Source organism: Lolium rigidum, chromosome 2, assembly GCF_022539505.1.
Source record: "Lolium rigidum isolate FL_2022 chromosome 2, APGP_CSIRO_Lrig_0.1, whole genome shotgun sequence".
Taxonomy (NCBI): domain Eukaryota; kingdom Viridiplantae; phylum Streptophyta; class Magnoliopsida; order Poales; family Poaceae; genus Lolium; species Lolium rigidum.
Genome location: NC_061509.1, coordinates 113,743,592 through 113,815,680, shown reverse-complemented (window position 1 = coordinate 113,815,680; position 72,089 = coordinate 113,743,592). Strand labels below are relative to the sequence as shown.

General features: G+C 45.4%; 1 protein-coding gene across 1 annotated transcript; it reads left to right on the top strand.

The window, feature by feature from the left end:
- Nucleotides 1–58,953: 58,953 nt before the first annotated feature.
- On the top strand, nucleotides 58,954–59,659 carry LOC124687132 (transcription factor IBH1-like 1). The gene has a single exon (XM_047220966.1). It carries the CDS (start codon nucleotides 58,970–58,972, stop codon nucleotides 59,477–59,479), a length of 510 nt encoding a protein of 169 aa, XP_047076922.1. The 5' UTR covers nucleotides 58,954–58,969; the 3' UTR covers nucleotides 59,480–59,659.
- The last annotated feature ends 12,430 nt before the right edge of the window (nucleotides 59,660–72,089 follow it).

Genomic DNA, 72,089 nt, shown 5'->3' with positions numbered 1-72,089 from the left:
CAAATCCTAGGTTTGACCAAGGTTAAAACAAGTTTAAAACATGGCAATGAAAAGGTAAGCATGGATCATTCTTAGTCTCTCTAAAATTAAGCTTTTGGGAGGTTTTTGAAGTTTCCATGTTTGAAACCCAAAATCACTTCTCTTCATATGCTTGGCTTCATAAGACAAAGATTAGGGTTTAGGGGTAGATATATACATGTTTTGGGAGGTTTTTGAAATTTCCATGTTTGAAACCCAAATCCACTTCTCTTCATCCTTGACGTCTTCATAAGACAAAAGTATAGGGTTATATATATATATGCATGGGTAGATACATGCTTTTTTCTGGTTTGAATATGTATAGACCTTGTTTAAAATTATCAACTTAATTGAATGCTTACTATATATATGACATAAGAAGGCTATATATGTGCTTTGTTTTTTCATTTTTTCATTTTTTCCTGATTTTTTATGCCCATTTGAATCTTGGTCAAATCCTAGGTTTGATCAAGATTTAAACAAGCAGTTTAAAAAATGAAAATGAAAAGGTAAGCCGGATCCTTCTTAGTCATTGTAAAATGAAGCTTTTGGGAGGTTTGTGAAATTTCCATGTTTGAAACCCAAAGCACTTCTCTTCATGCTTGACTTCATAAGACAGAGTTTAGGGTTAGGGGCGGGTGTAGATACATGATTTGTCTGGTTTGAATATGTACAAATCTTATTTATCAACTTTTGAATGCATGCTACTCTCTCAAAGAAAAACTTTTGAATGCTTACTATATGACATAAGAAGACTATATGCTTTTAAAATTCAAACATATGGTAAGCATTCTTATGTCATATAGTAAGCATTCAAGTTGATAAACAAGCAAGGTTTGGACATATTCAAACCAGACAAATCATGTATCTACCTCCTAACCCCTAATTAAATTGTCTTATGAAGTCTAGCATGAAGAGAAGTGGTTTTGGGTTTCAAACATGGAAATTTCAAAACCTCCCAAAAACTTCATTTTAGAGTGACTAAGAAGGATATACAAGCTTCCCTTTTCATTTTCATGTTTTAAACTTGTTTCAATCTTGGTCAAACCTCTAGGATTTGACCAAAAGATTCAAATGGGCATGGAAATTCATAAAAAATCAAAAGAATGAAAAAACAAAGGACATAACATTCTTATGTCATATATATATAGTAAGCATTCAAGTTGATAAACAAGGCCTAGACATATTCAAACCAGAAAATCATGTATATATCTACCCCTAACCCTAAACTCTGTCTTATGAAGTCAAGCATGCATGAAAAGAAGTGGTTTTGGTTTCAAACATGGAAATTTCGAAAAAACCTCCCAAGAGCTACATTTTGGAGTGACTAAGAAGGATATATAGATGCTTAATTTTTCATATTCATGATTTAAACTTGTTTAAACCATGTTCAAACCTAGGATTTGACCAAGATTCAAATGGGCATAAAATTTTAAAAAAATCAAAAAATAAAAAACAAGGCACATAGTATTCTTATGTCATATAGTAAGCATTCAATTAAGTTGATAAACAAGGTCTAGACATATTCAAACCAGGAAAATCATGCATCTACCCCCTAACCCTAGCTAAACTCTGTCTTATGAAGTCAAGCATGCATGAAGAGAAGTGGTTTTTGGTTTCAAACGTTTAAGCCAAAAGCCCCTTTTCAAATATTTCAAACTTATTCAAATTTGGTTCAAATATGAAAGACATACAAGTTATAGCACACATAGTGCATACATTTTCACACATACTGCACTAGATGCTAACCCTATAGTTTGAGGCCATTTGGGTGACCTAGGTCGAAAAAATCTTGGATTAGAATCGTGTTGTTCGAACCCCGTAGTTGGATTTTTTTGAACCCTTGATCCGTAGAACTGGGCAAAACCCTAGTTTAACCTATTTAATTACAGATTCGTATATCGATTTTTCAACGAGTACTACCTTTTTATTATTACTATTACTATGCAGCACATGGGTGTTTGGCCGTCGAGTGAAACTCGGAGGAAGAGGGATCACTCGGAAGGAGAGAAGAAGGGAGAGCATTATGGTGTCTCCCCTTTTCGGGTGATGATGTTGACTTTTGTGCAGGGTTTGTCAGTGAGCAGGAGGTGCGAGCGAGCGAGCGAGTCGAGCGAGGCCGAGAATGAGAGAGATTTGTTTTTTTTGTGAGAGGGACAACGGAAGGATCCAGAAGGACCCACAGACTTCCAATACGCATCTTGATGCGTCTTCTCTTGACAAAGAAGATGGCTGGGAGTTTGCGTACCTATTGCACGTGACTTGTGCTCACTGAAGTGTGGGACCTCAAGCGTGGGCACCACACGTAAGTGACAGACCTGTTGGTGTAAAAACTCGGTTGATTATAATAGTGCATTAGAACAAAGTTTCCTATGGATTCAAGGGTAGGAAATCCAAGTTAACTCATTTACGTGTTAAACTTGTCTAAATCTTGGTCAAACCTAGGATTTGACCAAGATTCAAATGGGCAGAAAAATAAAAAACAGAAAAATGAAAAACCAAATCACATAGTCTTCTTATGTCATATAGTAAGCATTAAAGTTGATAAACAAGGTCTAGACATATTAAACCAGACAAATCATGTATCTATACCCCTAACCCCTAAACTCGTCTTATGAAGTCAAGCATGTGAAGAGAAGTGGTTTTGGGTTTCAAACATGGAAATTTCAAAAACCTCCCAAAAATTACATTTTAGAGTGACTAAGAAGGATACATGCTCCCCTTTTCATATTCATGTTTTAAGCTTGTTTAAATTATCTTGGTCAAACCTAGGATTTGACAAGATTCAAATGGGCATCAAAATTGAAAAAAAGTCAGAAAAAAGAAAACCAAAGCAAATAGTTTTCTTATGTCATATAGTAAGCATTAAAGTTGATAAACAAGGTCTAGACATATTCAAACTAGACAAATCATGTATCTATACCCCTAACCCCTGAACTCTATCTTATGAAGTCAAGCATATGAAGAGAAGTGGTTTTGGGTTTCAAACATGGAAATTTGAAAAACCTCCCAAAAACTTAATTTTAGAGTGACAAAGAAGGATACATGCTTCCCTTTTCATATTCATGTTTTAAGCTTGTTTAAATTATCTCGGTCAAACCTAGGATTTGACAAGATTCAAATGGGCATCAAAATTGAAAAAAATCAGGAAAAAGAAAAACCAAAGCAAATAGTTTTCTTATGTCATATAGTAAGCCAATTAAGTTGATAAACAAGGTCTAGACATATTCAAACTAGACAAATCATGTATCTATACCCCTAACCCCTAAACTCCGTCTTATGAAGTCAAGCATATGAAGAGAAGTGGTTTTGCTCCCAAAAGCTTCATTTTAGAGTGACTAAGAAGGATCAATGCTTACCTTTGCATTTTCATATTTTAATCTTGTTTAAATCATTATCAAGCCTAGGATTTGACCAAGATACAAATGGGTGGGCACAAAATTCAAAAAAATCAGAATAATGAAAAACAAAAGCACGTAGTCTTCTTATGTCATATCGTATGCATTCAAGTTAAACGAGGTCTAGGTATATCCAAACCGGACAAATCATGTATCTACCCCTGTTGATCTTATGAAGTCTAGCATGAAGAGAAGTCGTTTTGGGTTTCAAACATGGAAATTTCAAGAACATCCCAAAAGCTTCATTTTAGAGTGACTAAGAAGGATACATGCTTCCCTTTTCATTTTCATGTTTTAAACTTGTTTAAATCTTGGTCAAACCTAAGATTTGACCAAGATTCAAATATATGAGCATAAAATTCAAAAAAAACAAAAAAATGAAAACCAAGGCACATAGTCTTCTTATGTCATATAGTAAGCAATCAATTAAGTTGATAAACAAGGTCTAGACATATTCAAACCAGGAAAATCATGTATCTACCCCTAACCCTAGCTAAACTCTGTCTTATGAAGTCAAGCATGCATGAAGAGAAGTGGTTTTTGGTTTCAAACGTTTAAGCCAAAAGGTAAGCATGGATCCTCCTTAGTCACCGTAAAATGAAGCTTTTGGGAGGTTTGTGAAATTTCCATGTTTGAAACCCAAAACCACTTAAGACAGAGTTTATGGTTAGGTGTAGATACATGATTTTTCTTGTTTGAATATGTCTAGACCTTGTTTATCAACTTGAATTTTTACTATATGATATAAGAAGGCTATATATGTGCTTTGGTTTTTCATTTTTTGATTTCTTTCGAATTTTTTATGCCTATTTAAATCTTGGTCAAATCCTAGGTTTAAACAAGTTTAAAACATGAAAATGAAACGGTAAGCATGAATCCTTCCTTACTCACTCTAAAATGAAGGTACTTGAAAATTTTATGTTTGAAACCCAAAACCCAATTCTCTTCATATGTTTGACTTCATAAGACAGAGTTTAGGGTTAGGGGTAGATATGATACATGATATTTCTGCTTTGAATATGTCTAGACCTTGTTTATCAACTTGAATGCTTACTATATGACATAAGAAGGCTATATATGTGCTTTGGTTTTTCATTTTTTTTGAATTTTTCTGAATTTTTACTCCCATTTGAATCTTGGTCAAATCCTAGGTTTGACCAAGGTTAAAACAAGTTTAAAACATGGCAATGAAAAGGTAAGCATGGATCATTCTTAGTCACTCTAAAATGAAGCTTTTGGGAGGTTTTTGAAGTTTCCATGTTTGAAACCCAAAATCACTTCTCTTCATGCTTGACTTCATAAGGCAGAGTTTAGGGTTAGGGGTAGATACATGATTTGTTTGGTTTGAATATGTCTAGACCTTGTTTATCAACTTGAATGCTTACTATATGACATCAGAAGACTATGTTCTTTGGTTTTTTTCCGTTTTTTTTGAATTGTTATACCCATTTGAATCTTGGTCAAATCCTAGGTTTGACCAAGATTTAAACAAGTTAAGAAATTGAAAATGAAAAGGTAAGCCTGGATCCTTCTTAGTCACTGTAGAATGAAGCTTTTGGGAGGTTTGTGAAATTTCCATGTTTGAAACCCAAAACCAGTTCTCTTCATATGTTTGACTTCATAAGACAGAGTTTTTATCAACTCGAGTGCTTACTATATGACATAAGAAGGCTATATATGTGCTTTGGTTTTTCATTTTTTGATTTTTTCTGAATTTTTATGCCCATTTAAATCTTGGTCAAATCCTAGGTTTGACCAAGGTTTAAACAAGTTTAAAACATGAAAAGAAAAGGTAAGAATGGATCCTTCTTAGTCATTCTAAAATGAATGAAGCTTTTGGGATGTTCTCACAAATCGATCTAGTCTACATGACTTTGATAAATTTTAATTAAGAAGCGACAACTTAACAATAATTACCCCACATCTAACAGCTGGTTCGACAACAACACTGGACGTTACGCTAAAATGAGCTGCGAAAACAACGAACAACACTTTTGTAGTATCGTACTCGGTACTCCGTACTTGCTCCGGATAATCCCCATTGCTTCACTACTACAGTAGTACTACCCTGGCTCGCATTCATTGTTTCCCCCGACTATTCAGAGCTTTGGACGTCCATCAGAGTTGTAGTCAGTAGTACAGTACTGCTAGCTCGATTAATGGCGTGCTATAAAATTCTATACTAGCCGACAGATGTCCATTCCTCGGTTTGCGCGCCAGAGCCTTCGAAGAGAAGGTAGCCGCTCTGTCCCGTTGATTTACGGTGGACGGACAGGATACTCCGGACCGCTCTCGATTCATTTGCTTCTGCTCCCGCGTCCTGACCCTTCGCGGACTGAGATCCAGTGACTTTAAAAAGGCCATTTGCCACTATTAATTACGATTTTCAGACAAAAGATTAAACTTTAACTTCATTCCGTTCTACTCCCCAAATTCCCCAACCGTACAAAAATAACTTTAATTAAGATTTTAAGATTAAAAAGGCCATTAGGCGCTGTTAATTACGATTTTAAGATTTAAAAGGCTATTTGCCATTGTTAATTACGATTTTTAGACAAAAGTTTAGTTTAACCACATTCCGTTCTGCTCTCCAATTCCTCCAACCGAACAAAAAACAGAACCATTCCGTTCCTCCTTTTTGTCCAAACCGAACGCGGGGATGGAACCATTCCATTCCTCTTGAACGGAACCATTCCATTCCATCCCACGCCGTTCCAGAACCGAACACACCCTAAGAGAAGTCACCATGCGACTTTACACACGTGAGCCATTCGATCAAGATCCAACGCTCGCGGTTGATCCAAATTTCGAACTTAAACTAAACTAATATTTTAAATGGACTGGAACTTTCCGAGAATACGTCTTAATGTAAAGTTTTTCTGTTTTTTACGAGCTACATAAATTTTAATTTCAAATTTTAGATCGACCATGTTCGTTGGATCTTAACACTGATGGCTCGTATAGGTAAAGTTCATGGTAACTTCGTTGGGTAAAGTCACTCGGATCTCGGTTCGCAAGGGAGCCCCTCTCGGCCGTTGATTTAGGATGGGCGGACCAGGTTGCTCGAAGCGAGGGCAGGAGACGGTTGTCCGGTTTTAATAGGGGGAGTACTTCTTCCATCCCCTTCTTGCTTCACTTCCGGTCTCCTTCCACTTCCGGCGATGCCTCCGAAGTCAAGGCCACCATCTCGCTTGAAGAAGCACCATCTAGTGTTGACCAAGGACGCGGAGAGTTCCCGCCGGCGGTCTATCCGGATGCTGGCCGCGAGAAAGGGCCCGCCAGAAAACGAAGGCCCTGCTTCGCGCTCGTCTCGGAACGGCGTCAGTCGTGCGGTCGAAGATTCCTGGTTGGTTTCCATCGCCATGTTTCTTGATTCTTCCTGGCCCGGAGGTCCCAACTCTTTATTCCGTATTAATCCTTTTTATACATATCTCAGTGCCCCACGACGCACCCTGACATCTTCTCGTGACGACTTCAACCCCTGTCTCCTGCGCTTAGAGGTTACCACTGATTGGACATTTTCGTCTTCCTCTCGTCACTTTGTTTCGGTACTGATGATATTGCCATGCAGGAAGCATCGGCGTGTTTCAGAGCTGAGCTTAAAACTCTCGTGGAACTCGCCTCCAACTTTCGCGATGATGTCGATACTTTGAAGGACGTGGTCACCGGCCGGGGCAAGCTGCATGATGTGAGCGTTCCATCAAGTGAGGAAACGAACTCTGTCATCAAGAAGCTCAAGGGCGAGAATTTGATGCTTAAGATCGAGTGCGGCTTTCTTCGCGAAGAAAACGTCGAGCTATCAAACAGGTGCGTTCAAGCTCTCAACGGGAGCCTCAACACCCAACATGATGCGGTGAAGAAGATGATGGATGACGAGCATCTTGAAGAAAAACAATATGGTGGAGGACACGCGCGGGATGGTCGATCCAATCCGGGCACCGCGAAGGAAGTCGATGCGCTCCGAGTCCAGCCACCTTTGCGTAGGTCGCCGAGGCGCCCTCGCGCAGGTCACCGAGGAGCGCACGTCGCCGAGTAGGCTGGGGGATAAGGAATTCCAACGAGAGAAGCGGAATCACCACCGTCCCGATGGAGGGCCACTCCGCCAAGTAGGTTGGGGAGAGAAACACCGCCTCTCATTGTTCTTTAGCTAGTCCTCCGATCCATATTACTTGATGTTAAAATGGATGTATCTACAACTGAAATATGTCTAGATACATATATTTTAGTATCACAAAGTAAGTATCAACGTTTATATTGCCCAAGTCTTATTATCCATCCCTAAGGTGGGTCGCTTTTGTAACTACTGATTGCAGATTCGACTCTTCTGCAGACCGAAAGATTTTTAGAGTGACTAAGAATGATTCATGCTTAGCTTTCCATTTTCATGTTTTAAACTTGTTTAAATCTTGCTCAAACCTAGGATTTGACCAAGATTCAAATGGGTTTAACAATTAAAAAAATCAGAAAAATGAAAAACCAAAGCACATAGTATTCTTATGTCATATAGTAAGCATTCAAGTTGATAAACAAGGTCTAGACATATTCAAACCACACAAAACATGTATCTACCCCTAACCCTAAACTCTGTCTTATGAAGTTAAGTATGAGGAGAAGTGATTTTGGGTTTCAAACATGGAAATTTCACAAACCTCCCAAAAGCTTCATTTTAGAGTGACTAAGAAGGATCCATGCTTACCTTTTCATTGCCATGTTTTAAACTTGTTTTAACCTTGGTCAAACCTAGGATTTGACCAAGATTCAAACGAGCGTAAAAATTCAAAAAAAATAAAAAAAATGAAAAACCAAAGCACATATATAGCCTTCTTATGTCATATAGTAAGCATTCAAGTTGATAAACAAGGTCTAGACATATTCAAACCAGAAATATCATGTACTACGTATCATATCTACCCCTAACCCTAAACTCTGTCTTATGAAGTCAAACATATGAAGAGAACTGGGGTTTTGTGTTTCAAACATAAAAATTTCAAGTACCTTCATTTTAGAGTGACTAAGAAAGGATTCATTCTTACCTTTTCATTGTCATGTTTTAAACTTGATTAAACCTTGGTCAAACCTAGGATTTGACCAATATTTAAATGGCCATAAAAAAATCGAAAAAATGAAAAAAATGGAAAACCAAAGCACATATATAGCCTTCTTATGTCATAAGCATTCAAGTTGATAAACAAGGTCTAGACATATTCAAACAAGAAAAATCATGTATCTACACCTAACCAAAAACTCTGTCTTAAGTGGTTTTGGGTTTCAAACATGGAAATTTCAAGAACATCCCAAAAGCTTCATTTTAGACCGACTAAGAAGGATACACACTTCCCATTTCATTTTCATGTTTTAAACTTGTTTAAATCTTGGTCAAACCTAGGATTTGACCAAGATTCAAATAAGTAAAAACATGAAAATGAAAAGGTAAGCATCGATCCTTATTAGTCGCTCTAAAATGAAGCTTTTGGGAGGTTTTTGAAATTTTCATGTTTGAAACCCAAAACCACTTCTCTTCATGCATGCTTGACTTCATAAGACATAGTTTAGGGTTAGGGGTAGATACATGATTTTTCTGGTTTGAACATGTCTAGACCTTGTTTATCAATTTGAATGCTTACTATATGACATAAGAAGGCTATGTGCTTTGGTTTTTCATTCTTACGATTTTTTTCTTAATTTTTATGCCCATTCGAATCTTGGTCAAATCCCAGGTTTGACCAAGATTTAAACAAGTTTAAAACATGACAATGAAAAGGTAATCAATCCTGGATCCTTCATAATTAATAAGTTAATCTAATTAAAATGAAGCTTTTGGGAGGTTTTTGAAATTTTCGTGTTTGAAACCAAAAACCACTTCTCTTCATGCTTGACTTCATAAGATAGAGTTTAGGGTTAGGGGTAGATACATGATTTGTATTATTTGAATTGTCTAGACCTTATTTATCATCTTTTAAATGCTTACTATATATATGACATAAGAAGACTATGTGCTTTAGTTTTTCATTTTTCTGATTTTTTAATTTTATGCCCATTTGAATCTTGGTCAAATCCTAGGTTTGACAATGATTTAAACAAGTTTAAAATATGAAAATGAAAAGATAAGCATGGATCCTTCTTAGTCACTCTAAAATAAAGCTTTTGGGTGGTTTTTGAAATTTCCATGTTTGAAACCCAAAAGCACTTCTCTTCATGCTTGACTACATAAGACGAGTTTAGGGTTAGGGGGTAGATACATGATTTTTCTTGTTTGAATATGTCTAGACCTTGTTTATCAACTTTAATGCTTACTATATGACATAAGAAAACTATGTGCTTTGTTTTTTCATTTTTCTGATTTTTTGGAATTTTGATGCACATTTGAATCTTGGTAAAATCCTAGGTTTGACCAAGATTTAAACAAGTATATAACATGAAAATGAAAAGGGAAGCATGTATCCTTCTTAGTCACTCTAAAATGAATTTTTGGGAGTTTTTTGAAATTTCCATGTTTGAAACCCAAAACCATGCACTTCTCTTCATGCTTGACTTCATAAGATAGAGTTTAGGGGTTTGCGGATAGATACATGATTTGTCTAGTTTGAATAAGTCTAGACCTTGTTTATCAACTTTAATGCTTACTATATGACATAAGAAGACTATGTGCTTTGGTTTTTCATTTTTCTATTTTTTTATTTTATGCCCATTTGAATCTTGGTCAAATCCTAGATTTAACCAGGATTTAAACAAGTTTAAAACATGAAAATGAAAAGGTAAGCCTTGATCCTTCTTAGTCACACTAAAATGAAGCTTTTGGGATGTTCTTGAAATTTCCATGTTTGAACCCAAAACGACTTCTCTTCATGCTAGACTTCATAAGACAGAGTTTAGGGGTTAGCGGGTAGATACATGATTTGTCTAGTTTGAATAAGACTAGACCTTGTTTATCAACTTTAATGCTTACTATATGACATAAGAAGACTATGTGCTTTGGTTTTTCATTTTTCTATATTTTTATTTTATGCCCATTTGAATCTTGGTCAAACCTATATTTGACCAGGATTTAAACAAGTTTAAAACATGAAAATGAAAAGGTAAGCCTTGATCCTTCTTAGTCACACTAAAATGAAGCTTTTGGGATGTTCTTGAAATTTCCATGTTTGAAACCCAAAACGACTTCTCTTCATGCTAGACTTCATAAGACGAGTTTAAGGTTTAGGGGTATAGATACATGATTTGTCCGGTTTAAATATGTATAGACCTTGTTTATCAACTTGAATGCTTACTATATGGCATAAGAAAACTATGTGCTTTGGTTTTTCATTTTTCTGATTTTTTTAAATTTTGATGCCCATTTGAATCTTGGTCAAATCCTAGGTTTGACCAAGATTTAAACAAGTTTAAAACATGAAAATGAAAAGGGAAGCATGTATCCTTCTTAGTCACTCTAAAATGAAGTTTTTGGGAGGTTTTTGAAATTTCCATGTTTGAAACCCAAAACCAGTTCTCTTCATGCTTGACTTCATAAGACAGAGTTTAGGGGTTAGGGGGTAGATACATGATTTGTATGGTTTGAATATGTCTAGACCTTGTTTATCAACTTTAATGCTTACTATATGACATAAGAACACTATGTGCTTTGGTTTTTCATTTTTCTGATTTTTAAATTTTAATGCCCATTTGAATCTTGGTCAAATCCTAGGTTTGACCAAGATTTAAACAAGTTTAAAACATGAAAATGAAAAGGGAAGCATGTATCCTTCTTAGTCACTCTAAAATGAAGTTTTTGGGAGGTTTTTGAAATTTCCATGTTTGAAACCCAAAACCACTTCTCTTCATGCTTGACTTCATTAGACGAGTTTAGGGGTTAGGGGGTAGATACATGATTTGTATGGTTTGAATATGTCTAGACCTTGTTTATCACCTTTAATGCTTACTATATGACATAAGAAGACTATGTGCTTTGGTTTTTCATTTTTCTGTTTTTTTTAATTTTCTGCCCATTTGAATCTTGGTCAAATCCTAGGTTTGACCAATATTTAGACAAGTTTAACACGTGAAAACGAACTGATAATCCCATTTGTTGACTCATTTAACTAGTTAATCCCATTTGTTGACTCTCTGTTGACCGGGCAGTTGAGGTAAAACTGAGTATATTGCACTAGCCGGTATTAGTACTCAAGGGGAAAACCGAGCACACAAAAAATGCTACGGTATAAGACTCGAGAGTATATCTAAATTTCCGGGGTTAGACTCGAGTACGCGTGTTGCGGTGCGAAGTGGAAGACGTGCAATTGTTGACGGGTGCGACGCGAGTCGCGGTGCGGAAGTCGAAGACGTGCAATCGTGGACGCGTGTCGCGTTGCGAAGCCCAAGACGTGCAGACGTTAAATGGTGGACGCGTAGGACGCGGGTCGCATTAACCAGCCCTCGCCTTTATAGACGCCTCCTCGCACTCTCTCTGTCACTCACACTCGCTCATGCAACGCCGCCTCTCACGTCCCATCATCTTCTCCAAAGCAAAAAACCCTCTCCCTCTCTGCCGGCGAGATGGACATGGAGAATGCGAATCCCATCGTCCATGACGCCGTCGTCTCCAAGCGCGACGCCTCCCTCTTCGACGTCGTCCCCTCAAAGCCCGTCGCCGCCGCCGGTGGCGGTCGTATCCCGCCGGGATGGGACCCCTATGAGCCGGTGCCGTACATCTCGCCTCCGAACCCCTACGACACCTGCATGGACGACCCATGGAACGAGGTAACTATGGTTTGCTCCCTTTTTGTTCCCCATTCCTTTTTGAACCCTATTTTTGCTGGTTCCCTAGTAACTATTAGTGCCGATCTGTAGATGGTTGAGTATTGGGTTAATATTTGCGCCGATTTTATTCCATTTTGCTTTGATCCCTTCTTGATTTCGTTTAAGATTTGGAGTTCGGCCGTTCGGTTAATTTATGCAAGTAATAATGGGATCTCAGTCAGTTATTTTATGCACGAATCAAAAGATATCAACCGTTTAATTTTGCAAATACTCTGGAATCTGTTCAAAATCAGATCCGGAATCTGTTTCTTTGCCTATGATGAATCATTTCTTTCTCTTTGCAATTTCATTTGGTTTTGTGATCTTTACTTGATCACTTTAGGGTTGGGGTTTGTATCACATAAACATAATAACACTCATCAAGGCAAAAACACAAGTAATAGGTAGGAGCACTAAGCATAAAAGCACTCTATTTAAGAAAAGTTTTGTTGGTTCTCATTTTGGAAAAAGGAAATTCATTTTCTCTTTGTTTTGAAATTTGGGGGTGTTACAAACCCTTCCCCACTAATAGTGTTCGAGATTTTAAGAAAAGTTAGGTTCCTAAGAGAGATTGGGTGATATGAGTTTAGCGAAGTGCCACGCGTAATGCAGTGCTTCTTGCGCTTCGGTGGCCGTCATGTTGTAGTAGCAGCAGGTTCTTGGTTGTTCGGGTAGTTTGGAGCAAACTTTCTTCTAGTTGCGATACGTGGCCCACTCTTGTGTGCGAATAGCGTTATTGGGGGCAGTCTTGGCAAGCTTCTTGGGGCATTCATTGGAGTAATGACCCACGGTTCGACATTCATAACCATCGTCTTACCCAGCTTCGAGCGCATCGACTGCACCTCTGCCGCTTCGGTGCTCGTTTGCGACGGCCTCTCGTGGCCTACTTCCTGGTCACGCCATCTCCGCCGACGGGGTGGCGATGGATGCGGATGCGAGGTGGCAGCCGTCGCCGCCTGCCGCCGACGCTGCACTCGCCACGCCCTACGCGGTTCCCGGGCCTCGCCGGATACTACCGAAGTTCATCCCGGAGTTTGGCCTCATCGCCCGCCACTTCACGCGCCGCGCCGCGGCGCGATGCCTTCGCTTGGGACGATGAGGCTACCGCTGCCTTCGGAGGCCCTCAAGGGGCCTCACGACGGGTCCCGCCCTCCGCATGCCGAACTTCATCAGGCCGCTCCATCGTTGATGCGACGCCTCCGGGAGCGGGCTTCGGCGCCGATCCTTCACCAGGCGACGAAGCCGCCGCCTACTCAGCCGGCCGTTTGCTGCACGCCACCTCAAGCTTGCGGCGTACGAGCAGAACTCATTGGATTGAGGCACAGGCCGCCCGCCACCGGCGACCCTACCGATGGGGGCGCTCGTTCCGCATGCGTACGGACCACTACGGTTTTAAGTTACTATTGGACCAGCGGCCGTCGACGGTGCCACACCGATATGGACCGCGGTCGTCCGGCTTCGACTTCACGGTGGAGTACCGTCCTGGGCGCCTCAACACGGTTGCCAACGCCTTGTCCCGCCGCGACACCGATCCAGACACTGCCGAGGGCGCCTCGGAGGGGCGCCTGTTATGCATCCGCTTGGGGCCCTCCTTCGCCCTGTTCGACCGCGTCCGCCAGGTGACCGCGACCGCGCCGTATGCCCAGCTTCTGCGGTAGCAGCTCGACGCGGGCGAGCTGGACGACCCCTGGCGCTTCATCGACGGTCTTCTATGTCAACACCCGGATTTTTAAGTCCAGATGCCTGTTATGCCATACATCGCAATCCCAGGAATATTGTTGTTGCGAGACATAACAGTTGAATATCATAAGTCATCATTCATTACATACCATAGTCGTCTTACACATAGAGATCACCTGATCCATATTACACAAATAGTTGATCTATCGATCAACCTACACAAAGTTCATAGTTTCATAGCGGAAGCGTAAAGTAGAAGGGACTCGCTAGTCCACAGGCCAACGTCTGACGTCAGAAGATTCCCTAGTTGTCGTGGACATCCTGGTTGCCGTCATCTTGATAGTTCTGCTCCTCTTCAGGGTCTGGCCATTTGAATAGCCAGGGACACAGCCGTGAGTACTTTAAAGTACTCGCAAACTAATACTAAGGTAAGTGCTAACAATTCTAGTAAGGAGGTGCTAAGCTCTAGTTTATTTTGCATAAAGCCAATTTTAGTTCACAAACATTTTTGTAAACAACTCTTCATGTGCTAACTAACTCAAGTGGGAACATTAGTGTCATTCCCACAACTCCTTTGTGATTCCAAGTCAATGTCACCTTTCAAGTTCAAATCCACAAGTCACCATTCACCATTCATAGTTTTTAGAAAAGTTCTGATGACGGAACAATATGGCCTTTCCAATCTGTCCATAACCGAGGACGCGGCTATTCGAATAGGTTTAACTCTGCGAGAGGTTGTACACTTGTGCCACAACAATTGCAATAGCTCGTCGGTGGTAACGGCCCTGATTTATCGTACGCGATGACGCGAACTACCAATCATAACCTTTCATTTACATACCCTAGTATAGGCACCTCTCCCCATGAGCTTGGCCTCCCAGGTGAGACAGACGGTCAGCTCGGGAACCGCACGAGGGCTTGGGCCGGACATTCACCTCATTTCGCATCATATCATATCATTTCTTGTTGTGGTAGAGGCAGCTTTCGGCATAACCCCGATGACGCTTGTTTAGAGGGAACCCATACTAAGACACACAAACTTCCGGTTAAGCCCTACCCGTATTCAGGTATTGTGGGGGTACTTGTAAAATTGGAATGGTATCGCATCCGAACCCAACCATCAGTGTTTTGTAAAATTCACCAAGTCATTCACCAGTCATATTCACCTTCAAAATCTCTCAATAGAATGACTCATCATTCCAAGGTTTTCAAAGTCATTTCAATTCCCAAGTTCCCAATTGGAGTAGTCATTTTCAAATTAGCACTAGCATCTATATATGAGGGATGCTAAGTATGTTGCTTTGCTTCTAGGCTAACTTTGATACTCTTGTACTAATCCAATACTAACCAAGTGAATCATGAATCAAAAAGTACTTTGATAAAACAAAAGTAAATAAAGCTTGTAAAGTAAAACCTGGAAAATAGGATCATAAGCATAAGGTAAAATAGGTAATGCCTTGCTCATAGTGAGCTTTGCACTTTGCAAGATATTATCATTGCCTTGCTTGAGGGAGCTAACTTTACTACTCTGGTAAACTTCTTTACTTTGACCAAAGTTAACTATAAAGTAACTCATTTAGAACAAGTAAACTTGTAAAGCAAAACTTGGGATAGGTTCTATAAGAAAAGTAAGTCATGGTGCCTTGCCCCAAGGGGCTTTGCACTTAGAATATTAGCTAGTATAGCTTGCAATAATATCAGCTTGCATGTACTTTGGTTGAAGTGAGGGTCCAAGTTCTCTTCTCCTTCCTCTTTGTAGAAGTCCTCCTCCTCCTGATAGTCTCCGGTACTAGCGTCTAAAATACGAATACGGGGTACACAATCATCATACCAAACTTACATACTAAACTAAGCACACACAAGCTTTACATAACTTAAACTCACATCACACACTACTATTAAGTGGGTGGAGGTGTTCCTCTTATTTAAGAAAAATAATTTCTTCTCATACTACTTAGGTGTTACTTTTAATTACTTAGAGAAATAATTTCCTCTCATTACCTTATTAAAATTTAAATTTCTCTCATGAACAATATATGACCTAGGTTGACCAAAGTCAACCTCTTCATACTCATCATTTGAGAAAATGATTTCAATGAGGTTCCATACCTCATGCAATTTAATACTAACATGGTAGTGATTTAATGTCACCAAATACTCAATATGAGATTTTATAGACCATGGTCACTACCTCATATTGAATTACTTGAGACCAAGATTTAAATGAGAGGAAACCTCTCATATGATTTAACACATAGTTGTAACTAGGTTAACAACTACCATTGAGGTGATTTAACATCATCAACAATTCATTGGCTATTCTAACATTACTTGTATTTACACCAATTTATTCTATTCACACAAATACTACAATTAGGGTGCATTGGTTGTGTTGCTTGAGGAAAATAATCTCCTCTCCTTACATATGTAAATGATAGTTTCCATCTAGTGTTTGAGAAATACTTTTCTCTCATTGAAATCTTCTTAAAATTTAAATTTCCCAAACAATCATACATGAAGTCATGTTGACCCAAGTCAACCATTCATCATCATCATTTGAGAAATTGATTTAAATGAGGTAGAGTACCTCATACCATTTAATAACACTACATATGATTTAAATCTCTAAGTAATTCATATAAGTGAGTTTGGCCAGGGGTCCAAACATCACATGAATTCATTTGAGACAAGATTTAAATGAAGTATAAGACTTCATATGAATTACTTAATAGTTTTGGACAATATCCACTAGTTAAACTAGCCATATTATCCACTACTTAAACTAGGGCATGATCATGCAAAGTGACCACCCCATTTTCTTGCATAAACAATTAGTGTAAGTCAAATGTGAGCTATTGGAGTTGGAATTGACTCAATAACTATTTTGGTTGATTTTTAAGAATTATTCTGAATGGCAGAAAAGTCCTTCTCTTGTTTATTTTGCTACATTAATTCTACAAACAATTTTGAGATCGGGATCCAGTGGCATTGTGATAGATAATTTCACTAGCTTTCCAACAATATAAAATTCATCAATTTTGGTTCAGTAGATTTGAAACTATTCAATTTCTAAAACAGGGTCAATATTTAAATTTATACCCAATTTATCTAACCAGATTTGAAAAACGGGCCGGCGGGAAATTAAACGGGCCCAAGGATTTGAAAAAGCCAGGGGGCAGAGTTGGGCTGGCCCAGCATTGCGTCCAGCGCAGCGGGCCAGCTGACAGGGGGACCCACGCGTCAGCGGGTGAGGCTTACCGAATCGGTACAGAGGAATGTGGGCGGTTGGATTAGATGCAGATCGGGCGGTCGAGGCGCGTCGTCTCCGTCGAGGGGAGGGGCTTGCTGCCGCGGCGGAGGTAGGGGGTCGGCGGCGAGCTGGGACTCCGCCGAGGGTCGGCGATCGGCGCGGGACGGCGTTGTCGATGGACGCGAAGCTCACGAGTAGCGTGCGGCGAGGCGCGGAGGAGCGTGGATCGACGGCGTCGAGGTGCCGGCTCCGCGGGCAGGTGATCTTGCGATTGGAGCTTCTGCGGCGATGGAGGGTGAAAGTGAGGGTGGAGAAGGGTCGGAGAGGAGGGGAGGTCGATTGGTGTGAGAAGATGGAGGCGGAGATCGCCCTCCTTTTATAGGGTGCGAGGTTGGCCGTGCGGGGTGCGGCAAGGGTGACAGAAGAGCGGCGGCTCCGGCGAGGGAAGGGGGTCGGCGAGGTAGGCGCTAGCTAGGTGAGGTCGAGGCGGTGCTAGGAGGCTAGAGAATGAGGTGGGGGTCGGTCTGGTGGCGACGCATTGCGTCCAGGTCTGCGGCGGCGTTCGCGGGAAAACGGCGACGGTGTCGACGGCTACGGCGCTTGCGCGGGGCATGGCGCGTGTCTGGCGGGTTCTGGTCGCGGCGGCGAAGCTCGTCGTGCGGCGAGGGGTCCGGGGAGGTGTGCTGCGCGGCGAGGCGACTCGTGGCCGGGGCATGTCCACGGGCGCGCGCACGGCGTGTCCACGCCGTGATCGGCATGGCCCGGGCTGACTCGGGCGCGTGCGTTGCCGACGCGTCGTGGGCTTCCTCTCTCGACAATGGCGTGGCTAGGGAGGTCTGCGTGGGAGTGAGGGTGGAGCCGAGAGGACATGGTGGGCACGGCTGGTGAGGGAGAAGGAGAGGAGGGATGCATGTCCATGTGTGACATGGCCGGCATGGCCATGCACACACTATGTTTTCTTGTCCCCTTAGGGTTTCTGTGGGTTGGCTAGGGTGAGAAAGGTCAAGGGAACAAGGGGGAGAGATTTGGGGCAGGGTAGGGTTAGTAGATCACTATTTTAAATAGTGTCACATAGTTCCCTAGTTGTATTTCACAAATTTTGTCTAAATTTGATTTAGTTCAAAATGGTTGACCAATTTGAAAAGGGTGTGTTTGGTTTGGTTCTAAATGACCAGAGGCAAAGAGAGGTGGTGGTGGAATTTAGAAAATCAAAGATATTGCAAAGTTCCCTAAGTGGGAGATTGTTCCCCATAATAAAAAGTGCCCACTTTGGATGAGCATAGTTATTGATCAAAGATGATTTTGGCATGGTGCTCTTTACAAAAAGTGTTCACCTTGATGTTGACTTTGAAATGGTGCAAAGAGTTAGCAAGAGTTAGTTTGAGAAAATTGAATGGCAAGGGCTCAAAGTAGTGATCAGACTAAAATTGGCAGATTTGACCAATATCACATGTGATCCCCAATTGAGTTTGAATTTGATTTGAATTGGGTTTCTTTGATTCCAAAAGTTGTAATAAGTGTTTAGTATCATATTACAACTAATGGTGAAGGCCAAAATGGTCTAGGGTCAAGATTTGTAAAAAATGGCATACACCATATGTGAGGGTTTTGGGATTTTCTAACTTTTATTCTTTTATTTCTTCTGGCTTCATTTTGACAAGAGTGAGGTTGATTTGGTGTTGGATTGAGTTAGGTGAAAGGTTCAGACCAATTTGAGGCAATGGAGGTGGCTAGGTCAAGATTGGATAAATTGGGCTAAAGGTGTATGTGAGTGAAAATGGAGTTATCTCACTATCTGATGTCTCTCCATTTGATTTGACTTTTCTTGACTCCAATGTGATTCTTATTAGTTTAGAAACATTTTCAAACCATTGAAACCATTTCAAATGGTCTTGCTCAAAGATTTGTAAAATTGGCCATAACACATGAGAGGGGACATGTCAATTCTTCTTATTCTCGTAATGTGCTCCCCTTGCTTCACTTGAGCAAGGTTGAGGGTCAATTTAGGGTTAGATTAGGTTTAGAGATGGTTTCACACCATTTGGTCAAGGTAGAAGTGCATAGGACAAGAATTGGTGAAAATGGCTATGTGTCACATATGCCTCTATGCATATGTGGCATTTGATTTTTAATTTGACTAGGCTTGACCCAATTGAGGTTGTTGAGTGTTGAAATGGTATATAGGAGTGATCCAACCATTCACTACAAGTCTTAGGGTCAAGATCCTCAATTTCACAAATTTGATATTTTGCTCTCATATGCCTCTATGGCATTATTACTTTCTTTTTAAAATCTTTTGTTTCATTTTGGATTGGGTTGGAGAAGTACTAGATAAGGTTTAAGAAGGTTTTCCAATCCTCTAAATAAAGTAGAAAGGCCTAGGGTAAAGTTTTACAAAAATAGCCATAGGCATATATGCCTCTTTCTTAAATAAGATTTTCCTTTTTATTTTATTTCTCAAAGATTGATGACAAGATGGATGTGGTTTAGTGGTTTAGTAAGTTTTGCAATGGTTCACCACTATTTTGCAAAGTAAGAAAAGGTAGGGTTCAAGATTTACATATTATAGGCTCATAGGCCCACATATGGCTTTTTCTTTAATTTTGGGTTTCCCAAAATAGATCCAAGTATTTTTGAGATGGTTAGGGTTTAAGGTTTTTCTTATTTGATTTCTTTCTCTTTTAATTTTTATTTGGTTTGTGATCTTCACTTGATCACTTTAGGGTTTTAGGGTTTATCACATAAGCATAATAACACTCATCATGGCAAAAACACAAGTAATAGGTAGGAGCACTAATCATAGTACCCTATATAAGAAAAGTTTTTGTTGGTTCTCATTTTTGGAAGAATGAAATTTATTTTCCCTTTGTTTTGAAATTTGGGGTGTTACAAACCCTTCCCCCTTAAGCAAATCTCGTCCCGAGATTTTAAGAAAAGTTAGGTTCCTAAGAGAGATTGGGTGATATGATTTAGCAGGAAACATACTTGGCATATTCCGAGGTGCTTCTTGCGCTTCGGTGGTCTTCATGTTGTAGTAGCGACCGTTGCGGTTGTTCGGGTAGTTTGGAGCAAACTTTCTTCTAGTTGCGATACGGCGCTCGCTGCTGTGCAGAAGTGCAACGGTGTTGGCGAGCAATCTTGGCAAGCTTCTTGGGGCATTCATTGGAGTAATGACCCACGAGTTCGACATTCATAGCAGGTTACCGTTGACTTGTCCTTTTGGGCAATGGGTACAGCATTGCTTCCGAGTCCTTGGGGCATTGTTGGCGGCTTTCATCGGGCACTTGTTAGAGTAATGACCCGGTAATACCACATTCATAGCAAGTCACAGTGGACTTGTCTCTGGGGCATGGTTGGGTATTGGGATGAGCTGCTCCAGTGATGCTATCCTCACGCGGAGGCGAGCAATGAGGTAGTCCTTCTTGGCGTGCTGATGGCGAAGTGCCTTGCGCTCCATTGCAAGGATGTTGATGGTGTCAGTCATCTTGGCGTGCTCAATGTGCATCTGGTTGGCCTGGGCACGGGAGTGGTTGCGGGTAGGAGGGGCCATTTGAGGTAGATGATAAGATAAGAGGGAAATTTCTATGGTTTGTTTGAGTTAAAGTTCAAAAAGTTCAAAACTTGAAAACTTGAGTAGTGTTGAGGGGGTAAAAACCAGCAACACTTTTTCATTCATACCAAACATCACACATTACAAATCTAACACACCGTTGGTTTGAAGAACCATTCATTCGCTCTACGATACAAGGGGATCCTGATACAACTCACACCTACTTAAGTGCTGGGGTGATACTACTCTTCAGGGTGGATTCTTCTTCTTCACGGGTGAGGTGCTTGGCGAGAGGCGAGGCGTTGTCCAAATCCCTGCGGGTTTTGTATCGACTGAAGTCTCGATGTGCTACATAGGGGTTCATCTCCGGGGTTGGGGGCATGGTCATCGGTCTTCCCATGGAGTCATGTCTTGGGTAGTAGATGAAACGAGTGTTCTTGATCTTGTCCTCATTTTGTCCACACAGACGGGAAATTGCTTCTTGCATAGCGTTGACTAGTCCTTCCTTCCAAGTGTTTCCCGTTACAGAAAACCAGATGGTTTCCCATACCGGGGCATCAAGCTTCCTTCGTAGATCAGTAGAAACGTCCCACCGAGGTGGTTCTCCTAACTGAGCTTTGAGGGGTATTCCGAAGAACTCGGGATACGGGTGTCCTAGATATTCCACTAGTTGCTTCAACTCCTTTTCGAACTTTAGGTCGCCTTCGGGACCAAGCTGATAGGACTCCCATTGGTACTTCATCTGTGAGCAATTAGGATAAGTAAGTTAAAGAAGTAGTCAAGTGTGCAACATTTTAGGTAGGCTTGTAAAGAAAGTAAAGTATAGATTTCTCATTTTTGCAAAAGATCTCAAGGATAAGAGTAAGAACAAGTTTTCACAAATATTCACTTCATTGGTTTTTGAAACTAGGTTTTTCGAGACGTCCATTCTAACTAGGGTCTCCTAAGGTCAAACAATGGCTCGATACCAACTTGTCAACACCCGGATTTTTAAGTCCGGATGCCTGTTATGCCATACATCGCAATCCCGGGAATATTGTTGTTGCGAGACATAACGGATTGAATATCATAAGTCATCATTCATTACATACCATAGTCGTCTTACAAATAGAGATCACATGATCCATATTACACAAATAGTTGATCTATCGATCAACATACACAAAGTTCATAGTTTCATAGCGGAAGCGTAAATAGAAGGGACTCTCTAGTCCACAGGCCAACGTCTGACGTCAGAAGATTCCCTAGTTGTCGTGGGCATCCCGGTTGCCGTCATCTTGATAGTTCCGCTCCTCTTCATAGTTCGGCCATTTGAATAGCCGGGGACACGATCGTGAGTACTTTAAAGTACTCGCAAACTAATACTAATGTAAGTGCTAACAATTCTAGTAAGGGGTGCTAAGCTCTAGTTTATTTTGCATAAAGCCAATTTTAGTTCACAAACATTTTTGTAAACAACTCTTCATGTGCTAACTAACTCAAGTGGGAACATTAGTGTCATTCCCACAACTCAGTTGTGATTCCAAAGTCAATGTCACCTTTCAAGTTCAAAATCACAAGTCACCCTTCACCATTCATAGTTTTTCGAAAAGTTCCGATGATGGAACAAGTATGGCCTTTCCAACTCGTCCATAACCGAGGGACGCGGCTATTCGAATAGGTTTAACTCGCGAGAGGTTGTACACTTGTGCCACAACAATTGCAATAGCTCGTCGAGGGTAAGCGGCCCTGATTTATCGTACGCGAGTACGCGAACTACCAATCATAACCTTTCATTTACATACCCTAGTATAGGCACCTCTCCCCATGAGCTTGGCCTCCCAAGTGAAGACAGACGGTCGGCTCCGGGAACTGCACAGGGCTTGGGCCGGACATTCACCTCATTTCGCATCATATCATATCATCTCTATTTGTTGGTAGAGGCAGCTTTCGGCATAACCCCGATGACGCTTGTTTAGAGGGAACCCATACTAAGACACACAAACTTCCGGTTAAGCCCTACCCGGATTCGGGTATTGTGGGGGTACTTGTAAAATTGGAATGGTATCGCATCCGAACCCAACCATCAGTGTTTTTGTAAAATTCACCAAGTCATTCACCAGTCATATTCACCTTCAAAATCTCTCAATAGAATGACTCATCATTCCAAGGTTTTCAAAGTCATTTCAATTCCCAAGTTCCCAAATGGAGTAGTCACTTTCAAATTAGCACTAGCATCTATATATGAGGGATGCTAAGTATGTTGCTTTGCTTCTAGGCTAACTTTGATACTCTTGTACTAATCCAATACTAACCAAGTGAATCATGAATCAAAAAGTACTTTGATAAAACAAAAGTAAATAAAGCTTGTAAAGTAAAGCTGGAAATAGGATATAAGCATAAAGTAAATGGGTAATACTTGCTCATGTGAGCTTTGCATTTGCAAGTATTATCTGTTGCTTGAGGGAGACTAACTTTACTACTCTAGTAAACTTACTTGACCGAATTAAAAAGGAACTCTTAGAAACGTAAACTTGTAAGTAAAACTTGGGATGGCTATAAGAAAAGTAAGGTCATGCCTTGCCCCAAAGGGCCTTGCACTTTGCAAGAATATTAGCTTGCATTAGTATTGGCTTGCAATAATATCAGCTTGCCTTGGTTGAAGTGAGGGTCCAAGTTCTCTTCTCCTTCCTCTTTGTAGAAGTCCTCCTCCTCCTGATAGTCTCCAGTACTAGCGTCTAAAATATGAATACGGGGTACACAATCATCATACCAAACTTACATACTAAACTAAGCACACACAAGCTTTACATAACTTAAACTCACATCACACACTACTATTAAGTGGGTGGAGGTGTTCCTCTTATTTAAGAAAAATAATTTCTTCTCATACTACTTAGGTGTTACTTTTAATTACTTAGAGAAATAATTTCCTCTTATTACCTTATTAAGATTTAATTTCTCTTATGAATAATATATGACCTAGGTTGACCAAAGTCAACCTCTTCATACTCATCATTTGAGAAGATGATTTAAATGAGGTTCCATACCTCCTGCAATTTAATACTAACCTGGTAGTGATTTAAAGTCACCAAGTACTCAACATGAGATTATATAGACCATGGTCACTACCTCATGTTGAATTACTGGAGACCAAGATTTAAATGAGAAGGAAACCTCTCATATGATTTAACACATAGTTGTAACTAGGTTAACAACTACCATTGAGGTGATTTAACATCATCAACAATTCATTGGCTATTCTAACATTACTTGTATTTACACCGATTATTTTATTCACACCAATACTAGAATTGGGGTGCATTGGTTGTGTTACTTGAGGAAAATAATCTCCTCTCCTTACATATGTAAGTGATAGTTTCCATCTAGGGTTTGAGAGATACTTTTCTCTCATTGAATCTTCTTAAGGTTTAATTTCTCAAACAATTATACATGAAGTCATGTTGACCCAAGTCAACCATTCATCATCATCATTTGAGAAATTGATTTAAATGAGGTAGAGTACCTCATACCATTTAATAACACTACATATGATTTAAATCTCTAAGTAATAATTCATATAAGTGAGTTTGGCCAGGGGTCCAAACATCACATGAATTCATTTGAGACAAGATTTAAATGAAGTATAAGACTTCACAAGAATTACTTAATAGTTTTGGACAATATCCACTAGTTAAACTAGCCATATTATCCACTACTTAAACTAGGGCATGATCATGCAAAGTGACCACACCATTTTATTGCATAAACAATTAGTGTAAGTCAAATGTGAGCTATTGGAGTTGGAATTAACTCAATATCTATTTTGGTTGATTTTTAAGAATTATTTGAATGGGGAAAAGTCCCTGTCTTGTTTATTTTGCTACATTAATTCTACAAATAAGTTTGAGTATGGGACCAAGTGGCATTGTGATAGATAATTTCACTAGCTTTCCAACAATATAAAATTCATCAATTTTGGTTCAGTAGATTTGAAACTATTCAATTTCTAAAATAGGTTCAGTATTTAAATTTATACCCTATTTATCTAACCAGATTTGAAAAATGGGCCGGCGGGAAATTAAACGGGCCCAAGGATTTGAAAAAGCCAGGGGGCAGAGTTGGGCCGGCCCAGCAGTGCGTCCAGCGCAGCGGGCCAGCCGACGGAGGGACCCACGCCGTCGGCGGGTGAGGCTTACCGAGATCGGTACGGAGGAATGTGGGCGGTTGGATTAGATGCGGATCGGGCGGTCGAGGCGTCGTCGTCGTCGTCGACGAGAGGAGCTTGCTGCCGCGCGGCGGAGTGAGGGGGTCGACGGCGAGCTGGGACTCCGGCGAGGGTCAGCGACGGCGCGGGACGGCGTTGTCGATGGATGCCGAAGCTCCCGGTAGCGGTCGGCGGCGCTGGGAAGCGTGGATCGACCGGCGTCGAGGATGCGGCTCCGGCTGGACGGTGATCTTGCGATTGGAGCTTCTCGGCGATGGAGGTGAAATGAGGGGTGGAGAGAGGATCGGAGAGAGGAGGAGAGGTTGACTGGTGTGTAGAAATGGAGGCGGGATCGTCCTCCTTTTATAGGTTGCGAGGTGGCGCGTGAGGGGTGCGGCAAGGGTGACAGATGACGACGGCGGCTCCGGCGAGGAGGAGGGTGAGTGAGGTAGGCGGGCTAGCTAGGTGAGCGTCCGAGCGGTGCTAGGAGGCTAGAGAGACTGAGGTGGGGGTCGGTCGGGTGGCGACGCATTGCGTCCGAGGTCTGCGGCGGCGTCCGCGGGAAAACGGCGACGATGTCGACGGCTGCGGCGCTTGCGCGGGGCACGGCGCGTGTGCAGGCGGGTTCTGGTCGCGGCGGCGAAGCTCGTCGTGCAGCGAGGGGTCCGGGGAGGTGTGCTGCGGCGAGGTGACGCGTGGCCGGGGCATGTCCACGGTGCGGCAGGCGTGTCCACGCCGTGATCGGCATGGCCTGGGCCGCATCTGGCGCGCGCTGTCGGCGCGTCGTCGGCTTCCTCCGGCAATGGCGGGCACAGGGGGTTGCAGGGGAGTGAGGTGGAGCCAGAGGACATGGTGGGCACGGCTGGTGAGGGAAGGAGAGGAGGGATGCATGTCCATGTGTGACATGGCCGGCATGGCCATGCACACACTATGTTTTCTTGTCCCCTTAGGGTTTCTGTGGGTTGGCTAGGGTGAGAAAGGTCAAGGGAACAAGGTGGAGAGATTTGGGGCAGGGTAGGGTTAGTAGATCACTATTTTAAATAGTGTCACATAGTTCCCTAGTTGTATTTCACAAATTTTGTCTAAATTTGATTTAGTTCAAAATGGATGACCAATTTGAAAAGGGTGTGTTTGGTTTGGTTCTAAATGACCAGAGGCAAAGAGAGGTGGTGGTGGAATTTAGAAAATCAAAATATTGCAAAGTTCCCTAAGTGGGAGATTGTTCCACTTAATTAAAAGTTGCAACTTTGCTTGAGCATAGTTATTGATCAAAGATGATTTTGGCATGGTGCTCTTTACAAAAAGTGTTCACCTTGATGTTGACTTTGAAATGGTGCAAAGAGTTAGCAAGAGTTAGTTTGAGAAAATTGAATGGCAAGGGCTCAAAGTAGTGATCAGACTAAAATTGGCAGATTTGACCAATATCACATGTGATCCCTAATTGAGTTTGAATTTGATTTGAAAAGTGTTTCTTTGATTCCAAAAGTTGTAATAAGTGTTTAGTAACATTGTTCAACTAAGGGTGAAGGCCAAAATGGTCTAGGGTCGAGATTTATAAAAATGGCATACACCATATGTGAGGGTTTTGGGATTTCCTAACTTTTATTCTTTTATTCCTCTTTGCTTCATTTTGACAAGAGTGAGGTTTATTTGGTGTTAGATTGAGTTAGGTGAAAGGTTCAAACCATTTTGAGACAAAGTTGGTGCCTAGGTCAAGGTTTGATAAATTGGCCCTATGTGTATGTGAGTGAAAAATGGAATTATCTCACTATTTGATTTCTCTCCCTTTGGTTTGACTTTTCTTGACTCCAATGTGATTCTTATTAGTTTAGAAACATTTTCAAACCATTGAAACCATTTCAAATGGTATTGCTCAAAGATTTGTAAAATTGGCCATAACACATGAGAGGGGACATGTCAATTCTTCTTATTCTCGTAATGCGCTCCCCTTGCTTCACTTGAGCAAGGTTGAGGGTCAATTTAGGGTTAGATTAGGTTTAGAGATGGTTTCACACCATTTGGTCAAGGTAGAAGTGCATAGGACAAGAATTGGTGAAAATGGCTATGTGTCACATATGCCTCTATGCATATGTGGCATTTGATTTTTAATTTGACTAGGCTTGACCCAATTGAGGTTGTTGGGTGTTGAAATGGTATATAGGAGTGATCCAACCATTCACTAGAAGTCTTAGGGTCAAGATCCTCAATTTCACAAATTTGATATTTTGCTCTCATATGCCTCTATGGCATTATTACTTTCTTTTTAAAATCTTTTGTTTCATTTTGGATTGGGTTGGAGAAGTACTAGATAAGGTTTATGAAGGTTTTCCAATCCTCTAAATAAAGTAGAAAGGCCTAGGGTAAAGTTTTACAAAAATAGCCATAGGCACATATGCCTCTATGCATATGTTTGATTTTATTTTGTTTCATCACTTGAATTGATTGATAAGAGGATGCGGTTTAGGTTGAGTAAGTTTGAGGTATTTCAATTCATCTAGCTCAAGGTAGATAAGGCAAAGCTCCTCATTTTCCACAAGTATCCATAGGCTTGCATATGCCTTTTTCTTAAATAAGATCTTTCCTTTTTATTGTATTTCTCAAAGATTGATGACAAGAGGGATGTGGTTTAGGGTTTAAGGTTTTTCTTATTTGATTTCTTTCTCTTTTAATTTCATTTGGTTTGTGATCTTCACTTGATCACTTTAGGGTTTTAGGGTTTATCACATAAGCATAATAACACTCATCATGGCAAAAACACAAGTAATAGGTATGAGCACTAAGCATAGCACTCTATTTAAGAAAAGTTTTTGTTGGTTCTCATTTTTGAAAAAAGGAAATTCATTTTCTCTTTGTTTTGAAATTTGGGGTGTTACATTCTCCTCCATGGGCGCCGAGTGCTCGTGCCTGACCACGACGACCTCCGCCACCAGGTGCTGCTCTTGGCGCATTCCGCGGGACATGAGGGTGTCCAAAAGACACTCCACCGCCTCCGCGCTGACTTCTACGTCCCTGGCGATCGGGCCATGGTCCAGATTAAGAGTGCGTTCGTGTGAGAATGTGCCAGCGCAACAAGACAGAGACTTTAGCGTCCAGTAGCGTTTGCAGCCGCTCGACGTACCATCGCAGGTGTGGGCCGACATCTCCATGGACTTCATCGAGGGCCTTCCCAAGGTGGGAGGCAAGTCTGTCATCCTCATGGTGGTTGACCGCTTCTCCAAGTACGCCCACTTCATCGCGCTTGGCCATCCCTACACAGCCTCGTCGGTGGCCCACGCCTTCTTCGACGGAATCGTCCGCCTACACGGGTTTCCCTCGTCCATCGTGTGTGACCGGGATCCGGTGTTCACGGGGCACATGTGGCGGGATCTCTTCCGCATGGCGGGGGTCCAACTCCGGTTCAGCACGGCTCTCCACCCCCAGACGGAGGGCCAGTCCGAGGTGGTCAATAAATTGATCGCCATGTATTTGCGCTGTGTTACAGGTGATCGCCCTCACGCTTGGGTGGATTGGCTTGCATGGGCGGAGTACTGCTACAACACCTCATACCACTCCGCCCTGCGCGCCACGCCATTCGAGGTGGTCTACGGCAGGCCACCTCTGCCTATTCTACCGGTGGACCCGGCGACGGCGCGGACGGAGGCAGCTGGCGAGCTCATCCGCACCCGTGACAAGATGCTAGCCGAGGTGCGGCAGCGTCTTGTCCAGGCTCAGCAGGTCGCCAAGCACTACTATGATGGTCATCACCGCGAGGTGGAGTACGCGGTGGGTGACTGGGTGTGGTTGCGTCTGCTACACCGCTCTCACCAGTCCCTCGACCCGCGGGCAAAGCGCAAGCTTGGTCCGCGCTATGCGGGGCCCTTCGTCATCTTGGAGCGGATTGGGACCTTGGCGTACCGCCTTCAGTTGCCTGATGGGGCACGCATTCACGACGTCTTCCAAGTGGGGCTGCTGAAGCCCTACCCCGGCGAGCCGCCGGTCGCCAGTCCACCACTTCCGCCGATGGCAGAGGGTTGTCTGCTTCCCAGCCCGGCCAAGGTGATGCGCGCCCAGCTACGTCGTGATATTTGGCACTTGTTGGTGCATTGGGAGGGCCTTCCAGCCGAGGACGCGACTTGGGAACCACGTGAGGCGTTCCGGCAGCATTATCCAGACTACCAGCTCGAGGACGAGCTGTTTGCGCAGGTGGGGAGAGATGTTATGACCGGGTTGGTCTACCACCAGAGGGGGCCCACCAGCCAGGCTTAGTTAGGGGCTTAGCCCAATTAGAAGATTAGGGGCTTAGCCCATCAGCAGATTTCTCTTATATATACGAGTTGTAATCGATCAGAACAATCAAGCAATAAACATATTTTGTTGCCGACTCCTCAAGGAGTCGGAGTCCCCAAACCCTAGCTGCTGTCTCCGCCTTGCGCCGCCGCCTCTCCTCAGCCGCGCGACGGCGCCCTGCAACCTCCGCCCTAGACCGGGTAGACACGCTGGTTCTACCAACTTCTCCTTCTCAAATGGTGGTGTTGCCTCTGGCTTCCCACATTGCGTCTGTCACTCTTGCCTCTTCTCCTTCCAGGCTTCATTATCGCCTGCCTCCACGCCATGGCCAGTCTCTACTTCATCAAAAGTGACAACCTCTTGGAAGAACTAATCCTCGCCCCAACCTAGAATCTAGTTGTCAAGAATGCAACAAGTATGGACCAGCTTTACTTGAGTGTCAAAAGTGTGGAACGGTTTCTGGTCACGTACCTTGAACCCGTTCTTTAATGTAGCAAATGCCCTCTCAATGGTGACTCTAAGGCTTGAGTGCCTCAGATTGAACAACTCTTTCGCATTCTGAGGTCGGTGCCTGGGAGAGAACTCGTTGAGGTGGTACCTTATTTTCCTGAAGGGAGGTAGAATACCAGGTTGGCATGCATATCCAGCATCTCCAAGGTAGAACTTGCCCTCAGAGATTTGCAACCCACCAGGCCTTGACAAGCTGTCGGCCAGGATGCTCGAATCATGAGCTGAACCCTCCCACCCAGCAAGCACGTATGTGAACCTCATATTGAAATCCATAGCTGCTAGCACGTTCTGGCTAATGTAGTGTTTCCTCCCGCGAAATGTTACAGACATTGATCTCAGTACCTTTGCAGTCACATGAGTACCATCAATAGCCCCAATGCAATCCTGTCAAAAAATTAGCACACAGTCATGTTTCTGATAGTACCACACATCAGATAAGTAGAACGGACATGATTTTGTACTCACCCTGAAATACGGGAACCACCTGTAGCTGTTCTTGATCTTGGGTGGTGTGTTCGTTGATGCTGGCTTGATCATGTCACCTCCGAGCTCCCCTTGCGTACAACACCTGCCGGAAGTACCGAGAGATAGTCTCCGTGGATCGCCTGAATGTGCTATGGATGACTCTGAACCTCTAGTTATGACCGACGACATGAAGAAACATTGTGACTTGTTTCTTCGACATAAGTGTGGATGCTATCAACCAGAAGTCCTCTATCCCTGAACATTTTCACAAGTGCATAGAAAGGGGCTCTTCTCATCCGAAGCATCTAGATAGCCTCTACATCGTTGGAGTTGTAGATGTAGTTTAGGTTGGAAATCCTCTCCTAATCTCGTTGTAACATAGGACCGTAACTGACACAAGGAAAAGAAACATGCCTAACTACTCTGTTGTGCACCATCAGGCCGATCCAAGCTTGTATGCAAATGATGAGTGTTGTGGTGTGATGCACAAGCTGGAGCTGGTCGGTCTACTCAAACAAGATCTATGCATTACGAACGGTCTTATCGAACCCAACTAGTTCTACCAATATGAATCTAACACTATAGTAGAGCAGAGGAGTTTCCCCTTACTTCCATCATGGCGGACGATGGACACGGCCGAAAGTCACCGCAGATGTGCGCAGGCTCCGTCGTGGCTGGAAACGACGACCCTGGTCCAGGGCCGGAGACCAAAGGGAGATGTGTGCTGCCAGATTTGGGTCGCCACAGCCGCCGCCGGTGCGAAAATTGGGCAAAGGGAAAATTTGGGAGGGGGCTAATGGAGAGGGTAACCGAAGAGGGAGGTTACACCTACCATTTCCGCGCAAGGCCGCTCGGATTTCGCCTTCTCCCCCATGCCGAGGCGGAGCTCCCGCGTGAACGGTGTTGTCGATTTCCCTTCTCCCCAGGGCCGGTTCATGAAGAAACTGTTAAACTGGGCGTTCCTCCCGGGCCTGTCCCGGAGGTGGTTTAAGACTCGTGTGGTGCGACAATGCAGAGGAGCCTAGAAAACCAAACGGCATAAAAACTACGGGGCACATGCAAGCCAAAGGACGTCCAGACTACCAAACACGTCCTATAAGAGAGGTCGACCGTGCCCAAACGGCCATGGATGGGTGCCTAGCGAGCTACCACCAACAGTTGGCATTATTGAGTGTTGACTGATATGCTTATCGGTGTTGCTTAGCACCTAATTCGTGGAGTATTTGCAATAACTGATTGACCGACGCACGTCAATGGCAGCATGGCACATTACCATGTGATGTGGACAAATTGTATCCCTATTCGATTTCCGGTCCCCCTGAAATTTCCAACGGCGCCATCCGTATGCATGCATGCGTCGCCACCATCAGGCATGCAGAGACGAATGCCACTTGTTTTGCCTATTTATTTCTATATCTTCGCATGACCATAGCTATGTGTGTGTACATACGAGACTCGATCCAGGCAAACAATCATGCATGCGATCGAGCAACTGTACCAAGTTAAGCCACTGGCTGATCCGAAATTCCGTTCCACTGTTCATGTATGTACCTTATGCACAGGGATTAATCATGAAATCGTCTCTAAGTGCGCGTACGGACGTGAACACGTCGCTGGGTAGTCCTCACGACTCGTCACTAGTACGTCCGTAGATGCGCCGAATGTGGACGCCCGTGGGCCTGGCTTTTGCCTCTCCCATGTGCGTGCATGTGCACCGTCTCCTTCTCGTCAACAACCAACCAAAAACCTGCGATCTTGTGACGAATGTGTAGGATAACGTTGCATAGAAAACAAAAATTTTCCTACCGCGAACACGCAATCCAAGCCAAGATGCAATCTAGAAGACGGTAGCAACGAGGGGTTTATCGAGTCTCACCCTTGAAGAGATTCCAAAGCCTACAAGAGGAGGCTCTTGTTGCTGCGGTAGACGTTCACTTGCCGCTTGCAAAAGCGCGTAGAAGATCTTGATCACTATCGGTTCCGGCGCCACGAACGGGCAGCACCTCCGTACTCCGGTCACACGTCTCGGTTGTTGATGAAGACGACGTCCACCTCCCGTTCCAGCGGGCAGCGGAAGTAGTAGCTCCTCTTGAATCCGGCGAGCACGACGGCGTGGTGCTCGGTGGCGGTGGAGAACTCCGGCGGAGCTTCGCTAAAGCTACGCGGAAGATATGGAGGAGAGGTGGGCGGCTAGGGTTTGGGAGGGGTGGCCGGCCTCAAGGGGGTGCGGCCAACTTGTGGCTTTGGTGTGGCCGGCCCTCCCCTATGCCCTCATTATATAGGTGAAACCCCAAGTGTTGGTATCCAAGTCTTCGAATAAGACCCGAACCAAAAACCTTCCATATGGAGGGAAACCTAGCCAAGCTAGGACTCCCACTAGAGGTGGGAGTTCCACCTCCCATATGGGGGTGGTCGGCCCCTAAGGGGAGTCCACTTGGGACTCCTCCCCCACTAGGGTTGGCCGGCCAGTGGAGGTGGAGTCCCATGTGGACTCCACCTTCCTTGGTGGTTTCTTCCGGACTTTTCTATAACCTTCTAGAACCTTCCATAGAACCTTCCGCGACATTTTAATCACATAAAATGACATCCTATATATGAATCTTATTCTCCGGACCATTCCGGAACTCCTCGTGATGTCCGGGATCTTATCCGGGACTCGAACAAATATTCGAACTCCATTCCATATTCAAGTTCTACCATTTCAACATCCAACTTTAAGTGTGTCACCCTACGGTTCGTGAACTTATGCGGACATGGTTGAGTACTCACTCCGACCAATAACCAATAGCGGGATCTGGGGATCCATAATGGCTCCCACATATTCAACGATGACTTTTAGTGATCGAATGAACCATTCACATACAATACCAATTCCCTTTGTCACGCGATATTTTACTTGTCCGAGGTTTGATCTTCTGTATCACTCTATACCTTGTTCAACCTCGTCTCCCGACAAGTACTCTTTACTCAGTACCGTGGTATGTGGTCTCTTATGAACTCATTCATATGCTTGCAAGACATTAGACGACATTCCACCGAGAGGGCCCAAGAGTATATCTATCCGTCATCGGGATGGACAAATCCCATTCGTTGATCCATATGCCTCAACTCATACTTTCCGGATACTTAATCCCACCTTTATAGCCACCCATTTACGCTAAGTGGTGTTTGGTGTAATCAAATTACCTTTCCGGTATAAGTGATTTACATGATCTCATGGTCATAAGGACTAGGTAACTATGTATCGAAAGCTTATAGCAAATAACTTAATAGACGAGATCTTATGCTACGCTTAATTGGGTGTGTCCATTACATCATTCATATAATGATATAACCTTGTTATTAATAACATCCAATGTTCATGATTATGAAACTAATCATCCATTAATCAACAAGCTAGTTTAAGAGGCATACTAGGGACTTCTTGTTGTCTACATATCACACATGTACTAATGTTTCGGTTAATACAATTATAGCATGATATATAAACATTTATCATAAACATAAAGATATAAATAATAACCACTTTATTATTGCCTCTAGGGCATATCTCCTTCAGAATGAATACACAATTACACACACGATCATATCTTCTTCCCCTTTCTCATCAAATATCTCTCTCTCTCTCAGCCACTGGTATATATATGCGTCCATCGTACACACGAGCTTACAATCCACATGCCAAAAGTAGCGCATGCGATACTACGGTTCATGCAATTTTTTTGATAAGATTTGCTCTATTCCGGTGCAATCGTCGGAGGTTTTTAGTTACATCCTGTAGCATGCAAGGCTCGAAGCAATTCAAGCAGGCGTTGCTCGAGGGCCTGCTTCTGGGGCTCCGGAAGCGTGGTGTAGCAGCGTCCAGCGACATCATGAGCTTCCACGAGAGGAAGCGCGCCATCAAGGTCGCCGCCGACGCCGCCCTCGTGAACGCGAGGGGCGCCGACGCCACGCGCTGGAGCCAGACGATGCTGGCGGACTCGGAGCTCGGGCACCGGCGTCGGAATTGGGGTGGCAAGGTTTCCGTAAAGTTGATCCGCGAGAGGGTCTTGAGGAGGAGGAGGGCACTGGTAGAAAAACAGGCTTCCGTCCAGCCCCATTAGTCGCGAAACTATAGAACCGCGACTAATGGAGTCTTTAGTCGTGGTTCGGGAGGCGAACCGCGACCAAAGGCCTGTGCCCAGGGCGCTCGGTGGCCAGCCGGGTGGCACGTGGAGGGGCTTAGTCGCGGTTGGCCAGGCCAACCGCGACTAAAGGTGTCCGAAGGCCTTAGTCGCGGTTGGCCAGGCCAACCGGGACTAAAGGCCCATCCCTATAAAAGGGCCTCAGCTCACAGGACTTAGCCATTTGGTGCCACTTCTCTTCACAAGCTTCACAAGGGGGTGTAGGTTTGGTTTTGGTTCCTCTTATGCACACAAGGTGTTTGATAAAATGCCCCAAGAGCATGAAACAAACATGATATGAAGTATTGGCGCCACACTTGAGCTTCCTTATTTATTTTTTCCTCCTCGATCGCGGTTAGCAACTTGAACCTTTCATGTGTCATTGATAAAATATGCATGTGTGTAGTTCATTGTTTAATTTATATTGTTTGTAGCTAGTTAGTTTAACAAATGCATGATGGTTAATTATATATTTTATATTATAATAATGCGGATGAATCGGCAATGGATGTACGGTAACCGACTCTCCGGCGAGTTCACTACGGGTTTGAAAGATTTCCTCGTAGTGGTTAATGCGAACAAGCGTGGGGGTTTTGTTATCTCGTCCATGTGTTAACCGTAAGAATCGAAGGGTTACTCTTCCTCAAGAGATGTTCACATGCACCTGCTTCGGCACGGTTTCATGCCAAGCTATAATTGTTGGACCAAGCATGGAGAAAGAGGGGTTATAATGGAAGAAGATGAAGAAGGGGATGATTTCATCGATGAAAGCTATCTTGCTCATTTCGGTGATACTTTCATGGAGGATGTCTGAAGGTGAAGGGGAAGGTGAAGAAGAGGCACGTGATGATCCCGTTGATGATCTTGGTCGGACCATTGCCGATGCACGGAGACGCTCGCGAACCGAAAAGGAGAGGGAGAATTTGGATCGCATGTTAGAGGATCACGAAAAGGCGCTGTACCCGGATGCGATGATATTCGAAAAGCTGGGCTGCACACTCGATTTGCTGAAATGGAAGGCACAGCAGGTGTAGCTGACTCGGCATTTGAAAACTTGCTGAAAATGTTGAAGAATATGTTTCCAAAGAATAACGAGTTGCCCGCCAGTACGTACGAAGCAAAGAAGGTTGTCCGCCCTCTAGGTTTAGAGGTTCTGAAGATACATGCATGCATCAACAATCGCATCCTCTACCGCGGTGAATACGAGAATTTGAATGAATGCCCGGTATGCACCGGCATTGCGTTATAAGATCGAGGCGATGACCCCGGTGACGATGTTGAGGGCCGAAACCCAGGAAGAGGGTTCCCGCCAAGGTGATGTGGTATGCTCCTATAATACCACGGTTGAAACGTCCGTTCGTGAACAAAGAGCATGCCAAGTTGTTGCGATGGCACAAAGAGGACCGTAAGTCGGACGGGGAGTTGAGATACCCTCTGATGGAACGCAATGGAGAAAGATCGACGGAGAGTTCAAAGATTTTGCAGCTGACGCAAGGAACATAAGATTTGGTCTAAGTACAGATGGCATGAATCCTTTTGGCGAGCAGAGCTCCAGCCATAGCACCTGGCCCGTGACTCTATGCATCTACAACCTTCCTCCTTGGTTGTGCATGAAGCGGAAGTTCATTATGATGCCAGTGCTCATCCAAGGTCCGAAGCAACCCGGCAACGACATCGATGTGTACCTAAGGCCATTAGTTGATGAACTTTTACAGCTGTGGGGCAGACCTGGTGTCCGTGTGTGGGATGAGCATAAAGAAGAGGAATTTGACCTACGAGCGTTGCTTTTCGTAACCATCAACGATTGGCCTGCTCTTAGTAACCTTTCGGGACCGTCAAATAAGGGATACAATGCATGCACGCACTGCTTACATGAGACTGAAAGTGTACATTTGCCAAATTGTAAGAAGAACGTGTACCTTGGGCATCGTCGATTTCTTCCGAAAATTCATCCAGTAAGAAAGAAAGGCAAGCATTACAACGGCAAGGCAGATCACCGGCCGAAGCCTGCGGAATACACTGGTGCTGAGGTATTTGATATGGTCAAGAATTTGAAAGTCATCTTTGGAAAGGGTCCTGGCGGACAATCAGTTCCGAAGGGAGCTGACGGGCACGCAGCCATGTGGAAGAAGAAATCTATATTCTGGGAGCTAGAATATTGGAAAGTCCTAGAAGTCCGCTCCGCAATCGACGTGATGCACGTTACGAAGAATATTTGCGTGAACCTCCTAAGCTTCTTGGGCGTGTATGGGAAGACAAATGATACAAAGGAAGCACGGCAGACCAGCAACGTTTGAAAGACCCCGATGACCGGCATCCGGAATGGTTTCAAGGTCGTGCCAGCCTACGCTCCGACCAAAGAAGAGAAGGTCATCTTTTTTGAATGCCCGAGCAGGTATGAAGGTCCCGTCCGGATTCTCGTCCAATATAAAGGGAATAATAAACATGGCGGAGAAAAAGTTCCAAAACTCGAAGTCTCACGATCGCCACGTGATTATGACGCAATTGCTTCCGATTGCTTTGAGGGGGCTCCTGCCGGAAAATGTTCGAGTAGCCATTGTGAAGCTATGTGCATTCCTCAATGCAATCTCTCGAAAGGTAATCAATCCAGAAGTTCTACCACGGTTACGTAACGATGTGATCCAATGTCTTGTCGGTTTCGAGTTGGTGTTCCCGCCATCCTTCTTCAATATTATGACGCACCTCCTGGTTCACCTAGTCGATGAGATTTCCATTCTCGGTCCTGTATTTCTACACAATATGTTCCCCTTCGAGAGGTTCATGGGAATATTAAAGAAATATGTTCGTAACCGTGCTAGGCCGGAAGGAAGCATCGCCAAGGGCTATGGAAATGAGGAGGTAATTGAGTTTTGTGTTGACTTTGTTCCCGACCTTAAGCCGATTGGTCTTCCTCGATCGCGGCACGAGGGGAGACTAAGTGGAAAAGGCACGATCGGAAGGAAATCAACGATATGTATGGACGGCCATTCTCTCGATCTGAAGCACACCACATAGTTCGACCAATTCCAGCTTGGTGGCTCCGTACTTTGAGAAACACAAGAATATTTTACGCTCGGACAACCCGGGAAGCCTCGAATCCTGGATTAGGAAGGCCCACATGGAGACTTTCGGCAGCTTGGTTGAGAAAACATTTAATGAATGACGATCATGTTGTAGATCGGTGCGTACATGTTCGCCAAGACACCATCTTCGACTATAACGACTTTCCAAGGGTACGAGATAAATGGGAATACATTTTACACGATCGCCCAAGATAAAAAGAGCACCAACCAAAACAGTGGTGTCCGCTTTGATGCAAGCAACCGAGAATGGGCAAAAGGTCACATATTATGGTTACATAGAGGAGATATGGGAACTTGACTATGGACCCTCCTTTAGGGTCCCTTTGTTCCGTGCAAATGGTTCAAGCTAACAGGAGGTGGGGTAAAGGTGGACCAAGCAATACGGAATGACAATGGTGGATTTCAACAATCTTGGTTACCTTGATGAACCATTCGTCCTAGCTGAAAGATGTCGCTCGGGTTTTCTATGTGAAGGACATGAGTAGCAAACCGAGGAAACGGAAAGATAAGAAAACGATCAGTACATCATGCGATGATTCAAAGCGCCACATTGTTCTTTCGTGGAAAAGAAACATCGTGGGAGTGGAGGACAAGACGGACATGTCGAAGATTATAATATGTTTGCTGAAATTCCGCCCTTCAAAGTGAACACCGACCCAAGCATTAAGTTAAATGATGAGGATGCTCCATGGATACGGCACAATCGTAAGCAAGCAGGGACACAAGGAAAGAAATGATGTGTAATAATTTATTGTACCAAACTTTGTTGAATGGATCATGTGAATTATATTACCCGTGATGTGTTTGGTGTCCATTTTCGAATGATTCAATTGACTCGAGATAGCACATCGATGATACATGAAATTTGGAGTGATTCAGTCATACTCCCGCCTAGGCGTATAATATGCATACTCGTAGTCTTCATAGCCGCCGCCGTTGTACCGGTAGTCGTCGCCTTCTAAGTTGCCGCCGTCGTCGTCGGCCGCCGTCGTCGCCGTCGTCGGGCGGCGCTCGTGGCTCGAACGGAGGGTAGCGCAGGCGGGGGATATCGCCGGCCGTGATGTAGTCCATGACGCTCCGCGAGTCCGGCCGTACCACCATAGCCGACGGCCGGCCTCGTGGAAGTTCCCGTGAGGCGGACCGTCCTCCTCATACCCGGCGAGCGCCCTCTCACGCCGATTGATGAAGAAGGCGTCCCAAGTATGCTGGTTATCGGGATGCCGGCCGGGGATTCATCCGCCGCTCCGGCGTGAGGTCGAGGTAGTAGTGATTCGTGATGGCCGCCCGCGCGCGTGCACCCGAGGGACGGGAGGGACCGGCACGCCGCCGGCGCTTAGGCTCTAGCCGGCGGGACGCGGTAGCCCGGTGGGCAAGGGTAGTTCGAGGCGCAAAGCTCCTCCACCTGCCGGTAGGTTAGAGTGGGTGCGGTGGAAGCCATGAGAGAGTGATGAGAGATTGTAGAGATATGTGATAATGTCGGCCAAGCCGGGCTACATATATGTAGTGACAAATGGCGGGAAAAATGGGAGCGGGAAGACAGGAGGCGGGAAGAAAGTGGCGGGAAGAAAGAGGCGGGAAGAAATTGGCGGGAAGAAAGTTGGCGGGAAGACGGGGGAAGAAATGGCGGGAAGAAGAGGAATCCAGAGTCTGGTCATCTAATCTTTAGTCCCTAGCTGGTGGGTGCAACCGGGACTAAAGGTGGTTTTTGTGTCATCTATGAAAACTGTCGGTGGGATAAGGATGTTTGGGTAAGCTTTAGTCCCGGCTGGAGGGTGCAACCGTGACTAAAGCTGTCGGCGGGATAAGAACGCGTGGGTGGAAGAGGGGAGCGGAAAGACAGAGGCGGGAAGAGGGGGCCGGCGGAAAGACAGAGGCGGGAAGAGGGGGCCGGCGAGAAGACAGAGGCGGCCGGGAAGAACTGGTGAGAAGAGGGAGGCGGAAAGATTTTTAAATGAATTAGTTTTATTTTTCTGAATTTTTTGACATATTATTTGTATTTTTAAGATTTTTAAATGAATTAGTTTTATTTTTCTGATTTTTTTGATATATTATTTGTATTTTTCAGATTTTGAAATGAATTAGTTTTATTTTTCTAAATTTATTGATATATTATTTGTATTTTTCAGATTTTGAAATGAATTAGTTTTATTTTTCTGAATTTATTGATATATTATTTGTATTTTTAAAAATTTGAATTGAATTAGTTTTAATTTTCTGAATTTATTGATATATTATTTGTAATTTTCAGATTTCTAAAAAGAAAAGTATTTTGAAAAATACCTTCAGTCGCGGTTGGCCTATTTTTCCGCGGGAAACTAAATTCGGGCGAAAAATACCCTTTAGTCGCGGTTGATGTGGCCAACCGCGACTAAAGGTACCCCTTTAGTCGCGGTTGGGCTCACCAACCGCGACTAAAGGGGGTCCCTATTTAAACGCGCGCGCACGATGGGCGGTTCACTTCGTTCTGCTCGCGATTCATCTTCATCTCCGCCCCGCCGTCACTCTGCAGCCGCCTCGCCGTCGACGTCGCCGCCCTCTCCGTCACTCTCCGTCGACGTCGCCGCCCTCTCCGTCACACTCGCGCGCGCCGGCCGGCCCCTGCCCCCCGCCTCGTACGTCGCCCCTTCGCCGTCGCCGCCATCGCCATCCGCTCCTCCCTCTCGCCCACGGCGCCGCCGCCGCTATCAGACCGGCCGCCCTCGCCCACCGCGCGCGCGCCGCATGAGCGACGCGCGCCGCCGGCCGCCGCGCTCGCTCGCCCAATGCCCGCCGGCGCGGCCCGGCTGCGCGCAGCGCGCGCGGCCGCGCGCCCTCTCTCTGCTCGACGGAGAGATCGTGTGGGGCGCCCGGCCGCCTTTTTTTTTTTAGTTTTTTTGTTCTTTTTAATTTTAACTAGTTAATTAGTTTTAGAAAAACGGTAAAATTTGATAATTAACAAAAAACAGTAAAATTTGATAATTAACAAAAACGTATATAAAACTTGATAATTAACAAAAAAAAGTAAAACTTGACAGCCGCCCCCTCCGTATATGTGCGGGGATTTTTTTTGTTCGCAGCGAGGGGGCGACGCCACCGCCACCGCCGCCCCCCTTTCTCCACCGCCACCGCCCACCTTCCGCCGCCCCCCTTTCGCCACCGCGACCCCGCATATATGCATGTGTTGTGTCTCGACTCCGCCCCCTCCGTATATGCGGGGTTTTTTTTTGTTCGCGGCGAGGGGGCGGCGCCACCGCCACCGCCGCCCCCCTTTCGCCACAGCCACCGCCCACCTTCCGCCGCCCCCCTTTCGCCACCGCGACCCCGCATATATGCATGTGTTGTGTCTCGACTCCGCCGCCGTAGGTCCCTAGCCATCGTCAACCCATTGCCGCTTCAGTCAAGGAACGCACGCGCGCGTACACTATATAATACTTGTCATATCGGAACTCGTCACGCCTCGACGACGAGATTCTCGTCCGGTAGACATATCCGAGAAAACTCCCCTTCTTCACTTAATTAATTTGTTTTGACTACATGTTTTCAGGACTGACATATGGCGGACGATAGAGCTGACCCGATTATGGAGAACTATGATCCGGACGCTGAAGACCATATTTTCGGCATCATAAACGGCGATATTCTATATGTGCCGACCGGACAAGAAGAAGATGATATCTCTTCTTATCCGAACCTTGAGGGTGAAGATGAAGGGCGCCGTCGGCAAGATGATGCCGAAGAAACGTCGATAAACGACGATCTTCAATTGGAAGTAGCAACCACCTCCGGCGCCGAGGTATATATATACATTGAGCCTGCGGTGATACAAACTAAGCTGATTTGAATAAATATGTGTGTACTAACGCGCGCGACTCTCTTTCTTATTTTAGCCCTCGGCCGGATCGTCGAAACAATCGAGTACGTCGTCAAAGCGTGGCGCAACCAAGACGATGAAACCAGGAGAAACATGCACCATCGAGGTTGTCGACAGTAAAACCGACAGGCCGCTGGAGCCCCGCAAGAACGCCACCAAGTTTGTTAGCCAATGCGGAGCCGTTGTTAGAGACAACGTCTCGATCACCGTCCAGGAGTGGAATCAGCCAAAGAAGGCACGTCTTGGTTTCACTTTTGTCGATAAGAGAACAAAAAAAGATTGCTTCAACAAGCTTATGGAACATTTCGTTCTACCTCCGGAATACCAAAAATTCGATGAGGAGTGTAACAAGATTGAGGAAAACAAGGAGAGGAGGAGGCTAGTCAAACAGTTCGCTCTTCATAAGATGTCCGACGCATTCCGGAAATACAAGCAAAATCTAGCCCATGACTTTGTCAAGCAGAACAAGACTCCGGATTTCAAAGAACAATATGAGAAACTGCAACATGATTGGCCAGAATTTGTGAAGCAAAAGAAATCGGAGCAGTTCCTTCAAATATCGAAAAAATAAGGAAAATGCGGCTAAGAAGGAGTACAATCATATTATGGGGTCAGGAGGGTATCACCTTTGGGAGCCTAGGTGGGAGAAGATGGAGAACGAGCTGAGGGCGCGAGGAATCCGTCCGAGTACGGAGGATGGGACCCAAGGGCCAAAAGCTGGTGGTACGGGCATGGGGGATCGCTGAACCCGGAGACGAGGGGAGTGTGTTTACCAAGGCAAAATAATTAAACCCACCCAAAAGCTTATTGAGGCAATGAGGGATGCTCAAGAGGGAGGATCAAGTTCAACGAGAGAGAACGACGCCCGACAAAAGCCCTCGGGAATCCCGAACACGGAGGACGTGTACGAGGCATGGGGCACATTCCGTGGAAAATAGGGTTCCCCGAACGATGACCCGTACGGTTACGAAGCCGTAGAGAAAGATGGATCGGGAAGCGGATGTTGTGGCGCGGTTGGCATCGGAAATGGATGTGATGAAGAAAACCGTGAGTGTACTAGTAGCCGAAAGAGATGCAGCTCGGGCGCAGCATGAAGATCATCCATTGGATCTCGGAAGCCGGCAGCGGAGAAGCGGCGTGGCTTCCACGGAGGCCCCACCGGCTGGTGCACCGACGATCGAAATACTGCACCGGAGCCTGCGGTGGTCGAAATTACTGCACCGGAGCCTCCTCGCTACCCCGTGGACGATATAAAGGAGATGAAAGAATGTCATCTCGTATTATCCTATCGGGAACATGTCCATGAAGGTAGCCATCGGCGAGTGCTTTACCACCTGGAGCACTCCACCACAACAACCCCATTCAAGATGGCTATGCTCGTGTCACGGTGGAGGACATAGTCCAAGGGTTTGAGGACACGGACATTGACATTGCTACACCGAAAGGGCGAGAAGACTTGGAGATGTCAAGCGCCGGTTCATTCTATGGCAAAAGAAGTTTATCAAGTTTCCGGGCGAGGCGCCAACAAGTCCACCCCCTACGGTGGTGGTGGTGGCGGCGGTGGCGGTGGTGGTGGTGGTGCTTCACCTACACCTCCTTCACGTCAGCCGACGCCGCCCCCAATTCACCTCCGGCGGGTAAGCAGCCGCCGCCCCCTAGTCTGCCCCGGGCGGGTAAGCAGACGCCGCCCCCCAATCCACCTCCGGCAAAGAAGCAGAAGCAGCAGTCCTGGATTATTAACCCGGACCCTTATGTACATAAGATAACAAAGGTACCGGAGCCATCACTGAAGCCTCTCCCCACGAGGCCTTGGGAACGTAGTGCCGAGGAAGTCGAGGCGGCCGCGACTGCTGAATATGAGAAATGGAAGGCGGACTGCAAGAAGAAAAGAGAGCCCGAGCCCAAGCCAGTATTTTCTGATGAGCAAAAGAAGTGGGCTAAGTCATTTTTGAACGCACCGTCCCAAGCCGCGAAGAATCTGCCAGACGACTATGCACGTGAACTTCGTAATCAGGCACGCATGTTCAAGGAGAAGAAAGAGGAGGCCGAGAAAACGGAATTAGAAAGTAAAAAAGCGGGAAACGAGTTGCCCAGCTCGGGAACAAAGTAAACAATCGATTGCCCCGCTTATAGTGACAGCCGCCGGTCCGGATGCCCCCGATATCATAGAAGCTGCGGCAGCACGAGGGATTGAGCGTAACGAGTGCCGGAGAACAAGCGGCCAACTTAGGTATTACTCTTCGTGAACTGTTAGGCCTTGATGAGGCGCCGGTGAAGGAGGTAGTACTTACATATGTGAAGAATGGGCCTCTCGTCGAGCCTGCGCGAGAAGAGGATCTACCTCCACAAATGAAAGGTCTGCTAAAATGGTACAAGGGTTACATAGAAAATAAAAACGCCAAAGATTATATTTATGCGGAAGTTGGATATGAGCATCACTTCAAACAGATTACTACTGTACAAATTCATCCGAGTGAATTGTTCCAGCTTTTCAATCTGCGCGAGCTCGACAAATCTATCATCGGTTGCTACGTTCGTAAGTGATTTATTTCTTCCCCATCTCGTTCATATTGCCCGCACTATATATATATGTCCTAACTATATTGTTGTGTCCGCTATTATACATGCAGAATGAAGATTAAGGAATGCGGAGTAAGGAACATCCATGATGTTGGGTTCATTGACCCACACATCGTTAATGGATATACGTTACAGCATCACCCCACCGACGTGGAGGAAGACCTGTGGCAGTTTCTTACAAAGCGGGAACTCAAAAGTGATATTCTATTTCCTTACCATTTTGGGTGAGTGTTTATGTCTTGAGCACATTCTCTTTTGTTTACTCCATGCATGGTATGTGGCCGGCTAATCGATGAGTTATGCATGACGTACTGTGCATGTATCGTGTCCGCAGGTTCCACTGGATTCTGCTAGTAATTAAAGTTGACAAATCAGAATGTCTCGTCCACGACTCTCTGAATATGGATAAGGCGCGTTGGGCCGACATGAGAAAAATGATTCAAAAGTAATTGTTTTCATTCATTTGCGCTCTATATCGATCGGCCTATTTCGTTCATTTCCTAATTAAGCTTCAAGTAATTAACTAATAACTCTCTTGTTCATTTAATTTTCTTTGCCTCGTAGGGTTTAGAGACGGTTCTCAGATACAAAGGTCGGTGAATTCAAAAAAGAGCTACATTTTATGCGGTCAAAGGCTAAGAATGGTGGCGATATTCAGCCACCGAGGACCAATCTATGTGGATACTATGTCTGTGAGATGATCCGGAGATACACCTCTGAGCGCGTTCCGAGTGATACCAATGCTCAGAGGAATAACCTCCGGATGATGCTTAGTCCAGAAGCTCGCTTCCGACCACTTCAAGAGGAACTAGTCTGGATGGTTCGGGAGGAAGTCCTCGATCCTAAAGGAGAACACCATTGCGAGGACGTAGAACTATACATGCATTAAATTATGTATGGAAACTTGTTCAAACTTGTATATGGTCATCCGATGATATTGAATATATATTGTATATTCCTCTTGAATTCTTTTTGGTTCTAATTTCAAATTTGTTTGAAATTGTACATTCATATGCATGTATGTAGTACCGTAGAATATGTGAAACTCCTTCAAAATTACAATAAAGCACAAAAGAAATAAAACAATACAAATTAAACAGAAAACAGGTTTAGGGGGGGGGGGGCCTAAAACCCTAAACCTGCGGCGGCCTTTAGTCGCGGTTGGCCAGAAGAACCGCGACTAAAGGTCCTCCGCCCCGACGGTCGCCTGGCGCCCACGTGGACGGGCCTTTAGTCGCGGTTCGTAAGCAGCCGCGACTAAAGGGGGGGCCTTTAGTCGCGCTAATTTGGTCGCGGTTGCGCAACCGCGACTAATGGCAGTTGCGAACTGCGACCAAAGGCCCTTTTTCCACCAGTGGGGGCCACCGGCAGAAGCTGGGCACGGTGGGCTCGGCTGGCGTTCTCGCGAGGGCCATGGTGAGGAAACGGACGAGGGTGTTGAGAGGGATCGTGCCGGGAGGGGAGGGGCTAGACGATGAGTGCACGTTGCTGGGTGAAACTCTGGACTATGCCGTGTGTCTCAAAGCTCAGGTCGATGTAAATGCAGCTTCTGGTGAGGGCTCTTCAAGCTAAAAATCCATAGCAAATTGTCCATCTCTTGTCTAGCTTCTGTTGGGTGTGAGGAATTTGTAGAGAATGCTTGTAACATGCAAAGCCTTTTTTTTAATCTCCCGTCGGCGGTGTGAGAGGGACCATCATGAAAGTCTTAGAGATCAAGGATGGGAAAGTCATTTCTCACGGAGCCGGGCCTTATGGGTCAGGTATTTTTCCCGTGCAGTGCATCTTGATCCATGCTAGGTTCCGTACGTCGCGCATATTTGTCTTGTTAGTTATTTTAGAAACATTTTACATAGATTACACTTTTTTGGATTACTTAAGTTATTATTTTTTCAACCAAATATCCGTTAATCTTGCTTTTAAAAATTTATACACGACTTGATATTACGGTTTCGATGTTGCATCATAAGTATGCCATATATATCGATATGAAACCAGGAAAATAGAGAGGGGAGCTAGCACGAATCAGGAGGTGCTGGACGGTGGTAGCTGACCGGTAGAACAGAGATCGGTGTGAGAAAAATTGTGTTTGATCAACTCAAGTACAATCGTTTGTTATGATTATCTTTATGTTCAAGCAACACATAGTGAGTAATATGTGGTACTTCTTACTTCGTCCACCCAACACAACACATGTCAAATTTTAGCTTGAGATGGTTTGGTTGTAACGAATTATAGGCATATGCTACCTGTATATATGGAAGAATTTTCATGACAAGCCTAATGACAATATTTTCACTTTTATCAATCAAACTGTTTCTTAGTTGAGATTTCCATATATGTGAATAGTAAAATTTAGAGATGTTTAAATGAAACCCGCTTTAATTGTGCGCATTGAGGATTAGAATCTTGTCTAGTTCTGTGTAGAGTTGGCAATAATGGGAGAAAACAGCTCTTGCAATGTGTTCACTGCTTCTGCACTTCACTATAACTATTGTTCTGTTATGAACGACTGAAAATAGTGGATGCACATGCGCATGGGTCCAAATCAATTTCTCATTTTACCTGAAAAGGTCACATTCACAAAGATCAGAAAAACTGGAAGAATCTCTTGCCGTCTTTCTTACTCTATCATATATGTGTTCTATTTTCGAAGAACTATTTTCGAAGAACATGTCCCTTTGAGTATTTCATTGTCTTTGCAAAGGTACATGTAACCATTTTCTGAATCTCAGAGCCTGTTTCTCTCAACCAATTCATTCATTGTTGAGACCTAATGCAAGCAAACAGTTGTGGAAATTTCTAACAAAATGGGGTTTTATACACACAAAAAATCATGCGAAAAATCAGCTCCATGTCTATTTCTTACGGCCATTATCCGCCTTTGTGTATACAGATGTCTGGTTTTTCTGATCACTCCATGATGCAGAATCATTTTGTCTATGTTTCAGTCTCTGTGTAGGCGTGTATCATGATCAATCCCATATTTAGCTTTCACAATGTGCTATACCAAGTTCATCTCTCATTCTCCGACATCACTTGCATAAGAGACCAGTGTTGAACAGCTTTAGATTTTTCACACACATGCCTCTTTTGATTTAGGTTTGCACATCAAAACCCATTTCACCATATGATATTATTTTTGCCCGTGACCTCTGGCCTCTGCGAGAAGAATCTTATCATTATCTTCTTCATCTTTTCACGATATGAGGCAACATGCATGCATATGGACATGTGATAATTAGGGGTGCCATAGAAGATGAGCTTACACTAACATGCCACCCATTAAAAAAGAATCCCATGAATCCGTTTTAATCATCTTTTCCACCAAAGGATTCCAATCAGAAACATGACATCTAGAGCCACATGCAGACTGCAAGATACTTGATCGTCCACTGCCCCTTTCGTGTAAAAAACAAGGTTTCCGAGCACTTACACGCCGTGCGTGTTTTCAGGAAACCATGCATGCAGTCATTGGTATAGTGCACTCGCGCGTTCACTACTCAAAAGGTGATCGCTCTAGTTAGCAAAAGAAAGTTCATCAACCAACAATGGTTCCACCAAAGGTAGCGAAAGGGAAATATATGTGCAAGTGCAACCTCCGCCCCGAAAATATGTGACTCAACTTTATCTAGTTATAGATGTATCTACGCGTTAAAATGCGCTGAGATATATCTTTACTATTAAATTGGAGTTGGTCGTTTGACGCTCAACGTATTTGGTGGTCGTCATTGAAAACATATTGTCCGTTCAATCTAATCTGACGTTCTCCTGTTCATCCAATCTAATTAGAAAACAATGTTAGAGGTGGTATCAATTAATTCCGCATGGGTATTAAAATATTTGCCAATCTTTTTTGAACGCTTGCCATAATCTCCTACATTATCATTCCCATAATCTTTGTCCCCTTCCTTCTATTGTTAGCCTTAATTAGTTAGGCTATCAATCAAAAATAGCTTCATCTCGGTTGGCTAGAACCTCCAACAAAAAGTCGTGATTAGCCTCGTTTTAACTCTCCGCGGCGACGTCTGTGTCGTGCTGTCGGAGAGTAGCTTCATCTCGGTTGGCTAGAACCTCCAACAAAAAGTCGTGATTAGCCTCGTTTTAACTCCCCGCGGCGACATCGGACTGTGTCGTGCCGTCGGAGAACTGGCTAAAAGTTCTTTGCTCCACCTCTGCCATCCTGATTTCACAGATCAATTCAACTACTGTAAATTGTTATTATAAGCTAGCTGGTCAGCGCCAGTAATTCGCCATCCTCGCGCGCCGCACGACCTGACCCTGTCTACGCCATCCATGGCTGCCGCGGCCGCCCTATCCCTTTCCCGCTCCGCCTTAGCATGCGTCGGTGTGCCCACCGCATGCCCCCTAGCCACGTCCTATTCCTCATATCCCCTTGTCCGTCCAACCCTATACCACCATCTCGCCCAAGGCCGCCTCACTTCACCGTGGCGACCCTCCATGAGGGGCGACCTTGCAACATCGAGGGGTCGAGCCTCGCGCGCCTTGGTGGCGTCTTGGAGAGCGACCTCCTCCCCGTAGACATGCACGACCATGCCATGGATGCCGTCGAGGGCTTCGGCCGTTGCTTTACCACCGGGGACGTCGCCTCCACCGCCGACATGTAGATTGATCAGGCGAAGCGCGTGCTCCAGGGCTTTGTGTAGGATAACGTTGCATAGAAAACAAAAAAAATTTCCTACCGCGAACACGCAATCCAAGCCAAGATGCAATCTAGAAGACGGTAGCAACGAGGGGGTATCGAGTCTCACCCTTGAAGAGATTCCAAAGCCTACAAGAGGAGGCTCTTGTTGCTGCGGTAGACGATCACTTGCCGCTTGCAAAAGCGCGTAGAAGATCTTGATCACGATCGGTTCCGGCGCCACGAACGGGTAGCACCTCCGTACTCGGTCACACGTTCGGTTGTTGATGAAGACGACGTCCACCTCCCCGTTCCAGCGGGCAGCGGAAGTAGTAGCTCCTCTTGAATCTGACAGCACGACGGCGTGGTGTCGGTGGCGGTGTAGAAGTCCGGCGGAGCTTCGCTAAGCTACGCGGGCAATATGGAGTGGAGGAGCAAAGCTAGGGTTTGGGAGGGGGTGGCCGGCCACTCAAGGGGGGCGGCCAGCTTATGGTCTTGGGGTGGCCGGCCCCCTCCCTTGGCCCCTCATTATATAGGTGGATCCCAAGTGTTGGTGTCCAAGTCTTCGAATAAGACCCGAAACCAAAACCTTCCATAGGAGGGGGGAAACCTAGCCCAACTAGGACTCCCACCCAAAGGTGGGATTCCCACCTCCCATGTGGGGGGTGGCCGGCCCCCTATGGTGGAGTCCACTTGGGACTCCACCCCATCTAGGGCTGGCCGGCCATGGTGGTGGAGTCCCATGTGGACTCCACCTTCCTTGGTGGTTTCTTCCGGACTTTTCTAGAACCTTCTAGAACCTTCCATAGAACCTTCCGCGACATTTTATTTCACATAAAATGACATCCTATATATGAATCTTATTCTCCGGACCATTCCGGAACTCCTCGTGATGTCCGGGATCTCATCCGGGACTCCGAACAAATATTCGAACTCCATTCCATAATTCAAGTGCTACCATTTCAACATCCAACTTTAAGTGTGTCACCCTACGGTTCGAGAACTATGCGGACATGGTTGAGTACTCACTCCGACCAATAACCAATAGTGGGATCTGGAGATCCATAATGGCTCCCACATATTCAACGATGACTTTAGTGATCGAATGAACCATTCACATACATTACCAATTCCCTTTGTCTCGCGATATTTTACTTGTCCGAGGTTTGATCTTCGGTATCACTCTATACCTTGTTCAACCTCGTCTCCTGACAAGTACTCTTTAGTCGTACCGTGGTATGTGGTCTCTTATGAACTCTTTCATATGCTTGCAAGACATTAGACGACATTCCACCGAGAGGGCCTGCAGTATATCTATCACGTCATCGGGATGGACAAATCCCATCGTTGATCCATATGCCTCAACTCATACTTTCCGGATACTTAATCCCACCTTTATAGCCACCCATTTACGCAAGTGGTGTTTGGTGTAATCAAAGTACCTTTCCGGTATAAGTGATTTACATGATCTCATGGTCATAAGGACTAGGTAACTATGTATCAAAAGCTTATAGCAAATAACTTAATGACGAGATCTTATGCTACGCTTAATTGGGTGTGTCCATTATATCATTCACACAATGACATAACCTTGTTATTAATAACATCCAATGTTCTATGATTATGAAACTAATCATCCATTAATCAACAAGCTAGTTTAAGAGGCATACTAGGGACTTCTTGTTTGTCTACATATCACACATGTACTAATGTTTCGGTTAATACAATTCTAGCATGATATATAAACATTTATCATAAACATAAAGATATAAATAATAACCACTTTATTATTGCCTCTAGGGCATATCTCCTTCGATCTCCCACTTGCACTAGAGTCAATAATCTAGATTACATTGTAATATACCTAACACCCATGGCATTCCGGTGTTGGTCATGCTTTGCCCTAGGGAGAGCTTTAGTCAACGGATCTGCTACATTCAGATCGATGTGTACTTTGCAAATCTTTACTTCTCCATCTTCGATGTACTCGCGAATCGAGTGGTAACGCAGCTTGATATGCTTCGACCTCTTGTGTGACCTTGGCTCTTGTGCATTGGTGATGGCACCCATGTTATCACAAGTAAATGATTAATGGGTCCAATGCACTAGGAACCACACCGAGCTCTACAATGAACCTCTTCATCCATACCGCTTCGATGAAGCCTCCGAAGCCGCTATGTACTCTGATTCCGTTGAAGACTTCGCCACCGTGCACCGTGCCGAGCTTGCCCAGCTTACTGCAGCACCGTTCAATATAAACACGTACCTGGATTGTGACTTAGAGTCATCGGGATCGGTGTTCCAACTTGCATCGGTGTAACCGTTTACAACGAGCTCTTGGTCACCTCCATAACAAAGAAACATATCCTTAGTTCTTTTCAAGTACTTCGAGATATTCTTGACCGCTGTCCAAGTGTTCCATTCCTGGATCACTTTGATATCTGCTAGTCAAACTAACAGACATGTGCTATATCCGGTCTAGTACATAGCATGGCATACATGATAGATCCTACCGCCGAGGCATAGGGGATGTTACTCATCCTTTCTCTTTCTTCGCCGTAGCCTGGTCCTTGAGTTTTACTCAATACCTTGCTCAGTAACATAGGTAAGAACCCTTTCTTACTTTCGTCCATTCTAAACTTCTTTAGAATCTTGTCCGGATATGTACTTCGTGATAGCCCTATTAGGCGTCTTGATCTATCTCTATAAATCTTGATGCCTAATATATATGATGCTTCACCAAGGTCTTTCATTGAAAAACTATTATTCAAATAACCCTTAACACTCGCTTAATAGTTCTATATCATTCCCGATCAATAATATGTCATCTACATATAATATCGAGAATGCTACGAGCTCCACTCACTTTCTTGTAAATACAGGCCTCTCCATGACACTGTATAAACCCGAAGTCTTTGATCACCTTATCAAAGCGTCGGTTCCAACTTCTTGATGCTTGCTTCAGTCCATAGATTGAACGCTGAAGTTTGCATACTTTGTCAGCATTTTTTAGGATCGACAAAACCTTTGGGTTGTACCATATACAACTCTTCCTCAATGTCTCCATTAAGGAACGCCGTTTTGACATCCATCTGCAAATCTCATAATCGAAAAATGCAGCTATTGCTAACAAAATCCTTACAGATTTTAGCTTCGCTTACGGTGAGAAAGTCTCATCGTAGTCAACTCCTTGAATTTGTCTGAAACCCTTTGCGACAAGTCGAGCTTTATAGACAGTAATATTACCATCAGCATCTGTTTTTCTCTTGAAGATCCATTTATTCTCGACTGACCTTTCGGCTATCGTGTAAGTCTACCAAAGTCCATACTTTGTTATCATACATGGATCCCATTTCGGATTTCATGGCTTCTTGCCATTTGTTGGAATCTTGGCTCATCATCGCTTCTTCATACGTCGCAGGTCCTCATCATTGTTATCTACAATCATGACATTTAGACAAGGATCATACCAATCGAGGAGTGGCACGTTCCCTTGTCGATCCGCGAGGTTCGATAGTTTCCTCGTTCGAAGTTTCATGATCATTATCATTAGCTTCCTCAGTTGCCGGTGTAGGCGGTATAGTACAACTTCCGGTACTACGCTACTGCGATCAACGAGTATAGATTCATCAATCTCATCGAGTTCTACTTTTCTTCCAGTCACTTCTTTAGTGAGAAATTCTTTCTCAAGAAAGGTTCCGTTCTTAGCAACAAAGATTTTGCCTTCGGATTCGTGATAGAAAGTGTACCCTATAGTTTCCTTAGGGTATCCTATGAAGACGCATTTCTCCGCTTTGGGTTCTAGCTTGTCCAGTTGTAACTTCTTTACATAGGCTTCGCAACCCCAAACTTTCAGAACGACGACTTAGGTTTCTTATTAAACCATAATTCATACGGTGTCGTTTCTACGGATTTTGATGGTGCTCTATTTAAAGTGAATGCGGCTGTCTCTAATGCATAACTCCAAAATGATAACGGCAAATCAGTAAGAGACATCATACTACGAACCATATCTAAGAGAGTTCGATTACGACGTTCGACACACCGTTTCGTTGAGGTGTTCCCGGCGGTGTCAATTGTGAAAGTATTCCGCATTTCTTTAAATGCATGCCAAACTCATAACTCAGATATTCACCTCCACGATCAGATCGTAGAAATTTGATCTTCTTGATTACGTTGATTTTCTACTTCACTTTGAAATTCCTTAAACTTCTCGAAAGTTTCGGATTTATGTTTCATGAAATAGATATACCCATATCTACTCAGATCATCTGTGAAGGTTAGAACATAACGATAACCCTCGCGCGATGCTACGCTCATTGGTCCACATACATCGGTATGTATGATTTCCAATAAGTCGTAGCTCGCTCCATCATACCAGAAAATGGAGTCTTTGTCATTTTTCCCATTAGACATGCTTCGCATCTATCAAGTGACTCAAAGTCAAGTGTTTCAAGTAATCCATCAAGTATGGAGTTTCTTCATGCGTTTCACTCCAATATGACCAAGACGACGATTGCCACATATAAGTAGAATTATCATTAAGTTTAATTCGCTTAGCATCAATGTTATGTATATGCGTATCACTACTATCGAGATCTAACGAAATAAGCCATTCTTTTGTGGTGCTCGACCATAAAAGATATTATTCATAAAAATAGAACAACCATTATTCTCAGACTTGAATGAATAACCAGTCTTGCATTAAACAAGATCCAGAATAATGTTCATGCTCAACGCGGGTACATAATAGCAATTATTTAGGCTTAAAACTAATCCCGAAGGTAGATGTAGAGGAAGTGTGCCGACTAGCGATCACATTGACCTTGGATCCGTTTCCAACGCGCATCGTCACTTCATCTTTCAGCGGTTGTCGTTTATTCTTTAGTTCCTGTTTCGAGTTACAAATATGAGCAACTCGAACCAGTATCAAATACCCAGGTACTCAGAACGAGAACCGGTGAAATGAACATCTATAACATGTATATCAGATATACCTTCTTTCTTCTTCTTGACAAGGCCGCTCTTCGGATCAGCCGGATACTTGGAGCAATTACGCTTCCGGTGTCCCTTCTCCTTGCAGTAATAGCACTCAACGATCGGGCTTAGGGCCGTTCTTAGGTTTCATAGGAGGCGTGGCAGCTTTCTTGCCACCCTTCTTGAATTTTCCTTAGACTTGCCCTGTTTCTTGAACCGGTGGTCTTGTTGACCATCAACACTTGGTGCTCTTTCTTGATCTCAATCTCAGCGGCTTTTAGCATGCCAAAGAGTTCAGGTAACTCCTTGTTCATGTTCTCGCATATTGTAGTTCATCACAAAGTTCTTGTAACTTGGTGGCAAGTGATTGAAGGACACGATTAATCCCCAGTCCGTTAGGAATCACTATTCCCAAGTCATCGAGTTTCTTCGCATGCCGGTCATGGCGAGCATGTGCTCACTAACGGAGCTGCCTTCTTCCATCATACAGACCGAAGAAATGTTTCGATGCTTCATAGCATTCCACGGCCGCATGAGTCTCGAATATAGCTTTCAGCTCATTCATCAACTCATGAGGATCATGGTGCTCAAAACGTTTTTGAAGATCGGATTCCAGACTGCACAGGATGGCACACTGAACTTGAGAGTACCGAGATTTCCGAGTCGCGTAAACAGCTTTTACTTCATCGGATTCATCTTCTCGAGGAGGGTCACCTAGCGGTGCATCAAGCACAAATTGCAGATTTCCGCCGAGAGGAAGATCCTCACATGACGGAACCCGTCGGTGAAGTTGCTACCGTTGCTCTTAAGTTTCTCTTTCTCTAGGAAGCTGATTAAAATTGATTGGGGACGCCATCTCTACAACATATATTTGCAATAGTTTAGACTAAGTTTATGACAAATTGAGTTCAAATTTTAATTCAACATAATTAAAACCCTAGGTGAACTCCCACTCAAAACAATATCCCTCGCATTGTCTTAGTGATCACACGAACCAAATCCACCGCACCTAAACCCGATCATCACGAGAAAAGGTGTGATTTCAATGGCGAACACTCATAGTGTTCATCATATCAACCATATGATTCATGCTCTACCTTTCGGTATCACGTGTTCCGAGACCATGTCTGTACATGCTAGGCTCGTCAAGGCCACCTAAGTATCCGCATGTGCAAAGCTGTCTTGCACCGTCATATGTACTTATTGAATCTATCACACCCGATCATCACGAGGTGCTTCGAAACGACAAGACTTGGTAACGGTGCTACTAAGGTTGAACACTTTATTATCTTGAGATTTTAGTGAGGGATCATCTTATAATGCTACCGTCGCGATCTAAGCAAAATAAGATGCATAAAAAGGATTAACATCACATGCAGTTCATATGTGATATGATATGGCCCTTTTGTTCTTGCGCCTTTGATCTTCATCTCCAAAGCACGGACATGATCTCCATCATCTTCGGGTATGATCTCCATCATCGTCGGCGTAGCGTCAAGGTCAATGGCTGCCGTCTTCATGATTGTCCTCCATGTAGCAACTATTACAACTACTTTGAAATACTACTCAACATGAAATTTAAAGACAACCATAAGGCTCTGCCGGTTGCCACAATACAATAATGATCATCTCATACATATTCATCATCACATTATGGCCATATCACATCACCAAACCCCTGCAAAAACAAGTTAGACGTCTCTAATTTGGTTTGCATATTTTACGTGGTTTAGGGTTTTCGAGAGAGATCTAATCTACCTACGAACATGAACCACAACGTTGATACTAATGTTTTCAATAGAAGAGTAAATTGAATCTTCACTATAGTAGGAGAGACAGACACCACTAAAGCCTCTTATGCAATACATGTTGCATGTCGAACGAGGAACAAGTCTCATGAACGCGGTCATGTAAAGTTAGTCCGAGCCGCTTCATCCCACTATGCCACAAAGATGCAAAGTACTCAAACTAAAGATAACAAGAGCATCAACGCCCACAAACCATTGTGTTCTACTCGTGCAACCATCTATGCATAGACACGGCTCCGATACCACTGTAGGATAACGTTGCATAGAAAACAAAAAAATTTCCTACCGCGAACACGCAATCCAAGCCAAGATGCAATCTAGAAGACGGTAGCAACGAGGGGGTATCGAGTCTCACCCTTGAAGAGATTCCAAAGCCTACAAGAGGAGGCTCTTGTTGCTGCGGTAGACGATCACTTGCCGCTTGCAAAAGCGCGTAGAAGATCTTGATCACGATCGGTTCCGGCGCCACGAACGGGCAGCACCTCCGTACTCGGTCACACGTTCGGTTGTTGATGAAGACGACGTCCACCTCCCCGTTCCAGCGGGCAGCGGAAGTAGTAGCTCCTCTTGAATCCGACAGACACGACGGCGTGGTGTCGGTGGCGGTGTAGAAGTCCGGCGGAGCTTCGCTAAGCTACGCGGGCAATATGGAGTGGAGGAGCAAAGCTAGGGTTTGGGAGGGGGTGGCCGGCCACTCAAGGGGCGGCCAGCTTATGGTCTTGGGGTGGCCGGCCCTCCCTTGGCCCCTCATTATATAGGTGGATCCCAAGTGTTGGTGTCCAAGTCTTCGAATAAGACCCGAAACCAAAACCTTCCATAGGAGGGGGAAACCTAGCCCAACTAGGACTCCCACCCAAAGGTGGGATTCCCACCTCCCATGTGGGGGTGGCCGGCTCCCTATGGTGGAGTCCACTTGGGACTCCACCCCATCTAGGGCTGGCCGGCCATGGTGGTGGAGTCCCATGTGGACTCCACCTTCCTTGGTGGTTTCTTCCGGACTTTTCTAGAACCTTCTAGAACCTTCCATAGAACCTTCCGCGACATTTTATTTCACATAAAATGACATCCTATATATGAATCTTATTCTCCGGACCATTCCGGAACTCCTCGTGATGTCCGGGATCTCATCCGGGACTCCGAACAAATATTCGAACTCCATTCCATAATTCAAGTGCTACCATTTCAACATCCAACTTTAAGTGTGTCACCCTACGGTTCGAGAACTATGCGGACATGGTTGAGTACTCACTCCGACCAATAACCAATAGTGGGATCTGGAGATCCATAATGGCTCCCACATATTCAACGATGACTTTAGTGATCGAATGAACCATTCACATACATTACCAATTCCCTTTGTCTCGCGATATTTTACTTGTCCGAGGTTTGATCTTCGGTATCACTCTATACCTTGTTCAACCTCGTCTCCAGACAAGTACTCTTTCCTCGTACCGTGGTACGTGGTCTCTTATGAACTCTTTCATATGCTTGCAAGACATTAGACGACATTCCACCGAGAGGGCCCGGAGTATATCTATCCGTCATCGGGATGGACAAATCCCACTGTTGATCCATATGCCTCAACTCATACTTTCCGGATACTTAATCCCACCTTTATAGCCACCCATTTACGCAGTGGTGTTTGGTGTAATCAAAGTACCTTTCCGGTATAAGTGATTTACATGATCTCATGGTCATAAGGACTAGGTAACTATGTATCAAAAGCTTATAGCAAATAACTTAATGACGAGATCTTATGCTACGCTTTAATTGGGTGTGTCCATTATATCATTCACACAATGACATAACCTTGTTATTAATAACATCCAATGTTCATGATTATGAAACTAATCATCCATTAATCAACAAGCTAGTTTAAGAGGCATACTAGGGACTTCTTGTTTGTCTACATATCACACATGTACTAATGTTTCGGTTAATACAATTCTAGCATGATATATAAACATTTATCATAAACATAAAGATATAAATAATAACCACTTTATTATTGCCTCTAGGGCATATCTCCTTCACTTTGACGGCGGACAGTGGGGCTTTCTGCAATGGGGTTTTGATGTCGATGCCGGCCCCCCGCACGCGCGCACAGCGACTGCGGAAGATTCCGCGATCGGGCTGGCGACGGGTATGCTGAGCAGGATCCCGCGCCCACGTCGGCATCGAGGGAGAAAGCCTGCGAGTGGTTGGCCCTTGCTCGCCTAGCTGCCGTGCTGGAGGACTCAGCGTCTGGTGTATGCATCGTGCGGCATGGTGCATCGCGCGGCACGGAGTTGTCGGTGATGGTGAGGTCGATGGAGCGCACACCCGGCGGGATGATGAACTGTGTGGCCCCCGCCCAGGGGTCATTGTTTGAAGCCTCCGCACGCTGCGAGCGAGGTGCGGAGTCGTCGTCGGACGAGAGGATGATAGGGTTGTCTTGGGTCGCCGGTGTGGGTGGTTGGATCATGGTGAGGGGGAAGGCTGGGAGGGAGATGGGCGTGTCGAGGAGGACGCGGTAAGTGCCGAACCAGATCTCGTTGGCTGGTGGGAGCGTTGGAGGCTGAGGATCGAAGGTGTCATTTTGTTTGGAGCTGGGAGGTGGTGGTGGGTTGGCAGTGTCGTTGTGGTTGTCAGCCATGGCTGCCGGTGGTGGTTGGGAGAAGAAGGGAGGGAGGTGAAGGGGTAGGGGGAAAGTGGAGGGGCAGAACGGTGCTCTGTGGCCGGAGACGCCACACCGATAGCGAGGGGAAGCCATCAGAATGACGCCATTGGTGGAATAGAACTGCCACGCCGAGCAGTTCTAGCTCCCCACCGACGGACAACGGCAACACCCTATGATCTGTCTAAAATAGAGGATGTACCACACCCTTATGTAAAAATATCCACTCTTGCCTGAACCTCGTAATTCACTTTCAGTTGAATTGAATTTTTTTTAAAAAAGGAGTTGTAGTGGTTCTGCCGTTTGATCTGATGAGTTGGGAATGTTAAATTTTGTTAGTCCGTGGCAACGCACGGGCATTTAACTAGTAAATCTAAGTCACTTGTTTCCGAACGGATGAAATATATGAGCAGAGAAAGCATCCAAGCATAATTAAGTTGATTAGTGGCATAACAAGGAGGCAACGACAGTGGCGTGCGGGCATGCCACCGAATCGGCGCACTCATAATATAAGAGGGATCTTGACAGACATGTTTAGCATGGTTCATGCACGCAGTAGAGATTCTTGCATGGACTGATCATTGATTAAGTGTACTTACATCTTCTAGCTACACGTTAGCGTCAATGGCAGTATGCCACATTGCCATGCATGTGGAGGAAGTATCTAGATTAGATTTTCGGTCCCCTATGCATGAAATTTCCAACGGCGTCCATTGTATGTAGTTGCAAACTTGCAATGCATGCGTCGCCACCATCAGGAAGAGACAGATAAATACAACTTGTTTTTTTGCTTCACCAATATCTTCACATGAATATGGATATATGTGTTCAAGTTAAGCCGAAACGATCATGGGATCATCTGCAAGTGCACGTACGGATGTGGGCCTCGCTTTGCCTCCATGTGCAAGCATGTGCACCGTCTCCTTCTCCCTCAACAACCGACCAAAATTCACAGAAGCAAACCTTCGATTTTGTGACACACGATCATATCTTCTTAATTTCCCTTTCTCTCCACCTCATGCGCCAAATATCTCTGCATCTCTCACTAGTATATATACGGTTCATGCATGCCAAGTTCGTGATAAGAGTAAGACTTTTTGTTCTAGTCTACAGGAATGCAAGGCTCAAATCAATTCAAGCAAGCGTTGCTCGAGAGTCTGCTTCTGGAACTCCAGAAGCCTGGCGTAGTGGCATCCAGGAAGATGGGCTTCCACGGGACGAAGCACGCGATCAGGCTCGCGGCGGATGCCGCACTCGTGAACGTGAGGGGCGCCGGCGCGACGCGCTGGAGCCGGACCATGCAGACGGCGGTGGAGCTTGGGAACCGCCAGCATGTCACTCCCAGAGCCAAGTCGGCGTCCGGCAAGACGATCTTGAGGAGAGGCCACCGGCTGAGGCGCCCGAGGATGGCCGTCAGGGCGATGGCGTGCGGCTCGACCGGCGTCCTCGCGAGGGCCTTCGTGAGGAAGAGGAGGACGGTGTTGAAAAGGATCGTGCCGGGAGTGGAGAAGCTCGACGATGAGTGCACGTTGCTGAGCGAAACCTTGGACTATGCCGTGTGTCTCAGAGCTCAGGTCGACGTAATGCAGCTTCTCGTGAGGGCTCTTCAGGCTGCAAAACCCTAGCAAATCGATCTCCTGTTTATTACCTTGTATTGCGTGTACGGAGTTCATGTGGAGATAAAGCTTGTAAGATATCAAGCACCTTTTGATCTCCCATCGTTATTCAACAGTGTGAGAGGGACGATTATGAAGATCCTCGGATCAATGATATGTATTTCAGTATGTCAAGTAAAACATTGTGTATGTGCGCGAGAAATGCAACTCTCTTTTCGAGCACGGACATAAGCCCACCTTCTCTCTCTTTCTTACAACTTTGTGTTAAAATTAGATCCATCTCACCCACACTATTGCGTCCATTCCTAAAATTTTAAACCTCCCTAGCTTTGGAACAAATATTTTGGAGATTTGGGCAGGTGGATCAGAAATTGCGTTGTCACGTAGTATCCAGGACAAAGGCTTGCACATCAGATCGGGAGACGATGAGATTACCTACACAAGGGAAGTGGCAGACGCAGGAAAAAATTTGTGGGTGGACACACTTCTAACTTTTTTCATGGTAGCCCATGTACAAAAAAATTGTCAGATGGAAAAAGGAACCAATGAGCTTATCCACAATTAATGAAGACAATATATTGAATAAAAACACCGAATTACATCATATATCATAGAAAATAATACTTTGTCCGATCCATAATAAATGTTGGGACTTTAGTTCAAATTTGAACTAAATTAAACTAAAGCTGTGGCGGTTATTACAGATCAGAGGAGGAGTATTCCTTTTAGTCTCAGTAACCATCGCAACTTTACAATCATAAGAAAATAAGTTGATAATGCATTACGAAATCGGGTTTGAGGAATAATAGCCGTTTTTTAAATAATACACTTTTTAATATTAATTCCAGGAATAATAGCCGTTTTCAGCAAATTTCAGAAATAATACACCGTCGGGGTGGTGGAACCCGAAATTACGAAATCGGGTTTGAGGAACCCGAATACAAAAAATCGGGGTTGGGGAACCCGAAAATAAGATTCTTCTGCGCCTTCTGCGCCGTGATGGAAAAAGAAAAATAAAAAAATAGTAATCGGGGTAGTTGAACCCGATTTCTGAAAATCGGGCACGTTGAACCCGATACCTAATAATCGGGCAATTTGAACCCGACTTCAATAAATCGGGTTTATTGAACCCGATTTTCTGCCCAGCACGAAATTTTCCCGCCTTTTCGCGTTCGCACCGCCGTGTTTCCCTCCCGCCTTTGCCGCCACCCTTCCCGCCACTTCTTCCCGCCACTCCTTCCCGCCATCATCTCCCGCCACTATCTCCCGCTAAATTTTCCCGCCACACTGTCGAATTTTTGCCTATAAAAGCAGGCATCGCTACTCTGGATTGCACAAGTTCTTGTATCTCTATTTTATCCCGTTTGCTCACCCTTAGCCATCATGAGTGTGCCTTGCTCTGACCAGGACTTTAGGCCGGCGAAGGCGAAGGCTGCAAGTTTGCCCCGGGTGTGACTCGCGGAGCGGTGTTGGTGCGGCCGTCTTGCAAAGGTTATGCAGGTGGAGGATTTCTCCGACTCGGTTCGGCATGAAATTTTTCATGTGTGCGAGCTATGAGCATGATCCACCCCGTAGTTCAGCTTCGTCGTCCACCAGGCCGCCGGTATGTTTGGACATAATTTTATGTTGGCATTAATTTATTTATGAATGTGATTTAATGTTATTGTTTGTGTTGCAGTCTCCCCCGCCCCTATGCAAATGGTTTCACTGGATAGACACGGAGCAGCCGGATTGGGCGCGTCAGGAGGTTGAGGAGAAACACCGGCGTGCGTGGGCAACGTTCTTTGAGGAGGAGCGTTGGGAAAAGGTTCGTGCTAATGAAAAAGCGGAGCGAGAGAGTGCGGATACAGAAACTTAGGGCGGAACAAGCTCGTAATCGCGAGGTGAATCGAAGAGGATGGATGATGAGGCTGCACGTAGGTTTGCAGAGGAAGAGGTGCGCAGGGAGGCTCGTGAAGCGGAGAGAAAGAGACTAGGGAAAGAGCTGCTGAGGCGCAAGCGGCAGAAGAACGCGGCGACAAGTCTGGAAAATGGCCACGGTGGACGCAGGGAAAGTAGAGTGATGTGTCGTACTGGCAATGTATCTTAATTTCAGTTTTAGTTTGTCGTTGTATCTTAAATTCCGTTGTAGTGCTAAGCCGTATTTTAATTTCAGCTGCAATGTATCTTAATTTCAGTTGTAGTATTAATGTGAAATGAATTTGCCCCGAAAATGTTGTGTCGAAATTTGGGCTCAATTGTTTTGCCGCCACTTTTTCCCGCCCAATTTGTCCCGCTCAATGTTCCCCGCCATTTATTCCCGCCCAAATCTCGCCGCCAATCTTTCGCGCCCAATTTTTCCCGCTCACATCTTCCCGCCGAAAGTCATCCCTTCTAGCCTATAAATACCCCCACCGTTTTCTTGTCTTTCAGTGTAGCCTCTCAACAAGATGGATCCCCCTTATAAGAATCCCCCCATCTTTTCAATGAATTCATGGCCGAATATCTTCTAGACGAGTGCTCGCTATGTGATGAGGGAGAGTAAGATAGAGACATTCGAGGAGTTCATCGGTAAGCGACGCCTTGCTCCGTAAGGTCGGTAGGAAATTTGAGACTTGGTCTTATGGATATCCAGTTGAAGAAGATGCTCGCTCGTAGCCCACGGGAAATAAGGTGTGAGCTTATCGAGGTTGAATGAGAAGTGGAAGTCACTAACATGGAAGAATGAAGAAGATAGGGAAAGGGATTTGAAATATCCGAACGATGGGCGGCTGAGAGTGAAGCCGACGATGATATCTTCGAGCCTAGCACCAAGGGAAAGAAAAGCTGCATCGTCGAAGGGCAAGAGTGCCAAGTCCTCAAAGGGCAAGAGTGCTGCCACCGCCAGTCGTCGATTCGGACGACGACTTCGAGCCTACCACCAAGGCCATGAAAGCTGCATCGTCGAAGGGCAAGGGAAAGGGTGTGCTGCGTTCTTAGTGTTTTAGTTATCAGTAATCATGGATCTTGTAGTATGTTGTAGCGATGGTGTACCATTTAATATGTTAGCAGAGAGTTATGTTGTAGTAGTAAGTTGTATCTTAATTATCGCTTGAAGTTCAATATGAAATGTTTGTTAAATAGAAATAGTAGTCATACATGGCGCATACAAATAGTAGTCATACATGGTGCATACAAATAGTACTCATACATGGTGCATACAAATAGTACTCATCTCACTGACCACGGCCCCTCCCTCCACCTCGCCTCGGTGGCGGTCGAGCCTGAAAAGGTGACGGCGAGTACATACGAACATGTGGCTGGCGATGTCGGGGAGGAAGCATGTACCCCTGCTCGTGGCCGACCGTACTGCGTGGGATCCGAGGTGGAGTTTGCTGTTGACTTGAAATCCAGCCTTGATAGCTCGCGTGTTTCGTCCTGATCGTGAGCACTGGACCGAGAGGATCGTGATCCGGACCCCGTCGACATATGTCCCTCACCTTTGATTAGATAAAAAAACCGTTAGTCGATCATGAGGAAATTCACACATGGTGCACAATTAATATGGATAGTGATGAATTGCGTACCCTCTGGCTCATCCATACGGGGACGCCACCCGAAGTTAGGCATGGGAAATTGCTGCTCCATGCCGAAACCGGCACGCTGCCAATACTCGTAGGTAGGCTCCTCGTCGCGCTGGTTTTGCCACCGAACCTCCCGCCTGGTTAGGAGATGGTGGCCTCGGGCTCGGCGGTACCCTCCATACGTGGGCGCGGGCGTGCCGCGGGCCGATGCATCCGCAAAGAGGGACGAGGTGGCCGCCGTGCTGCTCGGTACTCGGCAACATCCGAAGATCGCGTGCATGTGATAGTCGCGTAGATACGACGTAGTTTGTCACGAAGACGCTCGTGCAAAGGAGTGCGTGGTGCTCATACCGTCCAAGAAGTGGGCCGGTGGAGAGCGACGCGTGCATGCCGGCGGCGTCATCTTGCAGCTCCGCCGTCAACACGGCCTACAATTGTGAGCTCAAATTAGTTATGTGTTGGCCAATTGTTAAAAAAATATATTTGACTTACTGCGTGATGCCGGCCAAGATCCACCACTAATCTCAGGACGGCCGATGGGAAACCTCGCCCATGACCAGTGCTGCAACAGGAGTGGACAACCAACGATGCCAGAACCATGCGAGGTTAGCTGGCAACCCTTACACATACCTCGGTACGTAGCGGCTAAGACCGCAGAACCCCGGCTCCTCCGATGTGATGTGCTGCGCTTCGGTGGCCTCGCTATCTCACGGAGCTATAGGGATGTACCGCGCACTGATCGTGTTCCCGTGATTGTCCGTGAACATCGTCTTCCCGAGTAGCCACATGAGGTACGCCTCCAAAGCTGCGAGTGATCTGAACCGCAGTCATCGGTACATCTGGGAATCCGAACTGCTCGATCTGTCAAGGTATATTTCAATGTTAGAACTTACATATTATGAGGTAAATAAGTTGTGATAAAAAAGACGAAACTGTTACGGACCTGGAACTCGTGTAGCCATGCCTGGCGAGGCCCGTGAGCCTCAAAAGTCATAGGCCCAACGTCGCACGAACACCACTGGAAACGTGCATCCATGCTGTGCATCCAGCCCACGGTTTCCTCCAATGGGCCTATGGGCTCACACCGCCAACGGAAGGCCCAGCCAACATAGACACGTCCTGTAGAGTAGGCGCCATCTCACCCCGACGAAGTGGAGACGTGTGGGTCTCGGGCCTCCATCGATCCACTAAGCGGAGTGATCAAAGCGAGCATCGTAGTTCGGGCGCGAAATGTGATCTCGGGCCTCCACTAATCGAGCGAAAGGTAGTAGTCCTGCCCACTTCAACCTGCAAAACAAATAATACACAAGCTAAAGCGAGGTCCAATGTAGTTCTTATAAATTTGAGACAAAACAATTGAACAAGTACCTGTCTTCCCATTGAGGGTGTATCATCCAGATTCTTCTTTGGAGTACGGGTCTGCAGTGGCTCCATGCTCTGCGGGTCAGCCTCCAAGTGCGATGCACGATGTTTCTGATCAATAAGTGGATCGAGCAACGATCGAGCCGCCATATCTGCATAAAGATATCACAAATTGCTGCATAGTTCATAAATATTACAAATTATAACATAGTTCACAAATATTACAAATTAAAGCATAGTTCATAAATATTACAAATTGTAGCATAGTTCATAAATATTACAAATTGTAGCATAGTTCATAAATATTACAAATTAAAGCATAGTTCATAAATATTACAAATTAAAGCATACTTCATAAGTATTACAAATATTACTATCTCCCTCTATTTCTTCCCCTCCCACGCCTTCCTCGGTTGCCTCGCCCACGGTTAGCCGCCGCCGCTGCAGCTGCTCGGGTAGAAAGTGGGACATAGGGGTCCCTGTGTCCAAATTGGTTGCACGAGAAAACATTGCCTAGTTGGACCACCCGCTTCGCTTCATCCATATCATTTCTAATGCGCCTTGTCTCCCGTCGACCTACGTTCGTCCGCAATGATCTTGGGTCGAGGGATGTACCGTCTTTCATTTGGTATCACCGTAGTAAAATTTCCCACAACTCCGTATCCGACCATCTCGCCGGTCCGGGTGTGCAGCACAGCCTCTTTCGCGTAATATGGAGAGACGAAAGAGATGGAGTCCAGCCCTAGTTGTGCGGTAGCTGCCCGGCACATGGGAGCATGGAAGGTGAAGCAACCTCGGTTTGTTGCATGTGCACTCACACGATGGCCATTCTTCATTTCCAATTCTGACCTCATGTGTTCTCACCGCATTCACACAACCAAACTTGTCGGTTGGTAAGCGCACCTCAAACCTCCTTTCCTGATTACCGATGGCCAGAACAGTGTGTGACATACCCTTCTTCATCTTGACATCCATATATTCCATAATGGCCTTACAGTAAGGAGTGTTTGGATTTTCAAGCATATGGTTCAAAGCCAACTCCCGTCTCTCTTTGAAATAATTCATAGTGCCATATAAAATACCCTCCACAAGGGCTGTCAGCGGCAATGCCCTATTTCCCCTAAGCACGAAGTTGTATGACTCAGCTAGGTTGGTAGTCATCACACCATACCTAGCTCCATGTGTGTCATGCAGCAAAGACCACCTTTCTAATGGCTCGTGCTCTATCCACTCTGCAAAATTTTTAATCCGTCGTCCAGGCCTCCTTCTAGTATTGGGTGGGTCAAATCCAGGCAGGTCACATAGCCCAATAGGATCTGGCTCGGGCCTACTGGAACCTGTGTACCCTGTGCCACGGCTGCTGCATGAGCTGCTACTAATGCAGCTCGGGCGGCTAACCTGTGCCGCACATGGTCCTTAGTGAACTCATCCAGCTTGCCGCGGAGAAAAGTGTACTTGCATTCTTGATTACTGCTTGCACAACTTCTTGAACAGATTCATAAGACCCTTGCTCCTAAAGCTGCGAGAAGAAATTGGCCCCCGTGTGGCGCATGCACCACCTACTCTGCATATCCTGCCATGGCGTCTCTTCATCAGGTCCGGCTTCTACCAGAGTCTTGATAGCCGCAAGTATACCTGCATGCCTGTCATGTAGCACGCACACATTTTCGCGATCTTTCACTATCGATTTTTTAACTGCACTGAAGAACCATAACCAGCTAGCAGTGTTCTCGCTCTCAACAAATGCAAATGCGAGAGGCACACATCGATTGTTGCCATCCACTCCAATTGCTGTCAGAATCTGTCCCTTGTACCTCCCAGTTAGAAAAGTTCCATCTACACACATCACCGGATGACAATGCATGAAACCCTCGATGCATATGCTGAATGCGAAAAACACCCTGTGCGGAACCACGACATTAGGGAACTCTGGTATCACAAAGTCTTGTATGTCCACATGGGTGCCGGATTCCGGTCCTTCAATGTCTGCGGGAGACGGACGACACCGTCATAAGCATCATAGAAGGTCCCGAATCTGTTCTCCGAGTGCCGCTGTTTAGCCCTCCATGCCTTGCCATATTCAATTACATACTTATATTGAAGGTGAACTCTTTTCTGGATGGCTTTAACCCCCATTGCTTGTATTCTCTACAATCTCCTTGTAGAACAGGCGAGCAATAAGAGTGGATGTAAGGTTTCGGTGATCCTTCAACATACTCTTAAGGACACATGTGTGCGGCACGAAGTCGCTCACCACCCATGTTGTGTCATACTTCGAGACGAGTACCCATGCACCCTTGATGGACATCTAGCATCGCCTGAGACCACTGTCAAGAATTTCTGACTTGAAACGGTGGTTCTGAATACCCTTTGCGTGTTCATTGCCCACTGAGTGATTGTTTCTTGCAGATGTCTCTTGTCAGCATATCTAGCACCAACCGAGATGGTGTTCATGCTGTACTCCCGGGCAGAATCGTGCCGATCATCGACTATCATTGCCTCCGACAAATCATGGTTCCAAGAAGAGGGATCGGATCCACCTCTTCGTTATCATCTGAAGTATCGGATCCACCGGATTCATTCGAGTCAACCTCATTGTCCACTCCATCCTCGTCTTCCTCGTCCATCATGTTCGCATCCTGTTCTTCTTCTTCGTCCACGCTTTCAAGCTCAACGAGTATCGTCATGACCACCTGTCTGCATGGCTACTCTGCCGGATTGGAAACCGCCGCCGCGACATCGAACTTTGACTGCTCTGGCCTGGATGGAACGCACCCTCGCCTTCTTGGAAATTCACCACCTTCGCCTCGGGAAGCATTAAGGCGATGGGGTGAGTTCCCCTGCGCTCGCACGCTTCCAACCAGTGCACCCACTGAGAGGTCCGCTCAATCGGCTTCAACCGCCGGAGAAACTGCGGGTATCTGGAGCTGCTCCACAAAGCATGCACACCAACAGTGTATGCTTCGGGATTAAGCCCGAAATTCACGGTCAACCACTCCTTCAACTGACTAACTCGCCATGTTTTTGGGTTTGTCAGATGCAACTCCTCGTACTGAAACTCGCTCAGATCAGCTCCCATCGGAGTTGTTCGGACCGTGCCATGACCGAAGTAAACAACGAATTTTAATCTATCCGACATATACTGCTCACCTATACAAATTACATACTCGTCAAAAAAATCTAGCACCTACACTCTAAAATAAATAAAAATCTAGCACCTGCAGTCCTAAATAAATACTATCTACCGGTACATATTTCAGTAACTAATGTGCGCAACCTAACGAACGCAACATGCATTATGAGTACACCATCTAATACCAGGAATTAGGGTTTACCCTTGAAGCGTGCCAAACACCTCCGTCGGCAGCTCCGCTCCTCCACCCCGCGGCAGCTCGCACCACCACGCAGCAGGCGACACAGCAACAACACCACCACCAACTCCACCACCACCACTCCACCACCACCAACAACACCTCCACCAAAACGCCTCAAAAACTAACCCATGTATAGATCAGGTGATTCTACAACATTTGGTGGTCAAACTACAACAAATGGCTGGAAAAATCGCTCGGAAATGAGACATTTAGCCGCTGGACCGAGAGCAAATGAGAGAGACAGCTGAGATGAACCGAGTGAGCGCGTGCTGCAGGAGGAAGAAGAGCCGGGCGCGTAGCCGCACCGCGCGTCGGCCGGGATTTAATGCTCGCACGTTTCGGGCGCGGCTCCCCCGAATCGCCGCGCCGGGCGGCCCTCCCGACTCGGCTCTGCTCCCGGCCGTGAGACAGCCCGACGAGCGGCAGGCGCGTGGCCGACAAAAGCGCCTCGGGCGCGCTGAGCCCGACAAAGCTGAATCGGGCGTGCTGAGCCCGAAAATGGCCTTGTCCGCGTGGCCGGCAGGAGATTCCCTGCACTTCGGGTTCGCTGACCCCGATTTTCAAATTTCGGGTTCACGGGCCCCGACGGTGTATTATTTCTGAAAATTCCTAAAAACGGCTATTATTTCTGGAATTAATATTAAAAAGTGTATTATTTAAAAAAAAATCGCGAAACTAATTGTCCAAAAGCCACATGTTCAAATGACCAAAGTAGCAAACAACAATAATGTGCAGATTCAATTCAAGCATCTGTCTACAATTCTGAATAAAAGATAAGCGTGAAGAGAACTAACTGCATATATTCTTCTGTATACAATTGGATTCTATAGTTCTAGACAAATCTGCCCTTCATTATCCACACCCATATACAAAACCATAAACATGTAATTTGGGGATGGTATGGACAAATTCATCAATACCCATTATAACTTGGGTATGGAGAGGGTAATACCGATTCTTCATATTTCATCCATATTACCCATACGATGTTAGAGGAGGACAATCGTGTCTGGTAGACTGGGACACCACAGAATCATGGCGTCGACCACACGCTGGAGGAGGAGTAGCGACCGGGCGAGTCCAATTAGCCAATCGCACAGAAAATCGAGCGCGCGAGGACACAGACCTTGGCCTCCCAGGGCGACAGAATAGGAGCTAGCCGGAGACCACGTCATCGGCATAGATCTCGAAAGACGGAATAATTCGAATGTGTGTGTGTGTGTGGGGGGGGGGGGGGGTGGATTTGACATTCGCGGTGACAATAGAGCTAAATTGGGGGGGGGGTTAGGCAAGTGGTGGCTGAAATTCCCCCGCAGCATTTTTGATGCACCGCCAGAGACCATGCCATCCCCGTAGTTTGCAGCGGCTCGTATGCTGCACTGTCCAAAATGCACGCGGCGAGGTCAGCTCGCTGGAAATGGCCGATTTGACTATTCCTTTGGGCCTGGGCCTGCGATGCTTTGAGGGGTATGCGATCCACTACATAGAAGGTGGGCATGTATCCAATGAGCACACTTTTGCCCCCTCTCCTGGCTGTTCCGACTCCATACTGGCTACCAATCTCATTCTTCTTAAAGTTGTGGGGCGAGGCGATACTAGTCGTGTAGTCACCCGCTCCAACGGCGTCTCTTTCCGCCTGGTAATCTAATATGGTGTCCAGAGTCCAAACTCGAGGGCGTGTAGCGTGTTGCATATTAATTCGAAGTTGAAGCTCGCGTGAAATATTGCTTGCAGATCAATCATATTGTCTCAGTTCGTTGTTGCACACATGATCGGGGTTGTGTCACGCCATGTGATACGGGGCAACCTTCGGTCTTCACCGCATCATGTGCTTCATCGCCAAGACGGCACGCTAAGGTGAATCTTCTCCTTTACGCGTGCCTCGAATCGCCTATTTGGAATGATATACTACTTCATACTCCGACATATCTTGATGATAGGAACTCGACGACAAGTACGGAGAGAAGAGAGGATGCCATGGAGACCCGAGGACGCAAGGCCGATGTCACGGAAGCATGGAAGAGAAGGAGAAAGAGGAGCTGGACGCTCCAGGCCGGAACTTCTGCCCCTGATGGCCGAAACTTCCGCCCAGGACCGGAACTTCCGCCTCGGAGGACCGGAACTTCCGCCCGCCGGAACTTCCGCCCAAGTTCCGCCCAAGTTCCGAAAGTCCGTCAAAACCATACTGGATGTTACTGCGAGGAAATGGCCGAATTCCGGAACTAGGCCGGAAGTTGGTCGGAACTTCCGGCCCGACCGGAACTTCCGGCCTCCAGGACCGGAACTTCCGCCCAGATGCTTCGAAGATGATGTCTAAAAGGAATCCAGCCGGAACTTCCACCCAGGACGACCGGAACTTCCGCCCGACCGGAACTTCCGCCCCTCAGGACCGGAACTTCCGCCCATACGCGTTTCAGCACCAAAACTGACAGATTCAGCTTGTAACTTATCCCTTCGCCCCACCTACTATAAATAGCCTAGTTGGCTCAGATCTGAGATTAGACTTGATGTGAAATTAAACCTGAGCTTAGCTCACCCTTGTGGGAACCCTACCTAGATCTTTGATCTTGTACCCACCCGGGCTCCTTATCGACTCGTGAAGATCTTCTTGGTGACTTCTACCGTTTGTTTGATCTTTTGCTTGCACTTCTACCTATTTGGTCTTTTGCTTGCACTTCTATCAACCTTCCGGTCTTGACTCGTGAAGGTGTGATGCGTACATCAGTAAGTTTCCCTCAGTTAGAAACCAAGGTTTATCGAACCAGTAGGAGTCAAGAAGCACGTTGAAGCGTCGATGGCGATAGCAGATGTAAAAGGCGGCACCACCAGTGATTCCGCGCCAACGTGGAACCCGCACAACACGTGGGCACCAAAGTACTTTGCCCCAACGAAACAAAGTGAGGTTGTCAATCTCCACCGGCTCGTCGTAACAAAGGATTAGATGTATAGTGTGGATGATGATTGCTTAAAAACAAAAGAGAGCTCAGTGTTGCGCAAGAGATTGTATTCGATGTAAAAGAATGGACCGTCCACAGCTCACTAGAGGTGTCTCTCCCATAAGATAAATAGCATGTTGGGCGAACAAATTACAGACTGGGCAATTGACAACTAGAGAGGGCACGACCATGCACATACATGATATGATGAGTATTAGCAGATTTAATTGGGCATTACGACAAAGTACATAAAACCGCTATCCAAAGATGCATCTCATGCCTAAAAAGTCCACCTTTAGGTTATTTCTCGAACCCCTTTCCAAGATATTAAGTTGCAAACAAATGCATACTTGCATTAAGTATGGTGCGTAATGTAATCAATAACTACATCCCTGGACATAGCATCAATGTTTTATCCCTAGTGGCAACAAGACATCCATAACCTTAGGGTCTTGTCACTCCCCCGGATTCACGGAGACATGAACCCACTATCGAGCATAAATACTCCCTCTGGAGTTACAAGCATCAACTGGCCAAAGCATCTACTAGTAACGGAGAGCATGCAAGATCATAAACAACACATAGATTGATAATCAACATAACATAGTATTCTCTATCCATCGGATCCCAACAAACACAACATATAGCATTACAGATAGATGATCTTGATCATGTTAGGCTGCTCACAAGACCCGACAATGAAGCATAATGAGGAGAAGACAACCATCTAGCTACTGCTATGGACCCATAGTCCAGGGGGTGAACTACTCACTCATCACTCCGGAGGGCGACCATGGCGGTGTAGAGTCCTCCCCGGGAGATGAATCCCCTCTCCGACAGGGTGCCGGAGGCGATCTCCTGAATCCCCGAGATGGGATTGGCGGCGGCGGCATCTCGCGGAAGGTTTTCCGTATCGTGGCTCTCGCATGCGGGGGTTTCGCGACGAAGGCTATTTGCAGGCCGGAAGGGCGAGTCGGGAGAGTCACGAGGAGGGCCCACACACGCTAGGCCGGCGCGGCCGGCCCGCTGGGTCGCGCCGCCCTCATCTCAGTGGCGCGCCTCGTGGCCCCACTTCGTTATTCCTTCCCGGTCTTCCGGAAGCTTCGTGTGAAAATAGGCCCACGAGGCGCTGATTTCGTCCAATTCCGAGAATATTTCCTTACTAGGATTTCGAAACCAAAAACTACAGCGAAAAACGGACAAGCGGCTCTTCGGCATCTCGTTAATAGGTTAGTGCCGGAAAAATGCATAAATATGTCATAAAGTATGCATAAAACATGTAGATATCATCAATAATGTGGCATGGAACATAAGAAATTATCGATACGTCGGAGACGTATCGGCATCCCCAAGCTTAGTTTATGCTCGTCCGGCCGGTAGTAAACGATAACAAAGATAATTTGCG

Coding starts and splice junctions, on each gene's coding strand:
- LOC124687132 (XM_047220966.1), top strand. CDS start 58,970: ATGCAAGGCTCAAATCAATTCAAGCAAGCGTTGCTCGAGAGTCTGCTT.